The 72,089-nt window shown below is 36.7% G+C and overlaps 1 protein-coding gene across 4 annotated transcripts; it reads left to right on the top strand.

Annotated features, from left to right (window-relative positions):
• Positions 1 to 9,745: 9,745 nt before the first annotated feature.
• Positions 9,746 to 55,116, top strand: LOC131152023 (serine/threonine protein phosphatase 2A 55 kDa regulatory subunit B beta isoform-like). Of its 4 annotated transcripts, none has more exons than XM_058103593.1 (14): positions 9,746 to 10,183; positions 29,242 to 29,345; positions 30,179 to 30,277; positions 30,404 to 30,523; positions 32,491 to 32,700; positions 33,532 to 33,623; positions 37,146 to 37,264; positions 37,900 to 38,023; positions 38,285 to 38,408; positions 53,213 to 53,281; positions 53,394 to 53,485; positions 53,589 to 53,666; positions 53,898 to 53,965; positions 54,399 to 55,116. In XM_058103593.1, the coding sequence occupies exons 1-14, from the start codon at positions 10,066 to 10,068 to the stop codon at positions 54,533 to 54,535; spliced, it is 1,554 nt and encodes a 517-aa protein (XP_057959576.1). In that variant the 5' UTR covers positions 9,746 to 10,065; the 3' UTR covers positions 54,536 to 55,116. The 4 variants fall into 4 exon arrangements, with proteins under 4 accessions (XP_057959576.1, XP_057959578.1, XP_057959579.1 ...); XM_058103595.1 differs by having other exon boundaries at positions 32,491 to 32,697; XM_058103596.1 differs by having other exon boundaries at positions 30,182 to 30,277; positions 32,491 to 32,697.
• The last annotated feature ends 16,973 nt before the right edge of the window (positions 55,117 to 72,089 follow it).

The following is a 72,089-nucleotide window of genomic DNA, read 5'->3' on the forward strand; positions in this document are numbered from 1 at the left end:
GCCTGCCTCTTCATGGTAGTCGCCTGACCGTTCATAATTTCAAAAAGTTTTCTTTTCTTAAACCCTTTCTTTTCATAAAAAAAAGTATTCTTAAGAGTATAAACGTAAAAACATATTTTTGAATTTTTATGAGCTTCAAACCACTTTATATTTGAGATTAACTTTGAAGTACTTACATTTAGAATGCCCTTAAAAAATATAATTCTTTTAGTCTTCAAACTTGTTCTTCCATCATCTTTGTGGTTGCAATCTTTCCTTTGAGCTTTTCACAATATAACTTTGTTCTTCATGTTCTTCGTAATCCATGAGCTTTACTTTGTGTTCTTCAAGAATTCTTTGTAATCCATAAACTTCCTTATGCACTTTGAGTTTTGTTATTTTCCTGAAAACTTTTGCTTGAAACATATTAAACATATCATTTGATTTGTTATGATCAAAATAAGAATTGTAAGCCTTATTAAGCCAACAATACTTCTTCATATGCCAATGAATCCTTAAGCACTATCTCTGCATAGCTAATGATTTGGGATGGATCTGGGATGTATTTCCTTAACATGGCAACATGAAATACGTCATGAATTCAAGCCAAATCTTGCAGCAAAACTAGCCTATAGGCAACTGACCCTATTCTCTCAAGTATCTCAAAAGGGCTAATATACCTAGGGCTCAACTTGCCCTTCTTTCCAAACCTCATGACTCCTTTCAGAGGAGCTATCTTCAAAAATACTCGATCTCCCACGTCAAATTCTAACTCTCGACGGCAAGTGACTACGTACCTTTTCTGCTGACTCTGTGCTGTATTAATTCTTTCTTTAATTAGTCGGACCTTGTCACAAGCCTGCTGTACTATCTCTGGACCCAAAACCCGCCTTTCGCCTACCTCGTCCTAGAAGAGAGGAGAACAACATCTCCTACCATACAATGCCTCGTATGGAGCCATGACGATACTAGCTTGGTAGCTATTATTGTAAGCAAACTCAACTAATGGCATAAACTGAATCCAACTACCTCCAAAATCAAACACACAAGCACGAAGCATATCCTCTAGTGTCTGAATTGTTCTCTCAGACTGACCATCTGTCTAGGGATGGAAAGCAGTGCTAAAAGCTAACTGTGTACCCATAGCCTCCTGAAAACTTTTCCAAAATCGTGAAGTAAACCGAGGATCTCGGTCTGAGACTATCAATATTGGTACTCCATGAACACGAACTATCTTCTGAACATATATCTCTGCCAATCTGTCCATGGAATAACCAATTTTAATAGGGATGAAATGAGCGATTTTCGTCAGACGATCTATAACCACCCAAATCGCATTCAATCCCTATCGTACTGGTGGTAACCCCATAACGAAGTCCATCGAAACGTGGTCCTATTTCCATTATGGAATGAACAGTGGCTGCAACTGTCCTGCCAGTCTCTGGTGCTCAACTTTAACCTGCTGACACGTCAAGCATTGCTAAACAAATTCGGCTATCTCCCTCTTCATTCCACTTCACCAGAAATACTCTCGCAGGTCCCTGTACATTTTAGTACTGCCGAGATGGACTGTATATAGGGATCTGTGAGCCTCCTCCAATATAGTTTTCCTTATCTCAGTATCTATAGGAACATATAGCCTAGTACGGAATCGCAGAGCTCCGTCATTTGATATGCTGAACTCCTCTCCCTAACCATCTCGCACTCTAGCCATCACCTCTGCCAACTCTGCATCATCGCCTTGAGCTGCTTTAATCCTCTCGTATAGTGTAGGCTAAACCACTAGACTGGAAATAACTGACTGAGGACTCTTCTCTACCAATTCTATACTAAGCCTCTCCAAATCCATCAGAATTGAGTGCTGAATCTCCATAGCTGCCAGTGCGAGTCCCCCTGATTACCTACTTAGAGCATCTGCCACTACATTTGCTTTTCTTAGGTGGTAACTAATCGTGCAGTCATAGTCTTTCATAAGCTCTAGCCACCTTCTTTGCCTCATATTCAGCTCTTTCTAGGTAAAGAAATATTTCAGGCTCTTGTGATCCGTGAAAATCTCGCATTTCCCACCATATAGGTAATGCCTCCAAATCTTAAGTACATACACCATTGCAGCAAGCTCTAAATCATGGACAGAATAATTCTTCTCATATTCTTTAAGCTACCTAAACGCATATGCAATGACCCTATTGTACTGCGTCAACACGCATCCAAGACCTTTCAAAAAGGCATCATTGTATATTACGAACCCATCCTCCCCTGAAGGAATAGCCAGTAGTGGAGCTGAAACTAACCCCTACTTTAACTCTTGAAAACTCTGCTCACAGTTTTCAGTCCATTCAAATTTTACATTTTTCCTTGTAAGTCGGGTTAATGGACTTGATAGCCTAAAGAAACCATTCACAAAACGCCAATAACAACCTGCTAATCCCAGAAAACTCCTGACTTCCTGAACATTTCCCAACCTTTCCCAACTCACCACTGCCTCTATTTTACTTGGATCAACTGATACACCTGCTTCTGAGATCGCATGGCTGAGAAAAGTAACTTGTCTTAACCAGAACTCACATTTCTTGAATTTTGAATATAATTTCCTTTCTCTCAATATCTGCAACACCAATCTCAAATGATGCTCGTGGTCCTCAAAACTCCTCGAGTAGACCAGTATATCATCAATGAACATAACCACAAAATGGTCCAAATACTGATGAAACACTCGATTCATTAGATCCATAAATACTATTGGCACATTAGTCAACCTGAATGGCATCATTAAGAACTCGTAATGCCCATACCTGGTGCGAAATGCGGTCTTCGAAATATATTCTGCTTTAACTTTCACCTGATGGTAGCCTGACCGCAGATCAATTTTAGAGTAAACCTGGGTCCCCTGGAGCTGATCAAATAAATCATCGATCCTAGGTAGAGGATATTTATTCTTGACTGTCAATTTTTTTATTTCCCTATAATTGATGCATAATCTCATAGTTCCATCTTTCTTTTTCATGAACAAAACTGGCGCAACCCAAGGCGACGCACTAGGCTTGATGAAACCTTTATCTAGCAATTCCTGTAACTGTTCTTTCAATTCTTTTAACTTTATTGGGGCCATATGGTATGGTGCTTTCGATATTAGTGCAGATCCCGGCAACAAGTCTATAGTGAACTCAATCTCATGATCTGGTGGCAAACCAAGCAATTCTTCTGGAAATACATCTAAGAATTCCCTCACTACTGGTATATCGGCTTGTCCCAATTCTTCTCTTGGAAATTCTTTTATGTATGCAACATACCCCTAGCAACCACCCTGTAACAATTTCCTCACCTGAATAGCCGACACTAGCTGTGGCGAGGCACGCACGCGTGAACCCGTAAATCTAAATTCTGACTCGCCCGGGGGTCTAAAAATTACTTCCTTTAGATGACAATCAATACTTGCATGATAAGTTGCTAGCCAATCCATGCCCAGTATCACATCAAATCCCTGCATATCCAGGACCACAAGATCGGCTAAAAGCACTCTCTCTTGAATACTTACTGGAAAATTCCGAAGTACCCTCCTGCATCTAACCACAGATCCCATCGGCGTACCCACTAACAGTTCTACATCTAGTAGCTGAGTCTCTACCGTAGTTATTCTGACATACCCTGCCAATATAAAGGAATGGGTGGCACCTGTATCAAACAAAACAATCATTTTATATGGTAAAGCAATAAGAGTACCTGTGACTACGTCTCCAGCCATCTTAGCATCTCTCGATGTTAATGCGTATACCCTCGCCGGCACAGTGTTCCTCTGCTGACCACCGTGACGCGCGCTGATATCCACCTCGAAACAGTCTTGGAGCCTGAGCATAATTCGATGGCATCTGACACGATCAAGCCATATGACCCGACCTCCCACAGCGATAACAAACATTCTCCCCCAGTTGGCACACAACAGGATGTCTCCGTCTGCATTTAGGACAAATGGCAGGAAGCTGTCCGCCCTGAAATCCCCTGTGCTCTACCATCTACCTCTGACCTCCGCCAGATCTACCTCCTCTCCAAGGGCCTCGACTGGGACTTGCCTGAAAACTCGAGGGCGCAGTCCTCTTCCTCTGACTTGGTGTCTCCATCTCTCTAGATAGATTCTCCTCCGCTATAGTGGTCCTGTCAACCAATTTTGAAAAATCTTGGATCCTCAGTACCGCCACCTATCTGTAAATGTCTCGCCTCAGGTTCCTCTCAAACATTCTGGCCTTCTTCACTTCATCGAAAACAATATATGGGCAGAAATGCGAGAGCTCGATAAATTTTTCCGCAAACTGCTGGACAGTCAATGATCCCTGGGATAGGCTCAGAAACTTCTGTACTCGAGCCTCTCTAACTAAGGCAGGGTAATATCTATCGAAGAACACGTCCCTAAAACAAGCCTAGGTCATCGACACTGATATAGCCCTCTGCTCCTCCAACAACCTGGTGGCTACCCACCATCTCTTGACCTCCCCTGCTAGCCTATACATAGCATATAAAACTTTATGCTCATCGGTGCAATGAAGTACTGTCAAAATCTTCTCTACCTCCTACACTTAGTTCTCCGCAACTGCAAGATCAGTCGCTCCAAAGAAAGCAGGCGGATTCATCTTCATGAATTTCTCTATAGTGCATCCCTGAATGGGAGATGGGCCTCCTTGCTCTCTAGAACTCCGCGCTATCTCATCCATAACTTGCTGAGCCACACTACGTAGCACAGCATCTAAATCCCCACCTGCTACGCCAGAAGGACCAAAACTATCATTCCCACTAGCATAAGCGCTATTGCCTCCTAGGTCCATCCTGCAAACACATAGAACACCATTTCATAATTTTATTTCCCTACAGACCCAACTTATTCAACTAAAACTCCAAATTCTATATTAACCATCCCTTCTGATCCTAATTCAAAAATCACATCCCATAACCTAAATACATAACTCGTCGACAGTTTACTACGGTTTTCCTGAAATCGTCACTCCAGAAAAAACATAGAAACTACCACGAAATCCTGCATCCAAATCACAGAATAAAACCTCAAATCTTTTTCCTATATTATGGTATTGTTTTTCGTTACACTCTAGAGTTTACAAAACCTAGCAACCTAGGCTTTGACACCAAACTATGACGACCTCCAAATTTACATCATCATTTTTCATTTTTTTTATATTAAATATATTAACTATTCTGATACCCCCTGATATGAAACTCGAGCCTCGAAAGGCACCGGGGTGAATCTGAATATAAAATTATACCTATGTAGCGAAAACATAATCTATACATCCACATACATCATACAATACCAGAAATCTGTATTTCTATACCATAACTATATAATACATCTCTCTCCAAAATACCTATCCCAAAATACAAAACCCTACACAAACTTACCCTCTAAACCAAGGTAATCAATATACTTTCTATTCGCGAGCCTGATCCGCTCGCCCAGCTAGCTCACCTGAAAAATGTTAAAGTCATAGGGTGAGTCGACGCTCAGTAAGTGGAAATATGCTATTACTAGTGTGTGACAACTAAGTTAGGAATATTGTTTAAATAACAACTAAACTGTAATACAATAGTAAATCTGTAAAACATATCTTTGTTTTCACAATTAAAATATAACTGTATCATCTGTGTTTTCTACTCTTCATACTGCTAATATCATAATATACTCATCGTATACTGTAAAATTGTATATATATACATAACTGTGCTTTATCCCTGGAACTATGTATGTAATGATTTGACCCCTCATGACAGGGTTGTGTGGCCCGTAGGCGAGACTTCATCTGGTCAGCCCTCTATATAAGTCAATATACTCTACACTACCTCAGCCCGGCCAAATTGCATCCACTCCTAGGCTCGGGACTGGCTGCTACCTCGTTAAACCGGCCCCCTCCACCCAATGAATTGGGGAGCTGCATACTCTCCGAGCACGGTCGACGGTACCCACACACTATCTGAGATATGTGGTTGCACTCTATTTGTATCTAGCAATGGTACTGTGCTTTATATTCTTTATCTATACTGTATCTATCTGTAATCTCCTCGAGGATCTGATACTATATATATACATATATACTTTTTTACTGTTTTCATCATATTTCCAAAATTACCATAACACTATCTTTTTGTACCATAAATACTGTAATCTTTGTATACTGTATCTGTAGCTTCTTGATGCTATCTCTATATATCTGTTTGTATTCTCGGTCTATATACTCTGTCTGTATACTCTGTATGTTATGGTAATAGGAAACATGGCATACGATAAATACTATATATACTGTTCTGTATAAAGCTGTAATATATATACTATTCTGAGTAAAACTGTATACATGTATATGTATATTTGTATATATATCTGTTTTCAGTATAACTCCATATACTGAAAAAAACTATATAAATTGTATATACTATCTACATCTGCGTATTCAGTATAGTATGATACACTATAAAAATTGTATAAGTTCTTCACCACATAAATATCCACTCAGGCCACACAAGCATTTAAAACTCATATTTTGTAAAACTAGGTAATAAGCTGGTATATACATATGTGTAAAATCTCTGTTAACATTATAACAATTCCTAGCATAGCATATTTCCCTTACCTTAACTCCGAAAAGCCCCTATAAAATTCTGGCTCTATACCCGTAGGGTTCCTAGCTCAACATCTTGAAAACAAAATCCCCTAGAACAAAATATCAGTATTTTCTTACTTACATCATTTCTTATAACTACAAGGAAGGCATAATCTTAACAAAATACCTTACCCTGGATTTGGGATGAAATCCAAACCAGCTTCTCCAACGATCAGCTCCGGCAGACTTATAGAGAACTTTGCCAAGAGCGTCGTGGTAGCCTCAGATCTTCTATCCGACGAGAAACGGGCTCGGAAACAAAGAGAGAAGTTGGAAAGACCGTAGGAGAGAGAGAGAAGCATTGAAATTGGATAAAAATATGAGTTTTCACTATTTATGGGGCCAGATTCGTCGATGAGACACGTTACCTCGTCGATGAGTTCTTAAGTAATTTCGTCGACGAACCTTACCTCCTCGTTGACGAAATTCAGACTGCCCAAAACCCCTCTCGGTATCTTCTCATCGATGAATCTTGTCTTCGTCGATGAGGTCCTTTTATGCCTTCGTCGACGAAATTCCCTGTGTTTGTCGACGAGGCCCCTGAAAATTCTCTTCCTATTTATTATTCAAATAATATTATTATTCGGGTTGTTACATTTCTAGTGTGGTGGGATCTAGGCATGGTGTTATGTCTAGATGGTGCATCTTTCTGGCATATAAAAAATATGAGTTCAAGTTGGGTGATCCAATGGCAAACAAGGTGGTGATTGGTGGAGACATGACTTTAGGTGTTAAAGCCATGAGACATCATACTTAGGTAAATAAAGAGAAACCGGTGCCAGAAAGCTATAATAGTAGTAATGAGCATGTTGTGCAGGTGGAGTTACAGACTCAAGGTAGGAGTGCAGGGAGTTCTAACTTAGGAGACTTGCAATATCATAGGATAAACTAAAGTAGAAAGGAGATTGTGATGCAGGTGGAGTTTCAAACTCAAGGAAGAGATGACGTTGGTCTCGAGAGACCAGTAGGATCACAAAGGGCTCAAAGGCACTATTATGCCATCACCCAGGTGTGATATGATGTCTTATACAACCATTACTACCAAGAAGGATCCTACTACCTTGCAGGAGGCAGTGCACGACCAAGAGAAGGGTAGGTGGATAGGTGCCATAGTGGAGAAGATGGAAGGTATTGTATAAGAATCAGATGAGGGGTTTAGTGGTGCTCCCAAAGAGGGAGTGGGGGATAGGCTGCAAATGTGCTGGTATTCTGTTGTTTTATGTGAGTGACATGCCAATTATTGGAAAAGTTATGGTTGAGGAAAATCAGTCGAGAACTTTGTTGAGAATGGAAGTTGACATGAAGGTGTTGAGTGTTGCCAAGAGTATTCTTAGGTTAGAGATTGGCAAAAATAAGGTTACAAGGAGATTGAGATTATCTCAGGGTGACTTTGTAGCTGTGGGGAGATTGGTGTTATCTCAGGGCGGCTGTATGGATAAAACTACATGGAGATTGCGGTTATCTCAGGGTGGTTGTGGGGATCAAGTGTTAGTGAGGTTTAGCATGGTTGATGTTAAATCTATCACTAGTACCCTGTTGGTTAATCTAAGTAAACAGTTTACCACTCAATACTTGAGGACGGACGGTGATGTTCGGGTCGTGTCAAAGGTTTCCTACGCTAGTATAGTTGGGTACATTGGTGGGAAACAGAGGGTTCCTTTAGTTGTGAGGTTCGCAGATGGAGACTACATAAGGGGCTTGGATAACAGGAGGCTTGCAACGGGGTACGTTGTGGGAAGCCCTAATTGTTGGAAGTCTGGGATACAATCTTAGGGTGCATTGGTTACAACTAGAGTGGAGTTCTTGGCAGAGATTGAGGCTGCCAAGGTTGTATTGTGGTTCGAAAGATCGTTCAAGGAGTTGGGTGTTCAGTTAGGTGGAGTTCCTGTTACCACGTCAAGTTCAAGCGTGATTTGGACTTGGTTTAAGTCTCTAGGTGTTAGAGGGGAGATGAACCCAATCTATAGGCCAGGAGGAGCAACAGTTGTGCTTTTAGATTTCCAAGGCGGTGAATATTCGCCAAGGTGGAGATTGTTAGAGATGTGGCTCATATTCTGAGCATATCGCATGTACCGAAGAAAGACATGTGAAGTGCGGGAAAATTGCATGAGAGGAGTCTGCAACACTGAGGGCAAACTATGGATTGATTGGGCCAAATCGTCGACGATTTTAGGCAGTACGCGGGAGTATTTTCTTAGCACCAAATAGTCAACTGTTTGGCCTAAGTAGTCGATTGTTTCAGTGGTGCAAATTACGAATTTTGAATTTGGGGGCTCGTAGATTGAGGTTATTTGGAGGATTTTCCTTCGGGGGATTATTATAGATGTAGTTTAGTTTTACTAGAACTCTTCTATAGACATTGAGTTCATACTTAAACACTATGATAACCCAAAGATGTAAGCTTTGTCATTGATTATAGTGAAAACCAAAGTGCTGCTCCCATGGATGTAGGTTATCGCCGAACCACGTAAATCTCGTGTGTTCTAATTGTATTTTTGCTTCTTCTTATTATTCTTTGATTGCTTCTTGGGCATAGTTCATTATCGAGTGTTTGCATTTGTGGTTGTTGGTTCGTTTGCGATTGATTGTGTGCTTCCGTTGCATGTGTTCAAGTTGAATGGGAATTAGAATTCTAGTTGAATTAGAATTCAACTTGAACGGGGAACTAGAACCAACAGGTGGATTAGAGTTTAGCGTTAGATGCATGGCGTGTAGAGAGGGAGATTTTAGCCGAGGATAATCTAAGGATAGTCAAGATAGGCATGACATAGTTAGGTATCGAATACTTTCTTTCTTTATTTCTTTTTAAGAACACATATACATAAAATTATGATGAACGAAAATTTAGTTTGAAAAATTTAAAAATTGTGATTGGAAGTTTTTGAGTCCTGATTTTGTTTTGATTAGTAGTATAAAATTTATAGATGTATGTGCGTAAGATTTCTGCGCGACCTGAGCCACCACTTCCATACTATTAATTTATCTCAAAATAAATTAATATCGGCATAAAAATTCCATTTACCAACAAAATTAAAATAAAAATTTCTACACAATGTAATTGCACGGGGCAAACAACTGTTTATTTTCATACAGAGCTAAAAAGCAAACCAGCAAAAGTCCGACGCATCCCCTAACCTGTCATTTTCTTCCGTTCTGAATTTTTTCCTCCCATTACCCCCGCGAAAAAAAAGAAAAAAGCACAGAGAGAGAGAGAGAGAGAGAGAGAGAGAGAGAGAGAGAACCGGGTGGAGAGGGTGCCGGTGCGTGCAATCTCATCGATGCGCAAAGTTCTGATGGATGTATTAGTGCTTGCATTTTCCATTGAGATGGTTTCGAATCTGCCAGAGTCGCATGAGTTTGTGGAGCAGATCGATCACTGATGCATTGAGTTGGTCTGTTCTGGTTCATTTAATTGACAATTCGGTCGGAAATGAGCGCCGGGGAAGAAGAAGAAGTTGCGGTGGCTTCGTCGGGGTCGCCTCAGGCTCTGGAGTGGAAATTCTCGCAGGTATTTGGTGAACGGACGGCCGGGGAGGAAGTTCAGGAAGGTACGATGTTTGATTTCTCGATCCACGTGAATTTTTGGGATGGTTATGGACAACTTGATTTTAATTTGGGTTTGATTCATGTTCTTTACAATTTTGTATCGTTGCTTAAGTGTTTTTGTGGAACTGAGAATGAAATTTTCTTGTTGAAAAGCAGAATCGATGATATGCGAATTGAACTTGGTAGACTTTATCTTGGGCGAATTCGATTGCATAGTTGGATGCTTTTGTTTGACAGAGGGAGGGGTTATTATTAGCCCGATTCCCTATGAATTTAATATGCAGACATGCAGTTTGGATTGAAGAAGTTAGAGGATTTGTAGTTAAGTCAGTTGTTCAACCACTGACAATTTATGAGTTACTGGTCTGCTCTATAAACAAATGAACATGTTACTGTATTCATTGTCTGGTATGGAGTTTATACTGTAATTGCGGTTTACACTTGATTTGGCTACAGTATAAGTGTGGCTACAAGGTTTCCTGACTAAAGAACAATGGAATTAAAATGCTTTAGGAAATTGATAACTTTAAGATACTGTGTTTGCTACAGAGAACACATTGCATTGTCACAAAAGCAGGCAGTTTAGAGAAAATTGTTTGTGCTTGTTGAGTAAGTACCAGGTTTCATTCATATGGTCTGTGACAGGACTGTGCATGCAATTATATCTTAGAGCACAACTTTGCATGCAGTCATGAATTTGATACTTGATTGATGGTGGACTCTTGCAGTATCTTCTTTTCACAGACAACTGTAAATTTGGAACAAAATATGTTGGAGGTTTTTTAGTCCTTTATTCTGAATAATTTGCATCTTGGGGCTAAGATTGAGTAGCAGTTAGCATTGGCTGGGTCGTGTATCTATATTAAATTGGAGAATCATGAGGCGTAGATTTGTTTATCAAGGAAAACTAGTGAAGTGGATGGTTGGATGGAGGATATTTGCAGGTGGAGGCTTTTCTCATGCTGTTTTCAGGCTGTTATTGGGTTATTAGGTTGGGTTTTAGCTGCAAATGTGACCTGGTTTAGAGTAATGTCTCCTAGAACGTCCTTGTTTTGGTTCATTGTATTGAAGCAGAATTGCAATGTGGTACACTGCAAACTAGAAAAAAAAAGTTGGTACATTAAGGCAGATTTGTGCAGATATGCTGGTGAAGATTGTGTATTACCACTTGCATATTTAGGTGAGGATGTTGAGGTGTCCCCACATTTTAGAGAAACTTTCATTGGTAAATTAGATTAAATGACTTAAAAGAAAATTATATTGTGAACTCTTATTTTTTTGCTAACGTGTATGAATCTAGATGAAAAATATATGGATGAAACTTCAGATTGTCAACTTATTTTTCTAGAACATACACTTGCCATGCTTTAGGATGTTTGCACCAATTTTCAATTTGTTATGGCTTCTGTTTTCAGGTACCTATGGTTTGGAGCTTATTAACTGCATTGATACTGTGTGTTTGATACAATGACTTTTTATGGGTTTACTTCAGGAAAACATGCCCTTTTTGCTTCATTTAGTATTTGGAAGCGAAAACTCCCTTGAAGATTTAGGCTTTTAGTTTGGTTGGATGTTCTTACTGGGGTTGACACCAACATGCAGAGTGGGGCCTTCTGAGGCTCCGGATGTGTGCTCTCTTTGTTTTGACACATGAGAATCTGTTTATCATCTCTTTCTGCAGTGTTCTTATTCATGGAGGGTTTGGAATAAGTTTGGCATTTCTAGAGAGAGTTTGGTTTGCCCTGATCTGGTGGAGGATGTGTTAGCTATTTTCGTTACAGGTTTCAATAGGAGTAGAGATGGTTTGGCTTTGTGGAGTTGCAGGGATTTTGTTGTTTTGTGGGTATTTGGTTGGAGCGGAATGCATGTATCTTTATGTGGAAGATCGCTTGGCCTTTGCCGTGAGGTAGGATTTAGTATTTGGCCTTGTTATGGGCTTTTGCAACAGGCTGCTTTAGGTGGGGGGGGCATGCTTTCAGATTTACAGCATGAGTGGATGGATGGCTGTGTTATTTTGATTGTAATTTTTTCTTGTTTGTTTTCTTTCCTTTTTAGGAGGATATTTTGTGCTCCTTTTTGTACATTCTTTCATCTTCAATGACATCTCTGTTTTTTCTACCAAAAAATTAAAATAATTGTATCAAAAAAAAAAAAAAAAAAAAAAACTCTTGTGCCTTTCCTGACCTGATCCTTTGACACAAGGGACCTCACAGAACTACATTATCACATTGTCATAACATACTAGCATGTGTGGTGTCCAAAACATGCATATAATGCATTGTGTGAACATGTTGAAAATGGGTGCATACTTGTGTTCTTATTAGGTAGGCTTTGTGTATGCATCAATGTTTGTTACAGCTATTGTTATGGGCTTCATGCATGCCTCAATGTTTGTTACTTTCCCCACGTTGGATCCTTTGGGTGTCGAGTTGTACGATGGGCTGATTGTTACGTAGTAATGGGCGATGCGCTCCTCTACGCTTTACTTCTTTTTGCAAAAGATAGATTATGGAGCTTCTTAGGAAATGGAAACTGAATTATTAGAATTATTATGTGCTATTATGCCCCTTTAGTCTATATTTTCATCTGAGTATCCCTTTTCTTTGATAAAAAAAGGGTGTTTTTTTTTTTTTTTTTAAAATTTTAAATGTGAAGATTGAAAGTTTTAAGTTATTGAGCAGTGCAGCTAAGCTCAGGTGTGTTTCTCTGACAGTCCCTAGATGCTTGGAACACGGCTTGCTTTAAACAACACGACCTTCGTTAAGTTGGCACCCAAATCAAAAGCAAGCATTTCAAGCAGCTGGTGGGTGCAAATGACTCATTCTGAACTGGATATCTTTATCAACCAGTTCTTTCCTGCCTCTGCTAGCTCTTTGATAGGAACTTCACTAAAAACAATGAATGAAAGAGAGGATGGTGAAATTCCTTTCATTTTACTGGATTTGTGGTTGAGAACACTAATAGGGTTAGCGGGTCGTTTTGGTGCTGGGACTTTTCAAATTGCACACATATCCTTAGCTTTTAACAAATATTCCTTTGAACCTCATCACTGAATATCCGCATTGCCAATCTCATATCTCGACTCTGAACTCTTCACCAACCTTACCTGACACTGATCCATCACCCTGCTAAAGAGCACTGAAAGCAATCTCCAAATTCCATCAATGAACATTCCCTGAACCCATCTGGAATCATCCCTCTGAAGTTTATCATTGAGAATCCCCTGTATCATCCCCAATCCCTTCCCCGATCTCATTCTGGTTCTGAACACTTTTGCCGACTTTATCACCTGACTCTGATCCATCACCTGCATTCCCTGTCTGCACCCATCAATGACTCATCCCCTGTTGGCGTTGTTTCTTTGATCTCATGGAGTATTCAGGCAGCATCTAATCACATCACACTTTTGCTGATTTCAGCTCATCTTCTCCAGCGAGATGGATGGAGAAGAAGCGAGCTTCATTTAGGCAAAAGCATGGCCTTCGCATGGCTGGTTAAAAGTTAAAACAGACAGGAAAACATTTCATTTTGAGATATCGAGTGCCTTGAGTGTGCTACATATTAGGAGAGCCCTGGAAGAAGATTGTTGCATCTGTTATTGGAGGGAAAATGAATATAAATTGGTTGGTGACCAGTTTCAACAGTTCTGGTCAACAAAATCAGAGTGTCTGCGGTTAAAAATTTCAGATTCCCAAACAATTCATCCTTATGCTAGTTATGGAAAATATATTGGGAAAGTTCATATCCATTGAGAAATTTTTGGATTTGGGGAGAAGGTTGTGAGAATTCCGTCTATAGTTCTAGATGATAATGTGAATGACCATCCTTATGTTAATTGCCTTGGGGGGGGGGGGGGGGGAGGGGGTTGGAGTGTAGGGCTGAAGTGCAAGGAACTCTGGTCAATTAATCTTGTGAGAGCTGAAGAGGGGGTGTCACTGTACCATATGCTTGGCCATAAACCCAAGTATGCTGACATGTTGATATCTGGAGCTCATCTGATGGTTTTCTTGTAACATTGGTTGGATTGAACAGGTCCGAGTAGAGAGTTTTATTGGATCAGAAATTGCAGTTTGCAAGAGCAAGATCCAAGGCAAGAGTCTTTGTCACAATCTCCTTTTGAATTTTGAACAAGTCCGGCTGTGGGAGAGGAAGATAAATGGGAAGGTAGTTACTAGGCTGGGACACTAGCTATGATGCCTGAAGATCTTTCTTTTGACCTGCTTATCCACTTGGTGGGCCCTATAATAGAAATAGGGCTTGAACCAACAAAGCTTGGGCTAAAGAAGTCAAACATAGGCCTCTTTTCAGAAAGGAAGATCTGAAGGTTCTAAGTTCAGCACCTGCAACTGAATGAGTAAAGGAGAACCGGGGGAAGGGGGGGGGGGTTACTTTTGGAGGCTGCGAGAGGTTACTCCAGATTCAGTACTAGTCATTTGATGAAGAAAGTGCAGAGATAGGCTGTTGCGTTCAAAGTGATATGGAGCAGTGAATGAAGAATTCAACTGATTCACTTGAATCACTTAAAATTTGAAGGTGAAGGTCGAAGTGGGATTTTGGGAAGGCACTTTAGGATCATCTGACAGCCATATGAGGCTCAACAGAAATTGGTTGAAAAGGTTTGGCTTACTTATGAAGGTAGTGGAGGAACAGCAGTGTTATGGCCGATGAAGAATTCAACTGCTTTGTCGCAATTGAAGTCGAAGGTCAAAGTGGGATTTGGGGAAGGCACTTTAGGATCATCCGATGGTGGTATGGGCCTCAACAGAAATTCGTTGAAAGGTTTGCCTCACTTATAGAGGTAGAGGAGGAACAGTGGGATTATAGACAAGATTTTGCTTTTACAAAACATGTTACATCATTGGGAGGGGAATCTCAGACTTTAATTGCATTTAAATTTGTCTTTTCAATGTTAAGGTCAGTGCTGGGTGGTACTGGACAGGATCAGGCCAAAGAAATTTCAGGGTTGGATGCTGATATTGATAAATATTTGGAAATCTTTTTTGAGGTAGGTGATGATTTGCTCATTGATAGTCTAAGAAGATAATCGCCAAGTCTCAAATTAGAGGAAGTGGGAGCCCTGATCTAGATGCTGAGATTCTTGGTGAAAAAGGGAAAAAGGATGGTCATGGAGGAGGTCAGAATGGTGTTCCTGTTTCTGCCCAGGTTGTTGTTTGCCATTTGAAGGATGATAAAAACCCCAGAATGGGTTCAGTTTATGGTGAAGAATTAGCTCCCATTCCTCATGCACCCCCACACCCTGTCTTTCCCATTTACCACTTAGTTTTTTCTTGGACTACTTAGTTTTTGGGGCTAAGAATCGTAGGGGAAAGGCAGATGGTTTATAGTTGTTAATGAGGACTCTGAGTTGGGAAGTGATTGGGGTCTTGGGAATGTGAACAAACGGAGGGCAGTCTAAGTGATAATTCATAATTGGGAAGGTCTCCCCTGATGTAGTTCTGTTACAGGAAACTTAAAAATTCAGTCTGTTGGTAGTTGGCTTTTCAGGAGCATATGGAATGTGCAGTTTAAGGGCTGAGAAAGTCTTCATCTGATGCTTCTGGGGCTCGAATTTTTAGATGCATATGATGGACAGTTTTCATGGATCTTTGGAGTTTCATGGAAAAGGTCAGTGGTGGGTTTCTTTAGTGTATGGGCCCTCCTTTTGTTTGCTTAGATCTCTGTTTTGGGAAGGGACCCCTCCTCTCTTTTTTCCTTCTCTAGTTGGGCTTTAGATGGGTATTTTAATTTGTTAGATTTTTGATTGAGAAGTTGGGAGGCTTTTGTTTTATACTAGCGTGTAATGGTTTGGTAGATTTATTAAGGGATGTGGTCTTTGTGATTGTGAGTTTCCTTGGCCAATGCTAGGTTTACTTGGTGGTTGGTTGAAGATGATTGATCTGGGGCTAGCTGCTTAGATAGGTTTTTGTTCTGTAGTGATGGGGGATGCCTTCCCCAGTTTATCATAGGAGATCTTTCTTAGGCCGGTCTTTAATCATTTCCCCCTTTTTTTGAATGTCCACCTTATGTCAATTCCTGTTTTTTGATGGGAGATGTCTTATTCTCCACTTTGTATTCTTCTCTTATTAATGAAATCTCTTCTTTTGCTACCAAATAAAAAAAAAATGTCTGCCTTATGTTGGGATTGTTATAATTTAAACTCTTTCCCTCCTGTTTGGTTTGCAATCTGGCCCGGAAATGAATCAAATTTGAGGCTGTGATTCCAATTCCCTCATTTGATTGAGGAATCAGGTGCAGAATTGTACTCCAGGTGGAAGACTAATTCCTCTTCCTCCATTTAAGGGATGGTGATTCCTCCTGGAACCTATGGGAATATATTGCTGGCTTTATTTTTAAATGACCATTATAACCCTGAACATATGTTCTAATACCAAAAATACCAGTCAATTAAACTACTGAAATCGCCCATCAAATGCCCTAGCATCAAATCCTGAACGCTTTTCTATTTGCTTTGGAGAAATTCTTTCAGTTTATGTTGCAGGATTCTTTCCTGTGATCTCTCTCTCTCTCTCTCTCTCTCTCTCTCTCTCTCTCTCTCTCTCTCTCTCTCTCTCTCTCTCTCTTGTGTCAGTTCCTACTTCCTACTGAGATGGTGGCAGGAAACATCCCTGTTTGCCGCTTCATGTTCTGTTGACATTGCAACAGCACAGCCTCGTAAGATTCCAGATCTGATCTTTTTGTGGTTTTTTATTTTTTTGATTCACCAAAGATTGATGTTTGTTTCCTGCATTGCATCTTGCTGCTGAACTGATTGTTAATACAGGCTTTACACATGCTGAATGTTTAAAATCTGCTTGCTTGTATACATGCTGGCTTGATCTGATATATATATATATATATATATATATATGTGTGTGTGTGTGTGCGTGCGCTTGTGTGCACGCTTTTTTTTATGCTGAATGTTTAAATCTGCTTGTTTATATATGCTGTTATGAACTGATAGTTCGTCTATGGTTTATATATGCTGAATTTTTAAATCTGCTTGATTATATACTGATATGATCTGATAGTTTATTTATAGTTGTTTACATACGCTTTTTGTATGGCTGAACTGGTTATGCATTCTTTATTCATGCTGAAGCTTTATATAAAATTATGTCCATGAGAGGGGTTTTCAGGCAATGCGAGTGGCCACATTAGAAATCACCATTGATTCTGGAAAGTGACTTGCTTTTGATTAAAATTATTGCAGTCATTATGGGTTTTCATCTTACCTTCAAAGCCGATAGGAAGGTTTTTAACCTTGATTGTTTGGATAACGTCTCCATTCGCATTTCAAAATTTGTGTAACGAATCTAAAGATGAGTGTCGGTGGGTTTTAAGGAAGGTTGTCTTATTTTGGTCTGGGCTTGGCAGGTTTGATAAGGATTCAGGAAGCAAATCTTTAGGGAGGCCAGAGGAGCCATTAGCTTGAAACTTTTTTCGAATGGAAAGGATCGATTCCTGTGGTTGGAGAAATTCAAAGAGAAAGATCGGTATCAATTTGTTCAATTCATAGAGGGAGTGGATGCTTTAGTGTGGTAGATGCTTCCTCAAGCTTTGAAGGAGATGGCAACTATCAGGCTAGAAAATGGGGTGAAGATGAACGGTGAGTTTTATATGCAATGTGCCAATTATGGTTCATTGAACATTAGGAAAGTTGATGATAATGGAGGGAGGGTGAGTGTTTTTTAGAGGCTATTGCCAGAAGTGTCATATGTTGATGTGCTTAGAAACCTCTGGTGAGTCTAGCATCATTGGAGAAATCTTCGTTTGGAGCTATACGGATTTGAGGGCTGTAAATCCTGGAATGGCTCCTTTTACTATGTGATTTGGAAGGAGAAGATATCTTAATTTGAAGTATAAACAGAACGGGTTTAATAAATTTAGGCCTTTGGTTAATGGGCCAAATAAGAGGTGGGCTGTTTCTTGTGTGTTGAATAAAAAGGGCAATTAAAGCCTAAGGGCGCAGAGTTAGAAGTTGAATTGGGTTCAGACAAGTCTATTGCAGCTAATGGAGTCGATAAATTAGGTTAGGTTCATTAGTAACCCGGGGGGGGGGGGGGGGGGGCTGGTTTTATTGCTTAAGTGCAGAGGGGAGAACATGAGCTACCAATAGAAATGAAACAGCAATAGTTGGGGATTAAGTCTCCACAAAGGGAAGTTGTAAGGAAAGAGTTAAGCTAACTAGTGACTGCATGCTAGAAACAAGTATTCCTGTTTTATGAGCTCCATCTTCCATGTTGATCCCTTTTAGGGTTTAGCGCAGTCCCATGTGGATACTGAGACTAGTGGAAGCTCATATTTTGAACTAGAAGATGAAATGGAGAGTATGTTTGACTTTGAAAAAAAGACTGTTATAAGACTAGTTGTTGGCAGAAAATGGGTTCAAAGGAGAGTATAATGTGCCTACAGACCCTAGATTTGATGCTGAAAATGATTCAGCTAATCAAATAGGCTGGGGAGATTGTTCATGATTTGAACAAGAGGAAAGTGGGAAGGTAACCCTTAAAAGCTCTCTAAAGCACAGGTAAGTGTTCACTATTTGAAGAACAATGACTTCTAGGTAAGAGACTTGATAGAGAAGATGCTTGGCCATTGTTCTTTATTCATGAGAATAATCCCATTGACATCTTTGGTGAGATGGGAAAGCGGGTGATAATGTGAAGGAGCTTCTATTGGAGGATTAGGTGATTTCTATTACCTAGCAAGGTATTCTTTCGACTTCTAACTTGTTTAAATTTACTAATCAAAAGGAGGGTTTTATTAAGAGAGAAGTCATTGCTATTAGTCCATTTGGGGGAGGAAAGAACTTAATAAGCTAGCCTCATCTATCAATGGGGCGGTGGGGAGGTGGGTAGAGGTTAATGAAAGGGTAACAAAAGAGTTTAGCTATGAGGATTAGTTGGAATGCTAGGGGTTTAAGGGATGTGAGGAAGGGGAGACTGATTAGGAAGGTTTTGGTTAGACGTTCTCTTGGCATTGTTCTACTTAACAAAGCTAAACTAGAGAGTGTAGATTGGGGTGGGGGTAGTGGGGGGTATTTGGTAGGGTGTATGGGTGGGAATTCTTCACTTGGGTTGGCTAGGGGAATTCTTGTTGTTTAGGGCACTCATTTCACTTCTAGAATTGATAGCTTTGTCGAATTTTTTCCCGTTTGGTTTTGGTAGATGTGAAAAGTAGGGGTCAATGGTGGTTCACTTCTGTTAATGGTCCTCCAAGATCGACTTTCTTATCTTTTTCTCCCAGGATCCTCTAGGTGGATTGTAGGTCATCATTTTAGTGTATTAAGGTTTCTTGGGGAGAAGAAAGGAGAGGAATGGCTGCGAGGATGCATAATTTTGATAGGTTTACTAGGGATTGTGGTTTGAAGGATCATCCTTTGAATAATGCTTTACTCTCTTGGTCAATGGGTGGTGAGATGGTTGGTGCTAGTTGTTTAGATATGTTTTCGTTTTGTAGTTGGGAAGATAAATTTTCTCATCTTTCTCAAGCTGTTTGCTCTAGATTGGTGTTTGGTTATTTTCTTGTTTTGTTGAAGTCTAGCAAGGTTATGTGGGGTACATCTCCCTTTTTTAGTTTGAAAATATGTGGCTTGATCTGGTTTTTCCTCTCTTTGGTTAAGGATTCTTGGAGTGAGGATTTAGAGAGGGGTTAGGAAGGTTTTAGGATCATGTGGAAGCTCAAGCGCCTTAAAGAGAATCTAAAGAAGTGGAATATTGAGGTTTTTGGGCAAAAGGATTAAGAAGGCTAGAATTGTTGACAACTTGGATTTTCAACATTGAAACGATGAAGTAGGAAGTCTTTTGGAAAGAGATAAAGATAAATGGGTTTTGAAGAATGAATTGGATGATATGGTTTTAATGGAAGTAAGTAGTTGGAGGCAAAAGATAATTTAAATGGGCGAGAGATGGAGATTGTAAAGTGGATTTCGAAAAATCTTATGGTAGGGTAAGTTCGAACTTTTTTGATAAGATATTTGCTAGGAAGGGGTTTTGGAAGAGTTGGTGGTCTTGAGGGGTTTCTAGTTTGATGCATTCCTTTTTGTTAATGTGAATGGTGAACCTATGTTCTGGTTTAGGGTTTGAAATGGATATATAGAGAGGTAGTTGTGTCTCTCTTTTAGTTAGTGATGGGTCTGATGACACTATTTTTTCCTTTGGTGATCATAGAGATTCTTTCTATTCTCAATCTCCTTCAAATCTTTCAGCGAGTTTTAGAATGAAAATTAATTTGGGGAAGAGTAGAATTGTTGCTATTAATCAGAGCTCCAAAAGATCTAGGGACTCAGCATCGTTAGCAGGTTGCAGTATTTTGGATTGGCTCTTGTCATATTTAGGGATCCTTGTGGGTGTTAATCCCATTTTAGTGGGATTTCGGGATCAAGTGGTGGAGAGGGTGTCTGTAAGTGTTTAGATGAGTGGAAGGATCCTTTATTTTCTCTAATGGCCATATTACTCTTGCTAGGGTAGGGAAGAAGAGGAATCACTTGGTTATTTTGGTGAAAGTGTGTAGGTCTAAGTTGGATGGGGTTTGGGTCTTGGGAAGTTGGTTTCTGAAAAAATTGCTCTTATAGTTAAATGGTTATGGCGGTTTCCCTTATAGTAGACTTCTTTTTGGCATGCGAATGGCTGGGATGCTAACTTAGGAAGTAGATGTTCTTTAGAGAGCCCTTGGAGGTATTTTCTTAGATTTGCCCTCTCCCCATTCCCTATACTAAATTTGTTTTGGGTAATGGTTCTCAAATTCATTTATGGGAAGATATTTGGGTGGGTAATATTGTGTTTTTCAATCTCCTTTCCTCATCTTTATCATTTGTCTTTGGGGCGTAATGACGTTCATCTTCCGTTTTGATATCTAATGGTCATATGTGTCCGTAGGATATCCATTTTCAGGGAACTGTAAATGATTCTTGGTGTAGGAGCTCTCTTCTTTGTTAGTTGTTGTTGGAGAAATGTCTTCCTTCATTAGCAGGGATAATCGTTCTTTGGGGTTTTTTGATCATTAAGTATATGAAAGGCCAAAGTCCCCTAAAAATTCAAGGCTTTATTTGACTGGCTGTTCTTAGCTAGTTAACACCAACAATTTTGCTAGAGTAGGAGACTTTTGTAGGCATTTTCTCCTTGTGTGTTTCTTTATGTTTTGATAATTCTGAAACCACACCTCATCTGTTTTTGCATTGTGCTTTTGCTGAGAAAGCTTGGAAAAAGCTTTTCTGGTTTATTGGAAGAGCGTTTGAGTTTGTCTCTAGTCAGTGTAGGATTTGTTGGCCACATCATTTTCTGGGTTTGGCAGGAGTAAGATGCTGCTCCATTGTAGAGATATGCGGTTTTCACAGTGTTGTGGGGAATATGGCTTGAGTTAAATGCGCACATATTTGTGGGAAAAAGTTGTCGTACTCTTTGTTATCGATTGGATACATTATTTTGCCTCACTTTGGTGTTTTCTTGTGGTTGGGAATGAGGTTTTCAGATATTCAGTGAGATTGGCTAGCTTGATTGTTGTTTTTTTCTTCATCTCTTCTTTTTTAATTTTTTTAGGTGGATTTCTTATTCTCCTTCTTCTTTTCTTAATAAAATAATGATGGGATGCCAAATTTTAAAAGGAGATGTTTTTTATTTTTATTTTTAAATACAAATAATAAAGTTAATACGTAATGTTGGTGCTGTATGATGTGTTTTATATTAGATATATGTTGGGGGCATTTTGGAACATACCTTATTTAACATTCCATTATAGTTGTCATTTATTTTATGGAAAAATAAAAAAGGTTAAATTGAAGTTATATAATTTAAAGGTTGCAAAATTAAATAATTCTGCATTGGGGGCTTTTCGAGAAGTTGGCTTATCTTTCATTCCATTCTAGACATCTTTTAGAAATACCAAATATGGGAATGGAATTTGAACTGTCATTCTGATAGTTGATTCTGTGCGGCTAACCAAAAGCAGCAATCTCATTCCAGCCAAGGTTTTAAATTTCGATTTTGACTCAAATTTTGCAGCTCCAAAAAATTTCAATTTTGATGTCAATTTCAATTTTGATTTGAAAAAATAATGGAAATCAGTAGAAAGCATGGAATTCTTTGTGAAACTTTAGAATGGTTAACCAATATAATAATGTATGTTTTAGGACTAATATATTACAAGTTAAATATATCTATGTTGTGTATGAGGTGGAAAAGTTGTAATATTGTACGTGTATCAAAAATATTTCTAAGATAACGTACATTAAACCTATTCAGTTAATACAAATGAAATTCATAAATCATTTAAATATGATTTATTATACAAATGATGATAATATAGACATAAATGATTAAATAAAATGTTGCTGTAAATTTATTTTTTCATATAATTTCAAAAGCACTTTTAATAATCTTTTGTTTCGATAAAAATAAATAAAATAAATTAAAAGAGAAATTTCACTTCACTCCTAAATCTCTTATTTGAATTCTGAGGAAATTTCATTGTATAGTTAAAATTTCGACAAGCTTCGCTAAAATTTTGAGATTTCGATAAATTTCAGATGATCAATTGAGATTTGGACGTAAATTATGCAAGACGGAAATCAACTGCCATTGTGTTTTCGAGGGTGACGAAAACCGGAAATTTCGACGGAAATTTTGACAATTTTGTGGAAATTTGAGACCATGATTCCAGCAATTGTTCATTCTTGCATCGATTCGTTTTTTGCTTAATTTCTATTCTGCAGCAAACCTTTTTTTTGGGGGGGGGGGGGGTGGTTAATGTGATATTTTTATTGTCCTACATCAACTTTACCCATTTTTGTTTAGCATCGCCTCTGATTGACTATAGTAAACTTGTCAAGGGTCAATGTCATTAAAATATGATTTCGTTACTCCTACATATTCAGGTAATCTCACAAACTTCCTACCTAGTTGATTGCAAATGTATAAAACCCGAGAAAGTCTTCCATTAATCCTTTTTTGCCAATTCGCCTGATCAAGCGCACACTATCTAATATGATAAGTAGTAAGAAATACATTAATGCAAGTGTTGATAGTCATTTTTTACCAAATAAGATAAAGAAAACCGAGCTGAATATGTGAAAAATTAAGTCAAGAAGAAGAAATCTAATACGATAAGTAGTAAGAAATACATTAATGCAAGTGTTGATGGTCATTTTTTTACTAGATAAGATAAAGAAAGTCGAGTTGAATATGTGAAAAATTAAGTCAAGAAGAAGAAGAAGCCTTAAGTCTCACTAGGTGGCGTTGGCTACATGAATCCTTTTATGCCAATTCGCTTGATCGAGAGCACACTATCTAATATGATAAGTAGTAGAAGAAGCCTTAAGTCTCACTAGGTGGGGTTGGCTGCATGAATCATTTTTTTCTAATTCTCCTGATTGAGAGCACACTATCTAATATGATAAGTAGCAAGAAATACATTAATGCAAGTGTTGATAGTCATTTTTTATCAAATAAGATAAAGAAGACCGAGCTGAATATGTGAAAAATTAAGTCAAGAAGAAGAAATCTAATATGATTAGTAAGAAATACATTAATGCAAGTGTTGATAGTCATTTTTTACTAAATAAGATAAAGAAAACTGAGCTGAACATGTGAAAAATTAAGTCAAGAAGAAGAGTAAGAAGCCTTAAGTCTCACTAGGTAAGAAGAAGAAGAAGAAGCCTTAAGTCTCACTAGGTGGGGTTGGCTACATGAATCCTTTTCTGTCAATTCGCCTGTTCAAGAGTACACTATCTAATATGATAAGTTGTAATAAATACATTAATGCAAGTGTTGATGGTCATTTTTTACCAAATAAGATAATGAAAACCGAGCTGAATATGTGAAATATTAACTCTAGAAGAAGAAGAAGAAGAAGAAGAAGAAGAAGAAGCCTCAACTCTCACTAGGTGGGGTTGGCTACATGAATCCTTTTCTGCCAATTCGCCTGATCGAGAGCACACTATCTAATATGATAAGTAGTAAGAAATACAGCATAGGGCGGTCGACCGACCACTTTTGGGCAGTTGACCGGTCCCTTTTCTTCTTCTACCATTTGGCACCACCTGTATGCGGTCGATCGGCTCATGTAGGTGGTCGATTGGCCCAAAGAAAATTTGAATTTTTGAGCTGTTTGCTCATGATTGGCTGAGGAATCTAGGCATGTCATGTGTCTTAGAGTTTCCTTATGTCAGACAATGACTATGGCAGTTGGTAATTGGTGGTTGGTAGTTAGAATTTGAATTTTTAAAATTCAAATTCAAAAGGTCTTTCCCTCCATCTTATTGGAGGTCTATAAATAGACCCCTTGGGAGAAAGATGAGGGCACGCCCAAGTGGGTGTAAAGATGGTAAAAAAAAAACACTTTGTGCTTGGTGCTTGGGTAGAATAGAAAGGGTTTTTTGGAAGATTGAAGAGAGAAATCATATTTCTCTCATCCATTCCTATTTGAGTGGGTGTGTACAGAAATGAGAATACCGTTCACTTGATCTACAAATGGTTTTTTCAACAATAAGGTTAGTGCCTAACCCTCTATTCTATTCATTTTCAAATAATTAATTTGAGTATATATGAAAAATCATGTTGGCATGTTTTGAAATGTACAAGTTTGATTCACCATGATTTTTCCATTTCCATACATAGATCATACATGCTAGGGGTACTAGAGTATCTTTATACTTTGATTGCATGGAAAGAGCATGATTTAGGGTTCAAAAATTCATGTTTTTCAAAATTTTGCATGTAGACGGTCGACTGGCATGCAAGCACAGTCGACCACCCCCTTGACATTTTGAAAAAGTGGTCGTTGGGCTACCAGATGATTGATTGCCCCTCTCCAAATGGTCGACCGCCAGATCTGAAAGTGCATATTTTTGCACTTTTTCATGGTTTTCTTCCGAATTTCAAGTCTTTTTGACTCTAAATACTCATTAGACTGTGATTAGTCAAAGTCTGGATGCTGATTTACTAAAGGTTTTCATGGTTTTTCCATAAAAGGCCGAGTTTTCACTTTCAAAAATGATTTCAAATGAATTTTTGAAAGGCTTGCAAGTTTTGCAGAGTTTCAAACCAAATTTTGGGGTCATACATCCATGATGTGGCTTTTGGATGTTCTCTATAACTTTTCTAATCAAATTTCAAGGTGGGTTTGTGGTTATTTCACAAAAAATCCACACTTTTTCAAGTTTAAACAAGCAAAACAACATTTTTCGAAGCAATCACCCATGAAGTGGCTTGAGGGTGGAAAAATGAGTTTTCTTAAAGCTTAACTTGATTTTAATATATATTTTTCAGAATTTTCATTGAAAAGTCAGTTTTCTAATAAAAAAATAAATGGTTTTTCAACATAGACTTCAATTGGTTTCAAGGGATTCAAGTGATTTCAAGTGTTTTTTAAAAATTATTTTTGAAAATGTTTTGGTGAACTAAATGTGGCTGGTTCCTCTAAGGAGACTATGTAGGCAATCTACTCGGTAAATTTGACCATAACTTTTAAAACTAAGTGTTCCCTTCTTTCTTCTTCTTTCCTTTCTTTGTTTTGTGAGCATTGTTCGAAGTCTTTGAAAAGGTACCTAAAGTACGAAACTTTCCATGGGGAAAATGCCTTTCCATAAACTATGGAAACCTTTTCAAAAGGGGTTAAGGGCCAGAAGTTTGATTTTCAAAAAATAAATAAATGAAGGAAATTTATGGTAAGCTGTCGACCGCCCTTTGCAGGCAGTCAACTGACAGATACTATAAAGTTGTTTTTTTTTACTAATTTTCAACATTTTTCTCAAAATTTGAACTTCAAAATGGGAGACACACACACTCACATAGGGTAAGTGTAATAACCATTCTTAGAATGAGTGTTTTAGCATGCTAGATCTTTTAAACCTCAATAAAGGAGGTTTAAAAGTACAAAGGTACTCTCAAACCAAATCTGTTTTAAAAAAGATTTTACTTTGTTTAACCTTTTCAAAAACTAAAATAATGTGGCAGCTCCGTTTTATAAATAAAAAGGTAAGTAAGGGAACCAATTGTTTAATTCATTTTACTTATTAATTTTTGTTGGTGATCAAAGTGTTGGCAACCAAAATGGGCTATCCAAACCCAGTGACGGCAGCGAGGAATGGTACATTGAGAAGATGAGATGAAATCTACTTGTTCATTAAGCAATTATGTAGCTAGTCCACATATGAATAAATCAGCACTGTCGAACTTGGAAAGACATAAAAAGGAATTGCAATCATCTTGTGACACTTTATGAAAAAGAAATTCCACAATAAACATAACACTCCTTACGTTTAAGGGGCTGTAGTGCGTTAGAGGAGAAAGGCATGGTCCTTTGGGCTCTCCTTGCTGGATGTGGGGTATTTGGGGAGAGAAGTACATGAGAAATTTTGATGGAACGAGTGGTGTGCTCTTAAATGAAAATGTTTTCCTAATTTCTTTTGTATAGTTGGTTTTTTAGGGCTATATAGCATAAATAATTCTTTATAAGAAATTTCAGATTCTATAGTCGTTTTTGAGTAAGTGGTTCTTTTGTTGCTTAGCTTCTCATTTTCTGTAGTTCCACTTCCTTGGTGCCCCTTTAAATGCATTTTTTTTCACTTGCAAAAAATTATTCTGTAATGCTAGGGAAAGTGCCTTTTAGAGTGTTGTCAATCATGATTAGAATGACAGCATGCTCATAGCCCAAAATTATTTGGTATTTTGGCCTGAAGTATATGAGGTTTTTTGACAAGTCTCCCTAAATTCTTGAGTCAGTTGGATTTATGCCCTTTAATTATTAATTTGTGCAACCCCCGGCCTGAAATATATGTATATAACCCTCAGTTCAATGTGCCACCGAGCTCAAAACAAAACCTTTGAAATGATAAATCTAGCCCTACCTATGAAATGCTAGTGTAATAAAATAAGTCTTTTAATGTATCCCTTTTATTCTGATTGCTACAATTTCAACCCTTGATGTTCAGATATTTTTGTTCCTTTCCAATTGGCTGCAAAGCATATTTCAGTTATATCCTCTTTATCTTTAATTGCTAACTGTTGCTTTGAATTGCTCATAGAAAAGGGGTCATGCCATTACACTACAGTGTAGTTAAAGCACATTTCAGTTATATCTACTTCACCCATAATTCCTTAGCATTTCTTCTAACTGCCTTTTGTGAAATTGTCAGGGATCTATGTTGTTACAAGCGATCTTTTTGCTCCTACTTATACCTCAGGCGACCACAATCTTCTTACCTGGTTGACTGCAAATATATTGACCCAGCAAAGCCATCCATTCTCTAAACCTAAACAATATGTGAAACAGCTGATTAAATAATGCAATTGAATAACACCCTACCTTATTTGATGAAATAGTGAGAACTATATTCATGAAAGGAATATGACATAAAGAGGATTACAGGTTGAGTTCAACCATAAAAATCAGTAGTTTCAAACTGGAAAAAAAATAAAAAATAGAGATAAAAAAAAAAAATTTAGGTATCACGTGTCATCTTTTATAGCTTTAAGAAAAATTGCTAGTAGAAAAATGTCACAACTCAAGCCCATCGGTGTAATATGGGAACATCAAGAAAACTCAATAATCTTACCGCACTCGACTTATTTATGTTCTTTTGATATGGATTGAGTGTTGTGTCTTAATAGGGTTTTCAAACTCAGTCTGGACTGGCCCGTGGGTCATACCTGAGCTGGTTACATGGCTTGCCCAGATCACTACACAAACCTGGAAATTAAGTAAACTGATGTTAACCTGGATTTCAGCCAAACTCAAAGAGGTTAACTTGGCCAACGTGGGGTGACATAGTGATTTGCACAAAACGATTTAATGTAAATGTATTTATATTATAAATGTTTAAGTAAATGAATATAGCTGTGGATTAAGAAGTTTGGATTTCCAAATTTATTTGTAAAAGTTTTGTTGAGTAAATAATTATAAATAATAATTTAATCTCGAAAAATTATATAAAATGTTTAACATAGGCTTTTTTGGGATAAAAAAAAAAATTGTGTTAATGAGAATAAATTACAATCTAAAAAAATGAGGAGTTTTAAGACATTGTGTCTTAGGTTATAAGGAAGTGAGACCGTCAAGTCATATTTTCCTTTTTGCTATTTTGTAAGGATAAAGTTGTCTTTTAAGGCTTTGCATTTCAGCATTGGTGATAATTTTCTGAGGTAAGGTTGGACATGACTTTGATCACAAGAAATAAGGGGTTAAATTGCTGCTTCCTCAATTATTAAAGGGGACCTTTTATCATAGGCCCAAAATATTAGAAGTCTGAGTTTACAAGATTATAGTTTTTAAGACTCTAACCTTCCCTCATGTGGGTAGGAAAATCAGGATTTGTCAATTGCAGTCAGTGCTCGTTGACAGAGTACACAAAATTTCTCTCTAATTGTGTGGAGAATGGTAATATATCTGTTAAGGATAGTGTGCTGCAGTTTGATTATTGAACAAAGATGATGAAGCTGGTGACAGAGGAAGGTCCACCAATGAGTAAAGAGAAAAAGGAATGTTTGCATATTGCTGATCTCAGACTCCTTGTTCTACTATTTATTTTTTCCACATTTTTTTCCCCAATGGAAATCTGATAATTTCAGATTTTTCCTTAACACCATGCCTGTCACAGCCAGTTCTAGCATCTCCTATTTAGTGCATATCATTAAAAATTGCTGATGATAGCATTATATTTCTTCATTATAACATTCTTTTTGATCATCCAATTCATCCCACTTGAGCTATGAGGATGCTACTGAATCACCATACAATTAGCACAATATCTGTTTCCACCGTGTTAGCTGTACTGGAATCACCAATGTGGGCCGGTTGTTTGAAATTATATTGATGGTTTGGCATTTGACTTGTTGACAATGAGGTATGCGTTAAATGTTGCTCACTTGATATTAATTTGGCTATTTAAGACAATATGGTTGACAACTAAGTAGCTAGATTTTTGAATTGGCACTTCTGGGGATATTATGTCCGTTGCTTGAACTATGTATATATTCCTAATGTTAATAATGCATTTTTTTTTTCACATTCGAGTTTGTATAGTTTTTCCTAATACAGTCCTGCCTTTTGACTATCCTGTTTGCAGTTGATATTATTTCAGCTATTGAGTTCGATAAAACTGGAGACCATCTTGCGACTGGTGATCGTGGGGGTCGAGTCGTTTTATTTGAAAGAATTGATGCCAGGGATGTAAGTTGGTTATACTCAAGGTCTTAATATTTGATTTCAACTCAAATTTTGAAGCTCCAAAAGTACAGAAATTTCGACGGAAATTTCGATTTCGATTTGAAAAAATAATGGAAATAAATAGTAAAGCACGGAATTCTTTTATAAAGCTTTAGAAATGATTAATAGACATAACAATGTAAGTTTTAGGACTAATATATTACAAGTAAATACATCTATGCTGTCTATGAGGTGGAGAAATTGTAATATAATATGTGCATAAAACATATTTGTAAGATTATGTCCATTAAACATATTTAGTGAATTAGTTATTACAAATGAAATTCATAAATCATTTAAATGTTATTTATTATACAAATAATGATAATTTATACATGAATGATTAAATAAAATGTTGTTGTAAGTTTACTTTTTCATAAATTTCCAAAGCACTTGTAATAATCTTTTGTTTTGATAAAAATAAATAAAATAAATTAAGAGAGAAATTTCTCTTCACTCCTAAATCTCTCATTTGCATTATGGGGAAATTTCATGGCATCGTTCAAATTTCGACAAGTTTCATTAAAATTTTGAGATTTTGATAAATTTCGGATGAATTGTTGAAATTTCGACAAAAATTATGCAAGACGGAAATTGACTGCCATTTCGATTTCGAGGGTGACGGAAGCCGGAAATTTCGACTATTTCGTGGAAATTTAAGACCATGGTTATACTATTTCTTTTGATTAAGTTCTGTGTGTGTGTGTGTTTTTTTTTTTTTTTTTTTTTTTGAGGGGGGGGGGGGGTTGGTGCATTGTGATAACATTGTTTTACAATGTGAACGTTTAAACATGTAGCAGGGTGGGCATAGAAGAGACTTGGAGAGAAGGGATTATTCAGTTAGTAGGCATCCTGAGTTCCGTTACAAGACTGAGTTTCAGAGCCATGAACCCGAGGTATTTACTTTTCTTTTTCTTTTATTTTTTCTTACTGATGAATAATTTTTGCTTCAGTTGTCTGATATTTCTCATTATTGTACTCCGGATTTAAGGTTGTTCCACATTTCTATGTTTTGAGTTCAGTTTGACTATCTCAAGAGCTTAGAAATTGAGGAGAAGATCAACAAGATTAGATGGTGCCAGACAGCCAATAGTGCCTTGTTTCTTCTCTCCACCAATGACAAAACCATTAAATTTTGGAAGGTATACGAATCTATACACTTTTAAACTATCTGAGTTTTCTAGTGAACGCTTTTTATCATATCTGCAGCATTCTTTATTTTTATTTTTTTTGCCAAAAAAAAAAATCTGTGTTCTCTTTTACGAAAGTGCTCCATAGTAATGTTTGTCTATGTATTACTGCATACATGATGGGCAGATAACAAATTGCAATGCTAGTGTCACCCAACCTTCTATGCTCTTATTTTGAATAGATTCATGAAAATGTCTCCTAAATGTTAATGTTGTAAATATGAATGATTTTTGTTTGGTTGCTATATGGCATATCAAGTAATATTACATACTTTGTATTATTGTTGTTGTCATCATCAATTGGACATAATCATCATTTTTGAGGTTTTATGGTTATATCAGCTCTGCATAATTGCGGTGTATAAGCATTATAAATGCTTGTCTGGTTGAGTGAATTAGGCATTGCATGGCATTTTGTGTGAGGAGAGCTTATAGCTTTATGTTCTTTTATTAGTGTTGTTTTTGTGGGATCCTACATGATTTGTTGATTGGTGATTCATGAGATGCTATATATATATATATATATATATATATATATATATATATATATTTTTTTTCTTTTTCTTTTTTGTTTTTCACAATTATATACTTTGTGTGTAAAGGAAGAGATGCGTATCTATATCATAACATTAGTTAAGAAATAATCACAATGGAAGGAGGATAAGAAATCCTCCTAGAAAGAATGCAGATACATATTTTTTTGATAACTCAGAACTCCAACCTTGGCAAGCCCTTTGGACCCTCCCAGGTGGCACCAAACCGGGGGGGATGAAAACATTGCCGTCCACCCATTAGAAAGAATGCAGGTATAACATAAAATTTTTAAAATTGTGATCTCATGCAGGACATGTTTGATATAGGTATGAGCTGTCATTGCCATGGTAACTGCCCCTAAGTATCTGTGCTGCTGAAGATGTACTCATTTGTTCTGTTGCTGATAATCTGTATTTAGTGATGTTTTGGGATTGGTTGGAATTGTTGTATTGAAATAATTCACTGTTGACTCTTCTTGGACACTTGATGATGTGGGCTTGTTTCTTGTGTCTGCCTGTGTTTGGGTGTGTTGTATTTTGTGTTTTTTTTTTTTGCCCCTACTTGACCACTATTTTGGGGGACATAATAGTATATCATTATATCTTTAGTGTGTTACTGGAATTTGTTGAGGTTTTGGATCGGTTTACTAGCTTTCCTGACTGACTTGATGTCACAGTGGATTGCTTATTTCTTCTTGTGGATCAGAGAAAGGTTTGTCACTAGAGCTAGCACGGCATTCCAATTTTTGTAGGATGGGAGTTTGACTTGGTAGTGCGGAGTGTACATGGTTGGGTTGTGCAATTTAAGTACAGAATCAGTTCTCTATTTATACTTTGATCTGTTGCTTGGTTTGTGTAGGTACCTTATTTAGGGATTTGTTTGGTGCTTTTGGATCTAGTGATGGATGTCATTTGGCGCCAATCAGGGTTTGCCGTGAGAACTGTTGCAAGGCAGGAGGATGGCTATTTTGCTATTTCCTGAGCCAGCTGGAAAGTTGGAAATTTCCTGGGCCATCTGTCAGATGCTAATACACTTTTCATCTCGGTTATCATTGTCATGAATTTTTAGCTTTCCTTTTCTTTGAATATTTGGGAATTCGACATCCTATCTTGTTCTGTTGAATATCTTGCTTTATCTTGTTTAAATTTATCATACTAATAAATGAATAGTTGAACATATTGTAGTTCTTGTACTTTTTTAATTTGTGAGAAAATTACAGTCAAAGTAACAGCCAGATGCATGGGGCACACAGTGGATAACTATGTATTTACTGCACACTAGTATAAAACTATCACATTTTATGATAAATTTTTGGAAATATTGTGATTCAGAAATGCCCAAAAGCTGAAGGTTGTTCTTGTTGCTTCTTCCTTAATGTTGAACAGGTTCAAGAGAAGAAGGTCAAGAAAGTGTGTGACATGAATTTGGAACCTTCAGCATCTTTGAGCAATGGTTCTGTTGCAAGTTCATGCACATCATCAAGCTCTAAGGCGTATGTTGCGAACGGAGGGTGTATTGAAAGACCCCTAAATTATTTGAGCAATGACTTTTCATTCCCATTTGGAGGCATCCCATCCTTACATTTGCCTGTGGTAGTTGTACTTAAGCTAATCTACTTATATTTTGGCAGCTATTACATCCAGTGTAGGAAAAGAATTAGTTTTGAATATATGTACCATATAAGTTGTCCCTAATGTTTGCAGCAGTTGAATTATGCTATTATTTCTTTCATCTCAATCACGGTATTCTTCTTAAACTTCCATGAAATTGTCAAAAATTTCCGTAGAAATTTCTGCTTTCCACCACCCTCAAAATTGAAATGGCACTCAATTTCCGTTCTATAAATTTTCTTTAGAAATTTTCTTGAATCACCCAAAATTTATTGAGATCTTGAAATTTTAGTGAAATTGTTGAAATAATATTAACTTTGATATCAGCTAGAACATTTTTTTACTTAAACCATTTACGTCTAAATTTTCTTTATGTATAAGAAATAATATTAACTTGTTTATAAATTTCACTTACATTAATTGAATATGTTTAATATAATTATTATATTATAGCTATTGCACCGTAGACGACACAAATATGTCCATTATGTATTTAATTTTGAATATTTTAGTTGCAAATCTGGCATTATTATTTCTATTAATAGTTTCTTAAGTTTCATGAAAGAATTCCATGCTTTACCACATATTTCCATCAATTTTAAAATTGAAATGAAATTGACATTGACAGCAGAATACCCCTCGAAATTCCCATATTTTGAAACCTTTTTTTTTTTGGAATTGAAATTTAAGATATTAATCACAAGAGCATGTAGGTGACTCTGTTAAATCTTTTTTATCATTGAATATGCACATATATGATTCAGCAGCTTCTTATATGAGCCTGGCACTTACAATCGATGCATTTGCAATACTCAGGTTACAAGTCAGGAGACGAGCCTTGTGGCCAGATGTCGAAGGATATATGCTCATGCTCATGATTATCATATAAATTCCATTTCAAATAACAGGTGCCTTATGGTTTTTTATTGAGCAATTATTTCTACTTTTCTTTTTATTTGGCTCCATTTTTATGGTATATAATGTGCCAGATATTTCAGTTGATTTGCATGTTTGTGTTTAGCCTTTGCAATTACAGCTGGAGTTGCACTGTCTATTACTCTTTTTTGTTAATTTTGAGGAGTTGTGGTGTCTGTTCCATCATGCTGACTCACTGTCTTCAAAATGAAATTTGTACTCCTACTCTCTCCTTGTGCCAATTTTTTTGTAAAAATAAAAAATTGAGGAAATTATAGGAACTCCCTCTATGGTTTGACTCAAAGACTATGTGGTATCCTGTGGTCTCATCACTAGAACTAAACCCCCTTGGGTTTTTCAAAACTGTGTAAAATCATGACATGTTAATCTCTATTAACAAAAGGAGCTAGAATGACCAAAATATCCATTTAATCAACGAGTTAAATCAGGATATTAGTTTATTTGATTCACATTCATACAAAGTTCGAGGGTTGTTCCCTCCCAGCCTGTGACAAGCACACCAAACCAATGCTCTGGATAGCTGGCTAGCTGCCTATGAGCATGTTAGCAACAGCTAGTCCAGCACCATGCTGGCAGCCTGCGCCTTTAATATGACCCACACTATGTCCTTGATTTATGACGACCTCCTTTTCATGGATATGGACGATAATGATCTTCCTTGAGGGAATCCTTCCAACCAGTGTCTTTGCCAAAGATTTGTGCATCTCTCATTTGAGCATGTCAATATGCACCAAACCCCCTCCAGATACAAAACGAAGTCCCTGAGGTGATACCCAAGTCAATTTAATTTCAAGAGGAAAAAAAATCATAAAGAGACCTCTAAATCGAAATTTATTAGTTGAATCAAGCCAAAAAATAATCAAGCTTACCTGGATTACCGGCTCTGATTCTTATCGCAGTCCATTTGCCAGACAGTACTCTGATTGTTTACCTCTTGATTGGGTTGACTTGATTGAACTTCTTGTCAGACTATAATTCCCAGTTTTACAGAAGAAATTGTTTCTGTGGAGATGGATCAGGTGGTTTTTGGGGTTATCATCCCTTTATCTTGCAACACTATTTGCACTGTAGAATCATATTTAGGCCAACAAAGGCTATGGTTCCCAAATTTTCCATCTGCATGGGTGTATGGCTGTACTTGACCAGTAGATTTCTACGAAATTCATTAGCAAAAAGTGAAAACTCCTTTATGTTGATTGTTGAAGAAATGAGCTTGGAGTAGAGTGAACTTTTGCTTCACAAGGGTCATATTAGCCAACAAAGGCTATGGTTCCCAAATTTTCCATCTGCATGGCTGTATGGCTGTACTTGACCAGTAGATTTCTATGAAATTCATTAGCGAAAAGTGAAAACTCCTTTATGTTGATTGTTGAAGAAATGAGCTTGGAGTTGAGTGAACTTCTGCTTCACAAGGGTCATATTAGTAATACCCACTACCACTCTGCTTCCATTAATGCAAATAGCATAGGAATTAACTCAGTGCCAATTAGGAAAAGCAGGGAATAGCCAAATTTTAATGGGACTTTTACTGACTATATATATGTATTTTTTTTTTTTTTGGGGATTGAGGATTTGGAAGGAGTCTGAAATTTGTCGTCACCCATGTGGCATTTTGTGGTGGTGGTGGCAGCATGGTTTGGGTCATGGTGTTGGAGAGAGTGACGAAGTAATGTAGGGTGGTGGTGGTGATGGCATTGTCAATTGCAGTGAGCAAGTCCATGATTTGTGAAGCGGTGACCAAGTAGTTGCCAATGGAGTGGTGGGAGTTAGGAGGGTATTGGAGGTGTGATCCAGGGTGATGAGGAACTGCTTAAGGTGAGTAGGAGTTAAGCCTTGGAGTTTGTGTGGATATTAATCCAATCAATTAATGTTTTAATATGTTTAATTGATTTTGCTGATATTTTGGCCTCTTAGGCTCCTTTTTTTTTTTTGATGACCCAGAACTCCAACGTCAGCACAAACCGAGGCAATGAAAACATTGCTGCGCATCCACTGACATATCTTTGGTAATTCACTAGACAAACCACAAGTGGGGCATCGAATGTGGGACTTTGAGGTCACCAATTCCCAACTTCGCCCTTACCACTTGAGCAAACCCAGCTAATGGTCTTAGGGCCCTTCTGTTAACAGACATTAACAGGGTTTAAGATTTTGCATTGTTTGGAGCACGAGGGGAGGGGGGTTGGGGCAGGGGCAAAGTACCTTCTTGATTTTGAGTCAAACAAATTCTTTGCAATTTTGTTCTAAAGGATTGTTTTTTTGACATTATTGGTTAAATTCTTGTTGCTTGGTTCGACAAGTTTATGGTTATTTCTTTTAATAAAAGTTGAATATTTTTCTTTTTGTTATTTTAATGTTGGAAAGGTGGAACAATAATGTCTGGTTTAGCATTATTAATTAAAATTGATGGAGATATTGCATGTTGTTTGTGGGGAATTATTAATTACGTACTAGCTACTAGGTTGAGTGGGTGTTGAACTTGTAGGAAAGTAGGACATTTTTTCACAGTTCCTGCCATTTTGTTGTCCTTTTCTTCATATAAATTTGTTTTTTCCAAATTTTTGGGTACTGATTTGTTTGGTTGTCACATGTACTTGATCAGCAACATTACATTTTTCTTTTGCTATTAAGATGGCAATTTGACTTTATTGTTGGTGGCTGATGCTTTCCTGAAGCAAAAGGTACTCATTACCATTGATCTAGATGACGATCAAATGATTTATTTTCAATGCGGGATGATTGTACAATTATTCCAGAATACATGAGGGATTTGCAACTTTTTTTGTGTATTCAACTTATGTTTTGATCATATCTTCAAAATTATTGGTGAAGTCATTAACTGTTCCTAGTCGTGCCATATTATAGAAATAGAACACTATTGTTGTTATTCCCTGGAATTACATGCTGCTGAATGTTCTCTATCTAAAGTTCCTCTGCCTGGCAGCTGTCTTTTCTTCAACATAGGGATAGTTTTTGGGCTTCCAGCTTTGTTGCGCCCATCTCCGAAGAAGAAGGAAAAAAATAGTCTCTAATCCAATATGTCTGCTCAGATGGAATGGTGGTTTGCACATGCCATTGTGTGTTTATCCTCCGTCTCTTGCAGAGTTGTAGTTTAGTCATGACATGTTTCAAATTTTTGAGAATGCAAGTGTGCTTCATCTATTCTAAACATTCTTCTATTCAGATTCACTTCTTTTATGAGGGAAATTATATGCCATGTTCATTCTTTCTTGTTACATAGTTATCTTGTAGAGTTTTCTAGTTCTTTTGAAGTTCATAAATTCTATAATAGTATATTAAAATGTGTCATGGTCTGATCACTGAATTTATATTTTTTCAACGTATTATTTAAAGTGATTGAGAAATAATATGATGTGAAATTGAGGTCTAATCACCTTTGTATATAATTTACATTTATTGCTGCCTAGGTGTCTTCTCTGAATTCATTGTCTTCATGTATAATTTAATATTATTTTACTCTTCCTTTTTTATAGTGATGGTGAAACTTTTATCTCGGCTGATGATCTGCGAATAAATCTTTGGAACCTGGAAATCAGCAATCAAAGTTTCAATATAGTTGATGTGAAGCCTGCAAACATGGAGGATCTAACTGGTACAACCCTCAGCACTTTGGAAATTGTTTAAAAAAATAATCTTCGATTCAATAGATTAACTGGCATCCTTTATGCTATATTTGTTTTGCTTAGTAATTGCGCTTCTTATTTCTTTTTGGGGGTGGATATTCTTCCTCTCTTCTTTTTTCCTTTTCTTTTTGGAAGTGGAGCGGTTAATTATATTTGGAGGTGCTATTCCTCACTCTTCTATCAGTTGAATGATAAGAAATGCATATTATATAGTAACATTAAAGCTTGATATGCATTGTTGTTCAACAACCTAATAGCTTAAGCTTTGAGGTAAAGTGTTAATTTGGCATGGTAGCAGAGCTATGGTTGCCATTATGTCCTAGTCTCTTGGCTTTTGTCTTGTTGGCCGCATTTATTTTGTTGTACTTGAAAATTACCTTATTCCCTGTACGGGTGTTATTTATTCTTGGTTTAGCTCATGTGCAAATGGGCTGCACGTGTGGATTGATAAAGCTTGATTTACATTGTTGGTCCACTACTTAACAGCTTAAGCTTTTAGGTGAAGTGGTAATCTAACAAGCAATATTGTATAATGTCAATTATTTTGCTTCGCTGAAGTGCTATATTTTATGCTTGATTTACATATGGAGGTTTATGCTTGCAGAGGTGATAACTTCCGCTGAATTTCATCCTATACATTGCAATATGCTAGCATACAGTAGCTCAAAGGGCTCAATACGCCTAATTGATCTGCGACAATCTGCTTTATGTGACTCTCATTGCAAATTGTAAGTGATCTCTTGGTGTTTGTTAACATTTTTTGTTTTGTTTTGTTTTTCTGTGTTATTTTTTGTGTTTGGCAAGAAATGGGTGGCGGGGTGGCGGTGAGGAGTTTACATTTGCAAGTCTACATCAGTTGGCCCTCAAACCACAAAAAGTTGATACAAATTTATAACTTATATTATTTTGTGTGTTTTTCTTGTTTTATTTTGTTTTTATTTTTTTTTATGTTTTTGTCTTTTGAAACACAATCTTATTTAATGGTCCAGGTTTGAGGAACAGGAGGTTGCTGGTTCAAGATCATTCTTCACAGAGATAATTGCCTCAATTTCAGATATTAAGTTCGCAAAGGATGGAAGACACATACTTAGTCGAGATTACATGACTCTTAAGGTTCATATTTTGGTGAACTTTAAATTTAAGTTTGCAAAGCTTGTATGAACAATTTGTAGTGCATCTGATCTGGTTGTGGAATGTTGCTGCACATATTTTTGTCTCTATACTGTTAGAGATGTCAAAAAGAAGTTGATGGTTTGATGCTGGTTTTATTTGATTCTTAAATGATTTAATGGTTTTGATGCATTTGATTTATTGTTTAGTTTAAAATGGTAGTATTTTATGATTATAAATGCGGGCTGGAGCATACAAAAATTTGCAACAGAAAAATGAAGTTTCATATAGAATAGTGTATAAAGTGTTATTTCATATTTGATTTGTGTTGCAGTAATTATACATATATGCTTATTTATTTATTCATTTGTTTATTGTGTTACAAATTTTGAAATGTTATTTTTCTATTGCATAGTTTTGTGTATCCAACAAGTCACTTCAATTAAGAATTGTTGTTTCTTCATTTGTTTTTCCTTGGGGAGCTGTATTTAATGCATAGGCTTCTCTTCCATTGGCATTTTTTGGTCTAAAAGTGCCCTACTATTATTTTACAGGAATTCAGATAAAGAGCTTCCTGAGAATTATTTTTAAGGGGTAATATGTGTAGTTATTTTTTGCATTGGGTTGGATAAAAAGTGGAAAGTTATCAAAATGATTCTTAGGTTGTTGGGATGATGCCCAGGTTAATCATGATGTTGTGGGGGAACAAAATAGAGATAAGGGAATTAGCAATTACAAGGGTATGGACAATACAATATATCTTTGTCTGCCAACAGTGTAGGTGGGCGTTACTGGACAAAAGAGGGTTTTGAAAAGGATTTTAAGGGTATTGATTAAAAGCAATGGGGATATATGTTTGAGGATGAAAGAGATGTTGCTGGTGAGTTTGCATGCGATGAAAATATTTTATTAGATGTGTTGACATCGGATTCTGTCCAAGGGTACTGATGAATGGGAGTTGCATGGTGATCACCAAATAAGAAAACCTAAAGAAGAAAAAGAATTTAATTACAAGAAATGAATGATTGGAGAGCGGAGTTGCCACCTTTATTTTTTTTGAAGGGCAAACAAAGGAAAAACCCTAAATGATCTACGAGTCAAAGAATAGGGTTCAGGAGTACATTGGTGCATAGAGATGGTGGTTGACCAACCATTCTAAGGGAGATTGGTCAACCAACACTCCTATCGATACCTGTTCAAAGAATGGTTACTGCTGAGTAGATGTGTGTGCTTAAAATAAAAAAGAAGAAAAAGGTAGGAAAAATTCCCTTTTTGGTCATCTGATGAAAATTCATTGTCCAAGAATCTTCATGATAGGGTTAGAAATCCTAAGATACTCTTGTTTGAAAAAGGGTTGGCCTTAGGAAACCCAAAAAATTGAGAAATGTAGAGAAAATAGAAAATGGAGAAGATGAAAAGGGGTTTAATTTATTGAAATCAGTGATTGATAGTGATTGGAATTGGAATCTATGGACTAAAATCATATATTAATGATGATGTGTATTGAAATCCATTGATTGAAATTAGGGATTGATGTTAATTGTTGATTGAAATTAGGGATTAATGATGATGGGGATTGAAATCCGTTGATTGAAATCATGGATTAATGGTTATTAGGGTTGAAATCAGTCGATTGAAAAGTTATGGATTAATGATGATTGAGATTGAAATCAACAATTAATGATAATTGAGATTGAAATCCGTTGATTGAAATCAAGGAGTAATGATGATTTGGATCGAAATCTGCTGAAATCAAGGAGTAATGATGATTGGGATTGAATTTTTATTTGAAATCATTTAGAGAGGGGATGAATTAAAAGAGGGGATATTTGATTAGATGTGGAATCCAAAAGGTGGGAAAGTTTTTGAAAAAAATGGAAATCTTTTAAAAAGGGAACAATTTTTAAAAAAACAATAAGGGTTTCATCATCGGCCATTGAAAGGAAATAATTCGAAATCAATTTGAGGGAGGGTTAACTTTTTTAGAAAGATGGAGTTTTGAAAAAGACAAAATAGGGAATTCCAAAATTACCCTCATGCTTCAATTCCATTGGTGTAAGCACCTACTTCCACCCATATGAGCTTAAGGAAGAATACTTTCATAGAGCCTAGGGAGGGAGGAGAGAAAAACACCATATAGTGAGACTCTCTTGCCCATCCCATCATAAACCGGAGTGAAATCACAATGGCTACCTAGGAGATGCCTTATTTTCTAAGATGAACCAAAAGTGTAGTTAAAACTTCCATTTTTACACAATTAAAGTGTACAAGCATGATAACAAATCAAAATGCAAATAATATTATTAAGCATGTATGCCATCTATATTAAATGCAGGTAAAAGGGCCTGTCCTTTGATTTCAAAGCAAATCCATACTCTATTTTTTTTTCTCTAGATTTTCTATTTTTTGTTTATTTAGATTTTAAAAAAGTATTTTTCCATTTTTTTTTAGAATTTTAAAGATTTATTTGCATTTTTTTGTGTTCTTTAGCAATTTATTGCAATTAAGAAAATTAAATAAATAATATAAAAGAAGAAAACTTAATATATTTTCATAATAAAAAAAATAATAATAATAATAAAGACAATGGCAAGAATTTATTTATGTTCACAAAATTTGCCCATGGTCTTACATCCATCATAAAGACTCGTGCAAAAGTTTCTACGGTAGAAAGTACAATAAAGGAAACTAACAAAAAAGATTAGAAACTGTCTAAACATTTGCAAGAAAATAAATGGAGTAATAATAATTCTTATCATCCATCATAAAGACCCATGCAAAAATTTTCCTAATAAAAAGTAAAATAAAGGAAACTAACAAAAAATAGAAATCATCCAAACATTTGCAAGGAAAATAAAATCCAATATACATATCACAAAAATATAAAATAAAAAATAATACCAAGCTCGTTTTATTTCGTCTTTCTTTCTTTCTCTCTCCATAGATCTCTCTTTTACATATTCTTAGCTGACTACAACCATCATTTCTTCTACTGAAACCCCCCTACCATGCTTGAGTTCTTAGAATTCTTGTTGCGTATTCTTAGGCTGCTATTTTAGTTTGAAAAGAAAGAAAAAGAATTTTGCTCCAATAGTCATGCCTATTTCTCACCTAAGGCAAATAATGCAACCAAAGGACAAACCAACAACCCAATGGAGACCAATAATCACAATAAAAATTTAAAAAAAAACTAACAAAAATACAAGAGATGAAAAAATGGAGAAAATCCAAGACAATTAAAGTTGAGAAAGAATGTAACTTGATAGGAGAGGAAACTTAAGACTAAAGCTCCTTGTCTCTTTCTCCCTTCCAACCACAAGTGTATGTCTGCTCTCCTCTCCTTAGTGTTTCCCTCCTCTCTTGCAAGCATGTACCTTCCTTCCAAATGTCCCCCTAGCGTCCTATTTATAGATAGGGGGCTAGGTGCCATGGGCCGACTATTTTCACACCTTTGTGAAAGGACCTTGCGGCGCTAGCTAAAGCACTCTTGCTTAACTAGCCAGCCTATCGTTTACCACAATTCATGCACGAAACACTTTCATTGTCATTCAATCAAATATTAGCGAAAGCAGTAAACAATTATGAAAGCAGTGGCAAGAAAATTGTAAATATTAAAGCAACGTAATTTATTAACACCTCCATTAACATTGCGTGTTTAGCGAGGGAGGCAAGTAGGCTAAACTTGTTGACAATAGCTAGTGAGTTTTACAAGATTGATGAACACTCACCCTCCCCTAAAGAGCTTTATATGCAAATCTCATCTTGACACTAGGAAACATCAAAGTGACCGAGGAGTCATGCTGCCTTATTTGGCATACAGATAAACAACTAGTAGAAAATAAACCAACACTAGTATTTACATGATGGAAACCCATCCCAAATGCACGAGACAAGCGATCACATGCAAGCATAATGCCCTGAACAAGCTCGGCTTGTGACACTCCCCCACTTATGCGGCCGACATCCTCGTAGACTTTGACACTAGGTGCACTTCAACTTTGTCCACAAACGGTTGCATATCTTCTGTGGAAATCTAGGTGATTTCTTCATAAAGAAGGCCTTTCCACTTCACTAAGAACTCCCGCCGCTTCTTCCTTGAGGATATGAACTCTCTATCTGCAAGGATCTCTTCAACTTCACATATGTTAGGTTGCATTGTCTTCAACTCTGTTCTGTTTGACTGACTTCTAGTTGGATCGCTGGTGTCGGCATTGAATGGCTTGAGGTAGTTGACGTGGAACACTGGATGCACTTTCAACCAAATCGGAGGGTGGATTCTGTAAGAGGCCTTCCCGACTTTGGCCAAAATGGGGACTGGTCCTTCATATTTACGAAGTAGTCTCCTATCTCGTCCTCGTAGTGACCTGATATGTTCAGGATTGAGCTTAACAAGCACCAAGTCACCTAAGTTGAAGTGCTGTGGTATTCTCCCCTGATCTGGTCACTTCTTCATCGTTTTAGAAGCTTTCTCTAGATAGGCTTGGGCAATCTCTACATTCTATCTCCATTCTCTGGTGAAGATGTACGCCTAGGGACTCTTTCCTCTGCACGGCTCATCCACTGTGTGAGGTAACAACTATTGCTGGCTTGTAACAAGCTCAAAAGGGCTCTTGTTGGTTGTTGAGCTCTTTTGGGCATTGAAATAGAACTGAGCCACATCAAATAGTTGCACCCAATTCTTCTAGTTGTTGTTGACGAAATAGCGCAAGTACTTTTCTAGTAGCCCATTGAATCTCTCCGTCCATTTGTTTGTCTGTCGATGGTAACTCGAAGAGATTTCAAGTTGTGAACCTAGGATTTTGAAAAGTTTTGTCCAGAAGTTGTTGGTGAATCTTGAGTCTCGGTCACTAATAATGTCTTGGGAACACCCTAATATTTCAAAATTTTCTTAAAGAACAATTGTGTTGTCTCCTCTGCCGAACAGTACTTTGGTGCGGCTATGAACATACCGTACTTCGAAAACCTATCTACAACCACAAGTATAGGCAGGATCTCCCACTCTGGGTAGGTTGGTGATGAAGTCCAGTGAGACATTTTTCCACAGTTTGGATGGTACTGGTAGAGGTTCCAACAGCCGTGCAATCTTCCTATGCTCCACCTTGTCTTGTTGGAAAGTGAGACAAGTTCAGGTATAATGAACCACATAATCACGCATGTGCAGCCAATAATACCTCTCCTTCAGTAGTTTTGTCGTTGGAGTCATTCTCTTCAAATACCCCTCTACGAACTTTTTGTAGTAGTTGGTAAGGCCAAGAAAGGAACACAACTCCTTCACTGTTGTGGGGATCTTCCATTCTTGAATTGCCCTTACCTTCTCCATATACCTCCGGATATGACCTTGCTTAATCACATGGCCAAGGAATTTGATGCTTCGCTGAGCAGAAGAGCACTTCTCTTTCTTCACATACAGACTGTTCCCCCTTAGCTTGTTGAACACCTTGTAGATGCTCTTCATGTTTCCTCTGAAACAACATCAATGCTCCGAATGGTGCTTTGGAAGGGCGAACATATCCCGCTTCCAGCAACTCATCAAGTTGTTTCCTCCGCTCTACTAGCTCTGAAGGCGCCATCCGATATGACCCTTTAGCAGGTGGTTTCACTCCTGACAACAACTCGATCTCATGCTCCACATCCCGTCGTGGAGGCAAGTTGTGAGGCAACTTATCCGGAATCACCTCCTTGTACTCATCCAACACCGCTTGGATGGTCTTAGGCACTAGCTCTTTGCCTACTTCATCATCTACCACCACTGTGGCTAGATATGTCCGCTCACCCTTTCTCAATCCCTTCTTGAGTTGCATGGCTGAAAGGATCTTCCCATCTTCCCCTTTTGTAGTAACGGTTTGCACCATGCAAGGGTGATCTCCCATTAGACATATGGAACCAGCAGAAGGCATCAACACTACCGTCCCCCTTAGGAATTCCATTCCCACGATGACTGGGAAGTCATCCAATGGCACTGTTGTGAAATTTGCATGACCTTACCACTGTCCAAGCTTCACAATCACTTGCTTGGCTACTCCCAGAGTAAGTTAGGCTACATAATTAACTACTTTCATGCGTCCTGTATCCTTATCCAAGGATAAGTTGAGTCTCCATGCTTCTAGCTACGAAAAAAAAATTATGAGTAGCCTCGGTATCCACCATAGCGTGCAGGTACTCTTCCCATTGATCCTCAAGTCCACAAACATCAGTCCTTTTGTTTGTGTAACTTTTGGAACTTTCGCTTGCTTTTCCAATGCGCTCACCTGATGCATTGCACCTACCCTCGGGGTATCCTCCTCTTCCTCACACTTTCCACCTCTCGTCCCGAAGTGGAAGCTTGTAAGGCGTTGAGTAATCCCTTGTGTGGGCACTTAATAACTCTGTGAGGGTCTTGACACAAGTAGCATGAAATTTTACCCTTTCTATTGGGTGTGTTGAATCCTTGAGACGATGAAGCTTTCTTTGAAGTTGATGCCTTATAGTCTGCTCCCCCACTTCTGGGTTTGCCCTTCTTGAAAGACTTTCCACTGTTTCCCCCTCCGCCAAACTCTTTGGACGGAGCGGCGTTATCACCAGTGTAGTCAGTCAAGCGTTCCACGGCAACTTGTGTGGTAGACAAGTCTTGAAATCTTTGCCTATGAAGTTCTGTTTTTGCCCACAGTTTCAACTCCTTAAGAAAATAGAATAGCTTATCCTTTTCCGACATGTCCTTGATATCCAACATCAAAGCAGAAAATTGTTTCACGTATTCCCTGATTGACCTAGTATGCTTGAGGTCTCTCGGCTTTTTCTTAGCATTGTACTCAACATTCTCAGGAAAGAATTGGGCCTTGAGCTTTCTCTTCAAGTCTACCCAACTATCCACTACACAACGTCCATTTTCAATTTCATCGTACTTGGTACGGCATCACAGTTTGGCGTCACCAACCAAGTACATGGTCATAGTATCCACTTTCACCCATTCTGAGGCCGTCCTCATAGCGCGAAAGCATTGCTCCATATCAAAAAATAAGTTCTCCAACTCCTTGGCATTATGGGCACCCCCATACATCTCGAGTTATGGTATCTTGGTCTTGCTAACTCTTGGAATGTTGGAGTTTGCCATAGCAAGAACCATCAAATTCATCTTTGCATGCATATTAGCTATCCGCGATTGCAAAGTTTCCACATTATGTTGAAAATCCTTCGACATATCACCTATCAAACTTGCTTGATGCTTTTGTGATTCCATCATTTCATTAACAAGTCCCCTCAATTAGGCCATCTCCGTGGCCACATTGTTGGCTGTTATCTCAGCTTGTGCTTCCAGCACACCGATTCTCTCAGCATTGGTTGGTGCCATGGTCATTTACCAAAGCTTTCCCAATCCCACAATGGAGGTAACTAAATTCACATAGCAATTCACCAAGCTCTAATACCAGGTGTCACGGGCTGACTATTTTCATACCTTTGTGAAAGGATTGTGTGGCGCTAGCTAAAGCACTCTTGCTTAACTACCCACCCTATAGTTGACCACAATTCAATCACGAAACACTTTCATTATCATTCAATCAAATATCAGCGGAAGCAGTAAACAATTATGAAAGCAGTGGCAAGCAAGTAGTAAACATTGAAGCAACGTAATTCATTGACAACACCTCCATTAACATGGTGTGTTTAGCGAGGGAGGCAAGTAGGCTAAATTTGTTGACAATAGCTAGTGAGTTTTACAAGATTGATGAACACTCACCCTCCCCTAAAGAGCTTTATATGCAAATCTCATTCTAGAACTAGGAAACATCAAAGTGACTGAGGAGTCATATTGCCTTATTTGACATACAGAGAAACAACTAGTAGAAAATAAACCTACACTAGTATTTACATGATAGAATTCCATCCCAAACACACGAGACAAGCAGTCACAGGCACCCATAATGCCATGAACAAGCTCGGTTTGTGACGGGGCTTGAAATTAGATTTCCAATAGTGTCCTTGGGGATAAATTGATGGGAATAATGTGTTAGTGCAACAAATTTGGATAAGATGGGGTTATGGCTATCTGGTCCTTGAGGAAACGAAGTTCGTTTGTGATGCCAGAAAGGTGAAGAAAGACTAGGGGGAATTAGCTAGTTTGTGGTGTTCTGTGAATTATGATGGTAGGGGATTAAAGAAGGGGTTTCTAATAAGATCACACTAGTTTTTCCCTTTTTCCTTCATTTTTTTATTTTTATTTTTTTCCCTAAAGGATTTCTTGTCCTTTTTTAGTTTGTAACTCTTTTGTTCTTCCTTGAAAATTTTATTTTTCTATCCAAAAAAAAAAAAAAGGTTTCTTAGCTTCTCTTGGGTATTTGCTGGGCCTGCTGGGAGGAACTTTGGGTCTGGAGAGAGATGAATACCCTGTACAGAAAGGAAATAAGCCTCATGTCTGATCCCTTCCATCAATTTTTTGGGTTGTGTGAAGGAAAGGAAATAAAAGATTTTATGTTGGGGTAAGACAACTCTAATACTAAAGATGGGTGGCCAAGTCTTTATCTGTCTGTGTTTTTGGGATCAATGTACTCTTGCTGTCATTTGGCAGTGATTCCTGAGAAATTATTTTGTGTTGAATCTATAAACCCCATTGCAGAACTCTATTGATGTAGAAATTATACATTGTCATTTGTTGCTTTCTTTGCTGAGAAACCCATCCACCCTAAATCAGTAACACCCTGAATTCTGAATATATTCTGCACCCATAATCTGAAATCTCACTGCTGATCACCCTTTTATTGCCAACACCCTCTGTCACCAATTGATCCATTGCCAAACTTATTTACGAAATATGAATCTGTACCGACATTATCACCTGACTGACATATCATCTATGGAATGTTCTGGTCACATGTAATTGGATTTGAGAGGAATGTTCTTCACATGGCTGATTAAAGCAGGCAGGAAAATCTTTCAATTTGAGATGCCTGGTGACTGACTGCTATGAATTTGGGAGAGAACTGGAAGAAGGCTGTTCCTGTTATTGGGGGAAAATGACTTTTAAGTGCGTTTATAATCTCAACAAAATCAGAGTACCCATCTTTTAAGAAGTTTATATTTCCAAATAGTCATTTTTCTTTGATTTTTGGAAAATAAATTGGGGAAATCAGTATTGTCTTTGAGATTTCTGGATGGAGAAGAAGCATCAGGGTGGTGGCTTTTTTTCTTTAAAAGTTTTGTATGATTGTGAATGGTCACTCTCATGTTAATCAGCAGGCAGAGTTGTGGCCGAAGTGTTACATTCAATCTTGTGAAAGATGGAGAGACTACCACAGGTTTGGCTATACACCCAAATATGCTGCAATGCCAAAATTTTGAGCTGATTTTGGAGGGATGGGTGTTTCAGTGGGAACATTGGCTGGACTGTACAGGCTGAAGAAGAAAATGTCATGGGGAATTACAGTTGGCGAGAGAGAGAGAGAGATTCAGTGTAAGAATTGTGGCTACAATATCCCTTGAATTTTGAACAAGTTGGGCTAAAGGATAGCGAAATAAATGGGAAGGATGATACTGGCCGAGGACATCAGGTTATTGGAAGTCCAATTGGGTCTCATAGTCAGGAGGTAGGATGTGGGAAATAATTTGGGCAGATAAATGAGTGTAAGAGGAATTAGGTAGGGAAGTCGAACACTATGGAGGTGGAGGGTGCTGGACTGTCTGAAATTGGGCCTAATGGGAATAGCATAGGGTATTAGCTATTATTGTCTTGAAGGCTTCGTTTAAGTCAGCCCAACTGGTGCTGAATGGTCTTCTAGGAGTTGATTTGGAGGCTGGAAACAGAGATGGCTGAAATGAGCTTGGGTGATGAAATCAAAGCCCAACATGATTGAGACTTTGTTGGGGATAAAGATGAGAACTTCAGGTGAGAGGGTTTAAGGAGATTGATGTAGGCAATGCTGGAGAGGTTTGAATGGAGGAGGCTGAAGGGGATTAGCCTTTGGAGGGCCATGCAAAGCTGGTCATTGAAGATTTGCAATGTTATGGGAATCAAACCAAGAGAAGTAGAGACTTTCTGCTGGAAGGCTAAAGAGGGTGATATGACAATGGGGCAGCTTGGGTGTGGGGGTGGGGGGATGGGAGGATTGCAGTTAGACCAAAGTGGGGATGCTAGTGAGGCAAGGAAAAATGTGGGGATAAAGAATTGATGCCCTAAATTTTAAGGGCAATGCAGTATTGATGGGGGACAGTGGGCCTAATTCTCTGGCTTCTGAGGTGTTTGGAGAGCAGGTGCCATTACACTTTTTTTCTCCAATATATCTAAGTATACTCCTAATGTTCCAAATGTTAGAGCATGTGCTGTACTGCGATCTGGTTCCCATTCCACAAATCAAAATATTCCACATTCTAGGTAAACATTATTTTGTTCTTTTGGGGGTGAGAGAGACAATTTGGATCCTCAAGCGCTTTTGGAGGGCAGGGGTATTGAATTGGTTAGCCCTTTAAGGAAGGTGATTAAAGTGTCTGTTTCTCCTAAGACCTATGAGAGGAAGAAAAGTGAGTTAAAAAAGAGTTGAGAAATTTAGAGTCTTCAATCATTTTTTTTTTCCCTCTTTTTTTTTTGTTGGTGGGGGTGGGGTGGGGTGTTGTGTGGAGGTAAGGGAAAAGAGGGCAGTGGCTGATGAGTTAGTATGCTAGAAGGTTAGGTGGTTTTGAGAAGGGACCTAGTTTGGGAAATGGTGTCTAAATACTCTTTTGACGTTTTCTTTTCCTTGCAGGAAACTATGCTAGAATGTGTTGGTGGAGGGAGTTATTGGGGATATTTGGCTGGGTAGGGGGAAATATTGGACTGCTTTTTCTTCATGGGGGCAGTGGGGGTAATTTTAATGGTGTGGGACACTAGATTGGTAACTAGGGTTGATTATTTTAGTTTTTCTTTTCTTTATCTCTTCCCCTTAAAGTTTGGGGGACAGTGGTGGTTTACTTCAACCTACAGTCCTAGACTATGTTTCAGTCTTAGAGGAGTTTGTTTTGTTTTTTTTTATTTTGTTATTTTGTTTTTGTTTTTTTTTTTTGAGGGGGGGGGGGGGGGGGGAGTTGAAGAAGGGGGCTTCGATGTTGTTAGGTTTCTGGGAAATAAAAAGAGGTATTTTATTTGATTTTGATAGTTTCATAAGGGAATGTGGCTTGCCAGATATTCCTTTGCAGAACGCTTTTTTCACTTGGTCAGTAAGTAGTGGGAGGATGACTTTCCCCATCTTATTCTGGGTGTTATTCCTTGATCACTTGCCTATTGTTTTCTGGTTTGGTTAGAGTCTAAAGGTTAAATGGGGCTCTATTCCTTTTTGGTTAAAGTATAGGCGGATGAATCATCATGCTTTTTCCCTTCAGCTAAGGAGACTTGGGTTGGTTGTTCTGTAATAGCTAAGAGGGATTTAGGTTTATGAAGAAGCTTAAGGGTAAACAAGGTGCTAAAGAAGTGGAATTTTGAGTAGAGTGAGAAAAATGAGTATTTTGAGTGAGTTGAGTGTTTTGGATAGCAAATAGGAAGATGAGGGGCTTTTAGTGGAGGGAACTAAGTGAGGTTGTTTGCAAAATGAGTTGTGTAATTATGAAGTAGGCTAGTTGTTGGGAGGTAGAATACTATGTTTAAGTGGGCAGGGAGGGTGATTGTAATTCTAGGTTTTTTTATATGGTGGCTAATGGGCAAGTGAGATAATCATGTTAGAGAAATGGAGTTGAGAAATGGGGAGGTAGTGATTGATGTTTATTGATTGCGGAAGGGTAGCTTATTTTTTGAAAAATGTCCATATTGAGGAAGACTAAGATAGGTTGATGATTGAGGGGTTGGATCGGAGTCCTGTTTCTTGGTCATTTACCTTGCTGGAGAGACCTTTTGATGTGTTTGGAATCAGGATGGTGGTGTTTAGTTTAGAGGGGGTAGTGAGAGAGATTAAGGTGGGGGGTGGTATGTTTGTCTAACGAAGGGGGGAGGGATGGGTCTTGGTAATTTGGTGTTTAAAAAATAACTTTATTGGGCTAATGGTTGTGGCAGTTTTCCTTGGACGTTTAGTCCCTGTGACAGAAAGTTATAAACAGTAAGTTTGGCTTTCAAGAGAACGGATGTGATGCTAATTTGGGTCTTAGATGCTCATCTAAGAAGTTCTTGGAAGTTTATTTCGCAGATTTACCCTCCCTTTATTCCTCGCATGAAGTTTAAATTGGGAAGTGGTAGACCCCAAGCTAAACAGTTTGAAGAAGGTAAAGCAAAAACAGTATATTAACAATGATAAATTTAGTTGCACAAAGGTAATGGAAACAAGATGAAAGAGTAAGAGTGGACGCCAGAATTGGTATTGCATTTTCCTAAGAAACCAAGACATCACTTTGACCCATCGTTACTCGAGATCATGCATCCCTTGGTGTCACAAGCCAAGCTTGTTTAGGGCATTATGCTTACCTGTGACTGCTTGTCTTGTACACATGGGATGAGTTATCATCATGTGAATGTGACCACCATTATTTTTATGCCTCCTCGGTAAGTTTGATGTTTCCTAGTATCAGAGCTAGAATAGCATATAAAACTCTTTAAAGGAGGGTCAGTGTTCATCGGATATAAATTTCACTAGCATTTGTAAACATGTTTAGCCTCCTTTCCTCCCTCACTAAAGACACGCTGCCTATGGAGGCGGTGCTGATGAATTACGTTGTTTCAATTTTTAACGCTTGCTTTTCGTTTGCTTACATTATTGCTTAGTGCTTCCAATGACTTTGCATGTTAGAATGTGTTCTTGTGGTTAACCACGGTATACTTATAGTTGACTAGTTAACCAAGAGTGCTTTAGCTAGTGCCACATATCCCTTCATAAGGTGTGAAGTTTTCGGCCTGTGATACTTGGCTATGAAAACATTTTACTTGTGCTGACTATTACTGCTCATGATAGTTAGAGGGAAAGGCTTCTCGGTAATTGTTGTCTGAATCGAACGGACTCCAAATCTGACTTGCTGGTTGAAATGCCTCCCCATATTCTTTTTGAGAGGATGTTTAGGTTGGGGTTCTTTGTTGTTTGCTCCTTTGTTCAATTGTTTCGTCTTTCATTTTATCATAATGATGTCATTTGGTCCTTTCCAATTCCAAATGATGACTCGTTTTCTTAGGAGTTTCATTTTAGAAGGGATGTGAATGATAGGTAGTTGGAGGAGCTTTATAACTTGTTTTTCAATTTTCCAAAAAAGTTATACATGATTGTATGTGAAATCATGGATTTTGGGATTTGAATTTGGATTTTTGTAGATTTGGAAGAAACTAATTCATAAACCACACAATCAAAGTCCAAGATCCGAATTCCATGCTCCCATATGTAAAGTAAGAGTTATAAATTAAGAAAATAATAAAAAATGTTTTCCGACTTTTCTATATAAATTTAGAAAATTGGAAAACTAGGTGACATTTTTGTAGTTATTTCAAAAATTGAAAATGAAAACTAGAACTATGTCCACGAGCAAATGGTGTCAAAAACTTTTATTATTGTTCATGTATTTCATACAAATGTTGTAAAATTAAATAAATTGCTATCTCTTTTGTAATTTTTGTAAAAATTAAAATGGAAAATTAAAATTGTTTTCCACAACTAAACAGGGCCCATCTTTTTTGTTTCTGTACTATTTATTTGCATAGGGTTTGTGAACTAGACTACTTGGAGTTCTTGGCAAGGATTTGGGCTGTTCAAAGATGTGGAGGAACTCTTGAGTATTTCTTCTGTTGATTTTGGGAAGGGTAAGGATGTTGGGAACTTGGGAGGTTGTGGAGCTGTGCTTTTTTCTCTGTTTTATGAGGTATTTGGTTGGAATAGAATGTTTGAATATTTTCTGGATAGAGATTGTATTTAGATTTAGTCTGGGACATGGTGCAGTATTTGCTGTCTCTTTGGGCTTACTCCCAATTTATTTCAAGGGCTGCTTTGAGGATGTCAACAGCAATTGGATAGCATTATTGTGCTGATTGTGATTATTCTTTTCTTCTCTGTTTATGTTCTAGGACTCCTTGTCCTTTTATTGTAACCTTTCTCCCTGCTGTTTTTAACAAAATTTCTTTTGTAGTTAGAAAGAGTCTTATCTGTTTGGTTTAGTGATCTAGTTTCTAAATGTACACAAGTTTTTAGATTTTTTTTTTTAATTTGAGGGAAGAGGGCATGGGGGCCCTCCTTCGTGCCCATGAAATGAATCATTTGTTTATTAGTGAAAGAAAAAGTGGAAAGGAGGTTGGTCTTTACGAGTCGAAAGGAGTTCTTTTTCAAAATTTGATTTTGACATTAAGAAATTTTGCATTTCCTGGGTGAATTTCAACAAATTTGGATTAAACTTTAATCAACTGGACATTTACAATTTCAGGCAGGATCACACTTTGCCAGATATATGGTTCATACCCCAGTACTGTAGCATTTGATCAGGTTATTGTTGTCCATGTTCGCATATATTCTTGTTTGTTCTTTCTTTTTTAGGTGCCTGCTTCTAGAATAGGAAAACTGGATTGCGTGATGCAGTCTTTTAGAACTTTTAACAAAGTTCGAGGTTTTTAGAAGGCACCAAGCTATTTGCCAAGATATAGCTGTAGAGCAAAGAAATTAATATTGTCAATAAATTGTAAATTTAATTATATAGTTTAAAAGAAATATGGTCATTCCAAGAGCTATGGAAAAATTGATGGTGTCAAATGCCATGGCACAAAATAAAATATAGAGATTTGATCTTCATATACTCTTGCAAGTGATGTTTGTTTTTTCTGCCATGTCTGGTATGACTATACTTCATATGTTAACACTCTAGTGTTTAAATACTGAAAATTGTCTTAATGATTTTGTTGTCCTGGTTGTCAGCTGTGGGACATTAATATGGATTCTGGCCCGGTTGCAACTTTCCAGGTTCATGAGTACTTAAGACCTAAGGTGAAGGTTCTTTCAATAGTGATTTTCATTTTGTTTGAATAATTATTAAGTTGAGGTATTACTGTTCATTGTTATTTGATCCAAATTATATTTATTATTTTATCTTGATCAGCTGTGTGATTTATATGAAAATGATTCGATCTTTGATAAGTTCGAGTGTTGTCTGAGTGGAGATGGGCTGCGAGTGGGGACTGGTTCCTACAGGTATGCTTTTTATACATAACCTTAAGTTATTGTTACAATGGAATCCTTGCCCATAATGCTAGCACAAGAGCATTTGATGATGCCATACTGTCTGTTATCTCAGCAATCTCTTTCGTGTGTTTGGTTGTTCTGAGGGAAGTACAGAAGCAACAACTTTGGAAGCCAGCAAAAATCCCATGAGGTATGTTACTGTTATAATAAGTTGCTAGCATTAGTGTTTATGCTTTGAGGTATGTTTCTAGTGGATATGTTTTGATGCTGACGTGGTTATAAAAATGATCCTAGTACTTTAAACCACGTCCTATAACTCGCACTCGCAATTTCTTTTAAATCAACTAATGCTATGCTAGACAATGGAAATTTTGTTGCTTTGTTGTGTGTATGTGATGATATCTGTCTGATGCACTTCTAGGAGACAAATCCCGACCCCGTCAAGGCCATCAAGATCCTTGAGTTCACTTTCCCGTGTTGTCAGGCGAGGTATGTTTTTCTTTAGAAATAGTGGGCTCTACTTTAAAGCCTATAACAATGGACTTGGATTTTGGCTGAATAATCATCTGTATCACCAATTACAGTTTGAAGCAATTTGGCTTTGGTATTGTTATTGAACAATGTTGGTGCGCCATAATCTCAACAGATGGCAGATATGGCTAATAGACTAATTAGCACAACCAGTTTGACATTTTTCCAAGGACTTAAAATTAAAAATTCTAGATTTGAATCTCTGGTTGAATTGATTCTCAACTTCAATGATATTGTCTTGAGGGGGTTTATGATTTATTTACTCCAAATTTGAAGCAGTCATTTCATCGGTGTTTGCAGCATTTTTTCTTATGCCTATTGATTGCACAATCATGTTTTTTCTTTTTTCTTTTTCTTTTAATAATTCCAATTCTTATTTTCATCACCATAGGGGCAGATAATTCTGGAGTTGATACAAATGGAAATGCTTTCGATTTCTCAACAAAGTTGCTTCATCTAGCATGGCATCCAGCTGAAAATGCACTTGCCTGTGCTGCATCAAACAGCCTGTACATGTATTATGCATGAAGATGGTCAATGATTTTATTATAGCCTGGCAAGGATCTTGTGGTTGATTTTGGCTATAAGGCTGCCTTGCCTTGACAACCATGACGTAAAGAGCTGCATCAGTTATCTGAACATTGGGCAATTCATTAGGGCTGTAGCATTTCCTAAAAAATCAGGGTGTTGCAGATTTCTCAAGCTCGTAATTTGCCTTTTTGCTTGCAGACGGGCAGCGCATTTCTGATTATGTTCTTTCGTAAGAAAAGATGCAGTTCGGTCCTAATTGTGTTTTGTTTAGGTGGGAGATATTGTGATTGTAGCTCTCCTACAAACCCAAACAAAGACTGCACACTTCACCAGTGCTGCTAGCTTTAAAGTCAATTGGGTCTTTAATCAAAAATCCAGTGTGGAAGGAGCTGTTCATCAAATCTCATTGTTGCCTCGGCGTTGATATTGTATTATTGACCCCAACATTTTGAGGGCTTGTAAAATTTCATCTTTATTATTGCCATCTTTCTTTCCCAGTCTTCCTTTCACAGCATTTGTGAGGTTGATATGATCTCCTTGGGAATTGAAATACAAGGCTCAACTCTTTTTTCTGTTCACTTAGATGTCTAGTATTAAACTGGTTATAGAAATTATATATGAAATATATATATATATATATATATATATATATATATATATATTAATTAATATGCTGTGTTGGATCTGGTTTATATAATCTGCGATTCAAAGTGTACCTCTTGTCCATATTTAGTTTTTGTAAAGAGCATGTAGGAAAAATTCAGCTGCTACAAACTTAAAGTGAGAGACGCCTACAAGAAGATTATGATGGGGCAACATTTGAGATTGATATGAACGTCTTATTTGGGCATGTCTATTCATTCAGAGTTCCATGGGGGAGCTGCCTTTTGTTTTCATACGTTATATTTCATCAATTATGGTATTGAAGCAACCCCCAGCACGCCCTTGATCACGATTTACCATTTTTTTTTCCTACAATTTGGTCTTCACTATGGTTCAATTTTATTTTATTTTTTTCCAGCTCGTGGTCAGGGTGCAACATTTACAAGCTAGAAAAATAAATGTTAAAACTAAAAAAGATCAGCATTAATTGAACATCTTCACAATTTTGTAGAGTACGATAATAAGAAAATAAAGGGAAGTGTCTTCATATTGAATTACATGATTATAAATTATATTTTACGCGATGCAATTCAAGCTATACAACAATTTTTATAGTTTCTCTCTCTCTCTCTCTCTCTCTCCCACCGGCCCGAAATTTATGCTTGCCAGCAATGTGCGTGTGATCTGAGATCTGCAATATATATGAGTGTTTTTCTTTTTTGATTTTTAAAATTTTTTTTAATACCCTTATACCATCGTGACAAAGTCAATACATGTTTAATCTATCTACTCAATCATTTTGTCACTGTGTAAGGATTTAGATTTTTGTAGTCAATACATGGTAAATTTTTATGCAGGATCCCCCTTAGAGGCAAGCACAGAGCATACTCGGTGCCATGTCTTGATCACTAAAGGAGCCCATTACAGTTTTATTTATCTGAAAATGAAGATTACAGCAAGCAGTTAATGATGAAAAATCAAAATTAAGTAGCACATAGGTGGATCCATCCAATTAATTAAGATGCACGGATGGAGTGCATGCGTGAGTTAGTTGGTAACCCAGTTAGTAACTAATTAATTAATTACCCAGAAATTAAAGGTTTCATAACCTCAAATGCCCATATCGCCAATGCCTTTCAAAATGAAGGGATGCATAAAGAGAATAGAAGTCAAGGAGGCTGCACAGTCAAACACGACAACAAATGGCCTGATCACGTCGTTGTAGGTAGTGGAGAAGTCCTTGCCTGAACTCATTCATTGCGTTCCTAAACGAGGCTGCCACCGAGTCGAAGGAGTGCTCACAAACTTGGAGTGCTTCGATGACATTAATGGAAATGTGAGAAGGAGTTTTACCTCAATTTGACCTTCTACACTTTCACAAGTGTAGATGATATTAGAAGGGGTTTTGTGATTTTTCATACGAAAAGTCAAATTTATGAAGCATGATCACTCAAGCTTCTCTCAAAGCAATTAAAAGGTTTCAAGTTTTTTCTTTTACAAAAACTTTGGGTTCACACACGGATTTTGTTGCTTTTGGGAGTTCACTAAGTCTTTACCGGGTTTCAAGTAGGATTTGGGGGTTCCGTTCCGAAAGTCCACAACATTTACAAGTTTTTACAACAATGAAAATCATTTCAAGACAATCATCTATGAAGCCGTTTGAGGGTGCAAAGTAATTTTTCAAAATGTATATACTTGTTTTCAATCTCTATTTTTATAGAGAATCCGTTGGAAAACTTATTTCTAAATCAAAAACATAATGTTTTCCAATGAAGGTTTGAAGATTAATCACTGATTTCAAGTGTTTTTCAATAATGATCTTGAATGATTGCTCTTTTCAAAATTGGTTTTGACTGTAGTTTTCGAACTACAAATGACTTGATTCCTCTTTTGAGGATTATAGGTAATCTACTATGTAGATTTAGCCATACCTTGTTTCATCATTTGCGTTCTTATGTTTCTTGTATGTGTTCTTTTGTGTTATTTGTTAAGAGTTTTGATTAGGCATCCTATGAAAGTCTTTTAATAGTTTGTTTTATTTCAAAAATAAATTTTAAAATGGGGCACACACACAAGGTAAGAACGACAACCGTGCAAAGGAATGGGGTGTTTTAAAGTGCTAACTCTTTGAATTCTCAAAATGACAATTTAAAGTGTTAGCTATGCACAATCGCTCTCCCGTACCTAATCTCTTCAAAAGGCTTTTCATTGTTTTTCCTTTTCAAAAATAAAATAAACTGGTGACTCCATTTTTAAAATAAAAAGGCAAGTTAGATTAACTAATAATTCAGATAGACTAGTTTTGTTTGTTTTCAAAATGGTCACCAATTGTTTATATTGGCGTCACAAGGTTTAGAATCTTATTTTGAAGATAACAAAACAAAGGAACTCAATATATTTGGTTAAGTGATGGTTCAAGACTCAAGTGTTCAAGAACAAGTGTTTGACAAAGTCTTTTAAAAGCTCGAACTTAATGCTACAAGGTCTTATGAAGCTAAAGACTATTGAAACTTAAGTCAATGAGCTATGAATGAAGTCAAAGCAAATTCATGAAGACATTGAGAGTAAAGAAAATACATGAAGACGTTGAAAGCAAAGCAAATACATGAAGCCTTAGTGATTAGAATGTCATAGTCCTTAAGAAGTCACATGTAAGTATTTCAAACCATTTCAATATGGATACATGAAATTCTTAGGTTAATTACTTGAACCTAGATACCTTTTAAAATACTTGGAAAATATTTTTATAAGGTCAAAAGTTATTTCAAAAATGTTAAAATTATTTTTGGAATGAAAAACACCAAAACAGGATTCTCCAAATTCTCTCATTTTTTGTATATCTGTATTGATGTGCAATTTTCTCTATCAATGGTTTCCTATCTTCAAAAATCTTCAACATAAAAGTTGTAAGATTTTTTTGTAGATTTTTTTTATACCAAGATCGTCTTATTTGGAGTTTTATAGTGAAAGTTATATCCAAAATACTGAAGGGTGGTTGAAGTTGATAGCAGGATAGGCGACTGACATTTTATGAGCTTTTTTAAGAAAGCAGACAGAACTGAGTTAGGTGACTAACCTCTCAAGATCAGGCGACTGACCCTGTACCGTGTTTCAAAAATTTTCTAAATTAAAAGATTAGGCGACAGACCCCAATAGTTCAGTTGACTGACCTTCGGGTTTTAATTTTTAAAAATAGTATTTGAAACTTTCCAAATTTGATTTCTTGGGCTCCAAACTTTGTGAAAACTTGGGAAATACTCCAAGCAACTTAGGCAATACTAAAACTTACTTTTTAACTCTATAAATATATTGTTGATTTCAATAATTAAACAACAACTAGCAAGCACATAATACAAATTCCAGAATACTACTGCTGAAATTTTTTGAAAGCTATTGCTGTGCTATTGCTGTGCTATTGCTGACAAAGCCAAGGTTTTTCTAATCTATTTACATTGATAATTTCATTTCTAAATTAGAAATCCAGTAACAATCATTTGAGCTTCATCTTTCTATATTGATTTTGATTGAAGTATGTTGTGATATTCACTTGTACTAATCTGCTCTTGTTGAGAGTGTTACTTGTACACAAATTGTTTCTTTTGTTTTTTGACGGTTTAGGATTGTTGAATCATTTGACTAACAAGAAGGGGTATTCTTGTTAGAGATAAATTTGTTTTGATAGTTCAGGGGATTGAATTGTTGCCTAGAGAGAGGGTATTCTCGTTAGAGAGGCGAACTCCACCTTTAAGGGAGAGAGGTTGTAACTTTGGCCTAATAAAGAAAGTTGGAATCCTCATAGCGGTTGCTTGGGGCAAGGAAGTAGGCCTTGGGCTGAACCTTGTAAAAATACAGTTCTAAGCTCTTCTCCTTACTCTCTTTAATATTGCTGCAAATATATTAACTGTGTATATGTTTAATTAATTGTTGAGAGTTGATTGCTTATTGGGAATTGCTGGAACACTGATTAAAAGAACTATATTGATTGGTTGATTGAGTTTTTGATTCATATTTTAAATCAGCATTCTACAATAGTGGTTGATTGGTTTGATTGACATATTCAAAAGAAATTCTCTAATTTTGAATATTAAAGCTGAAAGGAATTTTGCCAAAGTTGTAAGCCTTATAAAAAAAATCTCTAGAAATTGTATTTGGCAATATTATCATTCACAAGTTCAAAGTTAATATTTTGAATATTGAAGTAATTGAAATATAACTGATACATATCTTGTGAAACTAAATATCTTAATAAAGTTACGTTGCTGGAGAACTAAGATCAATTCTTGAGAATTTTTTCTTGATATTTCATTGAACTCTGATTTGTTTAATACTCAACTAATATAAATCTTGTAAAGAAACACTTCAGATTGAATCACTGAAATCATTACATTGAAAGAAAATTGCTATTTGTATAAGATCAAATCTTCTGATATTATATTCTGATTCTGAAAAATATTTATCTATTATTGGAATTTGTTGACCCTGTAAGTCCAATCCTATTTCGATAATGATAAATCACTTGGTATTTGACATGTACAATTGAGTTTGTGAACATGATCATGATTAAAATGCACGAATGGTAAGCTTGATATGGAAGCCACGAGGAACTTAAAGTACATATCACTTTACTCAATCCCTGGAACTAGGAGAATAAAAGGATGAAGAAGCAAGCTTCAAGTTCAAGATCTTTAATGGGAATGGATATTTAGAATTGAATGTATTTACATATTTCATATGATTTAATTCGAAACTCAAATATACCCCAAATAGACCTTAAGACTCATGCATTTCATGAAAGATTCATTTACATTAGTTCTAGGTTGAATAAATTTTTTGAGGCAAATTTTAGAGGCCTCGTTGATGAACCCCATGGCCTTGTCAACGAACATATGAAGGACACTCGATGATGAACAGTGTTGTCTCATCAATGAAAAAATACTGAGAGCCTAACAATTTTAGATAGTGCTCTCGTCGACGAACTCATGGCCTCGTAGACGAACGAGTGTTGTACACTCGTCAACGAACGTGCCCATTCGTCAACGAAGGTCACGGCACAAAACGACGTTTTAGCATAGACACAGACGTAAAACCTTTATTTTTAAACGATCCAACGGCCATGATTTAATATGAGAGTGAGAACACTATTTAAACACACCTAAACCCTAAAGACACAAGAAGAACACTTTAGAGAGACTAATCTTGTGATCTTGTGATCTTGTGCTAAGTGTGCCTCCACTCTAAAGAATTTGCCAATACTCTACTACACATATACTCTTTGGGCAAATCATCTCAACTTTTCAAAGGAATTTCATCTACACATCTTGCAAGCATTCCTTGGTGATTAAGGTTTGATAAATAAGTGGTTGGTTTGTGATTTCAATATATATTTATCTCAAAGTTGTTTTTCATACTCACGTATCTACTATTTTTATTGACAAGAAAAATGCATGTGTTATCATTTGAAAAATTTTTTTTGAGAAAGGATTTTGCTAAAGGTTGAATATTTTTTATATTCAAGTTTTTATTTTCATTTGAAGACTCGATATTTTGTTATTGCAGAAACTATTTGATTAAATTTTTAGAGCTTCTAAATACATACTTTTGAGGAGTATCTTTTAAGTAGTTTGTTTAAATCTTTGCAAGATTCAAAGTTATATTTTTATTCAAAGATTTAAGTCTACTAATTATTTGATAGCAAGAACATAGATCTGTGTATTATTCAAGATTATTTTATCTTAGTTTATATTCTTGCATAAAGTACTTTAATATCAAACCCTAAGTTTCCCCAAAGCATTTATTTATAAAATCATTTTTTGGGAGATATTGATTAAAGGATAGATTTGTAAAGCATCTCATTCTTTATATAAATATCATATTGATACATACATATTGAGCTTCAAGCTTTTATCATATGAGTATGTACTAGAATTTCTATTGTACTCACTAGTTTTGTGTAGAAGCATTTGAGTTTTTTCAGAAATTGTAACTTTATTTTGTATTCACGGTTCGAGCTATGAGTCGGGGTTAAGGAGGAAGCTAGGCCTCTTGTAAACAGCAAATTGTAAGGGAAGCTCTGTCCTAGTTAAAGGAGCAGATTTTTAGTGGAATCCTCGAGTAGATTGCTCAAGGTGAGGACATGGGCTGGGATAGGCCGAACCTCATAAAAATCATGTTTGTCTTCTCTCTTCCCTTAACTTCTTTTAATATCCACTTATATTTAAATTATATGTTTATTGTGTATGAGTTGAGCATTTGATAAGTTTGTGTGTAATGGGTAAAATTGTATGCTTGCTAAAGACACACATTAAATTGATTAATCGTTAAACATTAAGATAGGTATTAAGTAGATTGCAAGTTTGTAATTGATAGTTTTCAAAATTAGAACTTAAAGGACTTAATTTTTTAAAATACCCAATTCACCCCACTCTTGGGATAACACCGTAATTCACATTTGGTATCAGAGCGGGTTTACATAGACTTTATCATAATTTCTGTAAAAGATCACAATGACACACACTGGTGTAACCCCATTCGGTGAGGGACACTCGTCCATTAGACCACCAATTTTTTGCGGTGTAAATTACACCTACTGAAAACGAAGGATGAGTATATATCTTTTAAATGTTGATTGGAAAGTGTGGAGAATAGTTTCTAAAGGAAACCATGTGCCTATGAAAGTAGTTGATAAAATAAATGTACCTAAGACTGAAGATGAGTATACTGATGATGATTGGAAATCTTTTCAAATAAATGCTACTGCTATAAACCTCCTATACTGTGCACTAGACGTTAATGAGTTTAATAGGGTAATAGCTTGTAAAACTGCTAAAGAGATATGGGAAAAATTAGAAGTAACAAATGAAGGCACCGAGGAAGTAAAAGATAGTTGGATAGATATGCTTACAAGTGAATAAGTGGCATTTAAAATGACTGCTGATGAGTCTATTCAATCCATGTACACTAGATTCACACACATCACGAATTCATTAAATGCTCTTGGTAAATCTTACCTTACTTATGAGTTGATCAGGAAAATCCTTAAGGGACAACCGCTAGTATGGGAAGCTAAAGCTACTGCTATAGGCGAAGAAAGGAATCTGAAAGAGATGTTAGTTGATGAACTGATTGGATCGCTCATCACTTATGAGCTAGCGATAAATGAGAGGAAAAATTAACAGAATAAAGCAAAGAGAGTTACAGCTCTTAAGACATCGTCTAACAGCTCTACTGAAGGAAGTGACTTAGAATCAAAAGATGACATGACTTTGCTAACAAGGAAGTTCAAAAAGTTCCTGAAGAACAATAAGAAGTTTAATAGAAAATTCTGGAACTCAAAATCATAAAGAGGAGAGTCTAGCAAGAGGATACAAAAGGAATATTTGCCAACTTGCTACAATTGCAAAGAGGTTGGACACATCAAGCCTGAATGTCCTAAACTAATAAAAGCCTCTAAGAAAAAGAAGAAGGCTCTAAAAGTCAGTTGGGACACACACAACACAAGAAGTTCAAACACGGAGTCCAATGATGATCTAGTAGCAAATTTGTGTCTAATGGCACATGATGACCTTGAGGTACAATCATCTTTCTCAGCATCTTCTTATTATTCCAGTGATTTTGAAAACAAAAATAGCATACTTTCTTATAATGAATTACAACAAGAATATTTGTACACTCTTAAAATGCTTAAGAAGAAAACTAAGAAAATTTCTGATTTGAAGTGCAAAGTAAAAGAACTCTCAAAGCCTTTTGAAAAATTGAATGAGTCCTATGCATCTGTGATAAAAGAAAAGGATTTAGAAATCGAGGAATTGGAAAGAAATTTGAAAGACAATTCTAAAATTATTCATAAATTCACTAAGGGCCAGAGTAACTTTGAAAGACTTCTTGGGGCACAAAGAAATTCCCTAGATAAAGAAGGACTTGGTTTTAATGGAAAGGAAAATTTGAAACAAAAACATCTTTACGTGGGATATTTTGTAAAAGAATCAAAAGCTTATGCTCCATCAAAAGACTCTTATAAATATACTACATACTTTAAATGTAAAAGGATGGGTTATATAAAATTTGATTGTCCTTTTAAGAACAAATATGTTAAAATGAAAAAGGTATGGAAAGTTAAAGGAGAATCAAGCACTAACCCCCATGGACCCAAGAAAAAATGGGTACCAAAAATAATTACTTAAATGTCTATTGCGGGTGTGCTTGAGATCATCTTACTCAAAAGATAGATGGTATATGGATAGCAAATGTTCACGTCATATAACTGGGGATAAAGCTAAATTTGCATCCATCACACCAAAAGACAGAGGATTCGTCACTTTTGGGGACAATGCAAAAGGAAGGATCATAGGTGTAGGTAAAGTTGGTAACGATTCATCACTCTTTATAGATGATGTTTTACTGGTTGATGGTTTAAAACATAACTTATTAAGCATAAGTCAACTGTGTGATAAAGGTTATAAAGTATCTTTTAAACATGACAAGTGCATTGTTGGATATAAAACTAATAACAAAATTCTATTCACTACTGAGCGTCATGAAAATGTATATACCACCAGATTTGATAACTTAACTTCTTAACGTGTGACATGTTTCTCTGCTATGAATGAAATTAGTGGGATTTGGCATAGGAGACTAGGACACACAAACATGGACTTAATAACTAAACTAGTTAAGGGAGACTTAGTTAAGGGATTGCCTAAGACAAAATTCTTGAAAGACAAAATCTGTGATGCATGTCAACTAGGAAAACAAGTCAGATCTAGTTTTAAGAAGAAGAAAGTAATATTTACTACTAGGCCACTCCAAATGCTACACTTAGATTTATTTGGTCCAAACCCAATTCAGAGTTTAGGAGGAAAATCATATGCATTTGTTATCGTTGATGATTATTCTAGATTTATGAAAGTACTATTTTTAGGTCACAAAGATGAAGCATGTGAAAAATTTATTAAACTGTGCAAAAAAATTCAAAATGAAAAAGGATACACTATCACTAAAATCAGAAGTGATAGGGGTAGAGAATTTAAAAAACAAGGTGTGGAAGAATACTATGATTCATTAGGAATATCTCATAATTTTTCAACTCCTGAAATACCACAACATAATGGTGTAGTTGAGAGAAAGAATAGGTCTATACAAGAAATGGCCAGAACTATGCTTAACGAACATAAACAACCTAAGTACTTCTGGGCTGAGGCAGTAAATACCACTTGTTATGTTCTAAATAGATTCCTGATTAGACCATCTCTAAATAAGACTCCATATGAATTATGGAATGGCCATAGACCAATCATATCATATTTCCATGTCTTTGGTTGCAAGTGCTTTGTACTTAAAGACAATGAACATTTAGGAAAGTTTGATGTGAAATCTGATGAAGGTATTTTTCTAGGATATGCCTTAGATAGTAAAGCCTACAGGATATATAATAGATGATTATTAACTGTTGTAGAATCCATTCGTGTTGTATTCAATGAATCCAATCCATTTGCTCAAAAGACCGATTAGTATGAAATTGAGATTAATAAGGAATTTGAAAAACTCTCTATTGAAAATAATTCAGATAAGAACACTGAAGTTAAAGAAACATCTTCTGAAGATAATCAAGTGGAAAAAGAGATTAATGAACCACCAAAAGAGTGGAAGTACATAAAGAATCATCCTGTAGATCAAATATAGGAGAACCATCACATGGAGTAACTACACGATCCTCACTTAGAAATATGATTAGTCATTTTGCTTTCTTATCACAAAAAGAACCTAAGAATGTGAGTGAAGCAATTGAGGATGAATCATGGGTAATATCTATGCAAGAAGAACTAAATTAGTTTGAGAGAAATAAAGTTTGGACATTAGTTCCTAAATCGGAGGATAAGACAGTTATTGGAAAAAAATGGATATATAAGAACAAGAAAGATGAACATGGAATAGTTAGAAATAAGGCAAGACTAGTAGCTCAAGGTTACAACCAGGAAGAAGGAATAGATTTTGAGGAAACCTTCGCACCTGTAGCTAGAATGGAAGCCATTCGAATGTTGTTAGCTTATGTAGCTTTTAAGGATTTCAAACTGTACCAAATGGATGTTAAAAGTGCATTTTTAAATGGCTATATAAGTGAAGAAGCATATGTAGAACAACCCCCAGGTTTTGAAAACCATAAGCATCCTAATCACGTTTATAGACTAACTAAAGTCTTGTATGGTTTAAAGCAAGCTCCTAGAGCTTGGTATGAAAGGTTAAGCGGTTTTCTACTAGATAATGGATTTATTAGAGGAAAGATAGATGCAACACTCTTCATCAAATCTAAGAATGACAACATGCTTCTAGTACAAGTATATGTAGATGATATCATCTTTGGAGCAACAAATGAAGAGTTACACAATGAGTTTGTAAGTTGTATGCAAAATGAATTTGAGATGAGCATGATGGAAGAACTCAACTTCTTCCTAGGACTTCAAATCAAACAAGCAAAATATGGAATTTTATAAATCAATCGAAGTATATTAGAGACTTGCTCAAAAGGTTTAATATGGAAGATGGTAAAACTCCAGGAACACCAATGGGCTTTTCTTTAAAATTAGACAAGGACGAATAATACATAATAGTTGATGTTAAGCTCTATCGTGGGATGATTGGTAGGTTACTGTATCTGACTGCCAGCAAGCCTGGCATAATATTTAGTGTATGTTCGTGCACAAGATTTCAGACTACACCTAAAGAGTCCCATTTATTAGATATTAAAAGAATACTTAGATACCTGATTGGAACCATTGAACTTGGATTATGGTATCCTAAGAATACCTTATTTGAGATCATCAGCTATTCGAATGCAGATTTTGCCGGTAGTAAAGTAGATAGAAAAAGTACGAGCAGCACGTGTCATTTCTTAGGACATTCTTTAGTATCTCGGTTTTCAAAGAAGCAAAATTCAGTTGCTCTTTCCATAGTCAAGGCAGAATATATAGTGGCTGGAAGTTGTTGTACTTAAATGCTTTACATGAAACAACAACTTATGGATTTTGGATTACTCTATGACATAGTTCCTATAAGATGCGACAATACAAGTGTAATAAACATCTCAAAGAATCCTATATCACATTCACGAACTAAACACATAAAAATTAGACATCATTTTCTTCGTGACCATGTACAAAAAGAAGATGTCACACTTGAGTTTGTATGCACACATGAACAATGGGCAGACATATTCACGAAACCACTTCCAGAGGATAGGCTTAACCAAATTAGACGTGAATTAGACCTGATGCATAGTCGAGAAGTTGCCTAGAGCTACATTAGATTATATAATTAAGGGGGAGCAATTTAAATTAAAATTCACATTTGTTTTAAATTTTTTTCATATTTGGCTAATTTTTTTTTACATTTGGTATGAAACTTAACAAATGGTTATTGCATGTTAAATTTGTATGGGTACATAACACATGTTGATGCTCACATAAACTTTTGTACTTTAGTGGACTGATTTTCTTATCTATGTCTCTGTATATTGCAATATTGTGTATGTTCACATTGAAATTTGATTCAACAACACAAATATATATTAGAAAGGGGGAGAAGTAAATTGAGTAACATAGAGAGATATATTCCGTAGTACAATCTTGAAACATAAAGGTTGAAATATTTTTTGATTGCAAAGATGAGATATAATTATGTTAGCACATTTTTTTATACCTTTTTGTTAATGTCAGAAGGGGGAGAAGTTGGTATGCAAAAATGAATTTTCTTTTGTCAAAAAGGGGGAGAAGTAGTAAGCAAAACTTCTTTTCCTATATAGAAGATGTTAGCTTTACCGTGATCCCAAGAGAGGGGGTGAATTGGTATTTTTAAAATTTATCTCCTAGGTATTCCTCCTAACAGCAATATGTTCACAAGCCTATGGTCAATCTAGTGCAAATAATGTAAATATACTAGAAATTAAATAAAGCAGTTTAAACAATCACACAAGCACCAGAAAGTAGTAAAGAAAGGAGGACACGCAGATATGTTATCAAGGTTCGGCCAATTGCCTACGTCCCCGCCTTGGCTAACCAGCACAAGGATTATCACAATAACTTGCTCACTTAAATGGGTGGAGCGGCACCTATACAAACCAGGTCAAATTACCACAGCGCTGACCTCAACCTTTACATCAATCCTTACCGGGCTGGATTACCGCCCCCTCAGGCCATGCCTGGAATCTCTCAGGTATACAATCAAATTGTACAATATATGAGTACTTTTACGTAAAGCAGATTTGTACCACAAATGCGCACAAACACATACACCACAGATGATTTAATAATGTAAGCTCAATGTGGTCTAAGCAGTTTAACTCTCAAAGATGTTTTCTATCAATGTAGTGAGTACGTGAGAGTATCAATAATAATCTGTGTATCTCAAAATATTCAATCAAACATGTTTACACATACCACCAAGCAAGCCTCAAGAATATCAATCAGAGAATATCTCAATCACACAAATGTTTATATCGTTGGATTGCAAAATAGATAATCTTTGTTTTCGGCAAATGATATAAATACTTGTATAAATATTACCACAAAGATTAGTGCAACAAGCACAAATATATTTTCACAAATAGTTCAATAAATTCCACAAGATATTTGAGCAAGCTTGAAATATGTGTTTGCAAACCAAAAACAAATATAAACTTCCAAAGATATTGCAATGATAATGCAACACTCGGAAGTTTACCACAAGTCTTCTTAGGGTAGGCTTATTAGCAAAGCCTCCTAAGAGAAGTTAGGTTATGCTCTAGAGAGAAAAATCGATTCAACCACTTCGAACAATGAGAGCAAAACCTATTAGAATATACACTCAAGGCACTTACAAGAACTTGAAGAAGTAAGCTAGAGTGTTTTTAGGAAAGGTATGAGCAAATGGGAATCAAAAGAAAGTATTTTTGCTTGAGAGAGATTTTCTTAATCCTTTTTGCTAGTCGATGCTTAATCCACCAAATGAAAGAGTATATATAGACATACTGAAAATTTTGACCGTTGGGGACCTATTAGGGATTGTTAGAAAATATTAATGACATTTAAATCAATTTAACCCTATTTAAAACATTTAACCGCAGAAAAAAAAATAGGAGCAACTCGAGAGGTCCGGTCAACCAGAAATGGTTTGGTTGACCAGGACTCAAATGACTCGGTCGACTAGGGGACTTTTGAACTAAAAGGCTCGGTCGACCGGAGAGGGCGATTTCCCAATTTTCCGAGTTTCGATCGACCAGGGCATTTTGAACTGCCTGGTTCGGTCGACCAGACCGCTGGGAATTCTCCCAAGAACCCTCTGGTCGACCAAGTAGTTGTAGTACAAAAGTTCTCCAGTCGACCAGATGGTCAACTGTTGACCCAGGAGGGTTTTGGTCGACTAGGGCCTTTTGAACTACAAGTTTCGGTCGACCGAGTGGTCAATCTTTGACCCAAAGGAGCTTCGGTCAACCAGGGCCTTTTGAACTACCTTTGCTGGTCGACCGGGTGGTCAAACTTTGACCCAGGATGTCTTCGGTCGACCAGGCCAAAATGAATTGGCTTGGCTGGTCGACTGAAAGTGCATCGTGTGTGCATTTCGGTCCCGTTTTGAAACAAACAAGCCCTATTCAAGTGTCTAGCAAATATATGTGAAAGTGTGAGTGTTCTAAAGGCACTTGGGGTCCAATTTGAAAACACCAAAAAAGTCCGGTGTCGGTCGACCGAAGGGTACACCCTAAGGTCTTTCTATGGTCATTTTCTCATTCATGGTTTGTTTGAACTTACAAAATAAATCATGCATGTGATGTGTATGCTTATTACAAACCGACTACCCTAATTACTATTACAGACAAATTTCACTAAAATTATTACAATTAAGAGCATGAGTTTGTCTTCAAGCTTTTAGCTTTCACGTGCCATTGATGATATGCTAGTATGAACCTGCACATAAACTAGATATTTATTATATACAATCATATTTGTCATTATCAAAACTAGGGCGTGACCTATAAGGTCAACAGAAGATACTAGCAAAAATATTGCATATTCTACAATGTGTATGAACTTCATTGTGTGTAAACCATATTGCTATATTGTTGAATTCTAAATTATGCATATCTTAGGGGGAGCCTTGTAGAGACCCAAACTCGAAGTAAGATGGGTTCGTCGATGAAAGAGTCATGTTTGTCGAAGAAGTCTTTCAGAGCCTCATCGACGAGCAAATACAGAGCGGGTCAAAGAAATATTTAGAACTTGGACTCGGTGAAGAAGGGATGGCCTCATCGACGAGTTGTGTGGTGAATTCGTCGACGAAGACGCTGTCTCATCAATGAGTTGGACTTACTGAAAGGCCCTATAAATATCCACTTTTGGTTGCTTAGAAGCTAAGTTTATTCCAAAGCTCTCTCTCTCTCTAAACCAGCAGAAACTCTCTCTCTCTCTCTCTCTCTCTCTCTAAGATTCTTTGCTATTCATTGCCCATTTCTAAAAATGGAAGTTCCTATGGGGATCAGAGGAAGAAGTTTTACAACTTTAGTGGATCATATCGTTATTTTGAGAATTTTTGGGTTTTTCCAAAAATCGAGGTAAGGATCTGATCTCAATTTTGATTGGATATTTGGATAGTAGTTGAAATTATAGTAACGTTATGTTCAGTGGTTTTAGGTTTTCAGGATTCCGGGTTGTCAGTTTGGATCAGTTTCGTACGTGATTTTATTTTCAGGATTTAGGTAAGGGAAAATTGATTACAACAACATTTTTGGAAAACTAAACCACTAAAAAGCTAGTTTATATTTATATGTATGATTGAACTATTTATTTGCTAAATTCTACCAAGTAGAAATGCCGATTTTACGATTTTACCATTTTTAGTAAAAATGAGGATTTTAGCGTATGATCTCCAAATTTTATGAAAATTACCTATTTGCATTTATACTGTAGTAGGAAATTATTGAATCCTTTACTTTTACATTTAAATGATGTTTATCATATTTTTATCATTTAGCGGATTTTTGGATTAAACTCGTGTGATATATGTTAGGATGGAAATGTATGAATTTGATATACTATGTATGTGAGATATGGGAACTGAAATTCCAAATTTGTTATATAGAAAATGTGAAAAACAGAGGCCGGTAATACACCGAGCATTATCAGTGAAACAAAAAGGGGTAAACCGAGTTGCTAGGCGTCGGTTTGAACCCGATGTGATTATCTGAATTTGTGAAAATACTGAAATTTGCACAGGTTACCATATTTTTATATAAATTGTATATATGATAAATGAAACCATAGCTTGCTACCAAAGGAGTTAAAAGATACTCCAGCAAAAGGGGTTGAAAGATACTCCAGTAAATGGGGTTGAAAGATACTCCAATGTGAGAAGTTGAAAAAGCTTCATTAATGGAGGTGAAAGATACTCCCAATGGCAGGGAATTCCTCAGCTAGAAGGGTACAGTGCAACCACACATGTAAATCAGTGTGGGTACATAGATCGTTGGCTAGCAGGAGTAATAAAACCACTGGTGAAACAATAGACCAGATGGGGGCAGTCGGACTATATATTAGATACTTGACAAATGCCTGCACGAACAAGGCATTGTTGGAAATATCAGTGCACAACTCGTGCCACGGGGTAAATAGGCAAAACATGTTATGACAAGCTGGTAGTTGTTCTAATATTCATATGCATGATTTAAATACAAGAATGTGCAAATAAATCTTTTATAGTGTAGTATTGTAAAGAAATGTTTTACACACACACACACACACACACACACATATATATATATATGGGTTTTATTTAAATGTGCATATGTGGTCACACACTGTTGTAATACTTTCTTCCTTACTGAGAAGTGTCTCACCCTATTATACAACCTTTGTTTTTAGGTCCATCAGGACATCGGTCCTAGTTGCTTAAGGGACTTGGAGAATTGTTTTTGGGTTGTAGCATACATAAGTAGTTTATGTGTATATTGAACTTAGTTGGAATATCCTTTTGGGGTTGTATTAATAGAATATGTTCTAAGTCTGTATAAATGTATTTGAGGGTACAATAGTAAACTCTGGTATATGTCTATTAGAAATCCCGATGAATGTTTATGTTTTTCCACAACATTTACATTCCTATCATGTATGAGTTACACCCAAATGTCCCTATTTAGGGCGGGTTGTCTATGTATCTTAAACATGTACTGGTATTTTGTATGAGTGAGTGACACCTGGGTCCGTAAGGGCCGAGTCGTTACATTTGGTATCAGAGCCACAGCCAGTCAAAAGTATGATTTGATTCATGTTGCCTGGTTTGGAATATGTGCAGAAGTTAGGATTTGCTAGTTTTGATAGTTTAGAATATACCAGAGTATAGGACATGAATATGATCTCGAGTTTTGTTTTGTATACCTGGAGACGAAATCCATTGGCAGACTTTTGTACCTTTTTAGATCATTCGAAGGGTTCAAAAAATCATGGCAATCAATTGATGGTGTTGTTTCCGAGTGGAAGGGCAGAACTTGAGTTAGAATGATGATGTTAAATTAATGAGGATGTGGATTTAAGGGAACTGAGTCTATAGTATGATAGTGAAGGGCAGAACTTAAGTTAGAATGATGATGTTAAATTAATGGAGTACATCGATATTCAGGATGTGGATTTAAGGGAACTGAGTCTATAGTATGATAGTGTTAATTGATGCTTATACTATTACCTTCTAATGGATTCTCACAATTTTCTTTCAGGATGGAATTCAGGGATATTACTACCAATGTGGGAGGTAGTAGTAGTGAGGGTGCCGGCCCTGAAGCTGGTAATGATTCCACTAATGTGTTACGGGATTTCGCACAATAGCTTATGGCTAAGGTGGTGCGAATGAATATGGGGCAGGACCATCTCATATCTAAGATGGGATGCTCCATTGATCAGTTCACCCGGTTAAAGCCTTCGGCTTTTGTAGGAAG

Source organism: Malania oleifera, chromosome 3, assembly GCF_029873635.1.
Source record: "Malania oleifera isolate guangnan ecotype guangnan chromosome 3, ASM2987363v1, whole genome shotgun sequence".
NCBI lineage: Eukaryota > Viridiplantae > Streptophyta > Magnoliopsida > Santalales > Ximeniaceae > Malania > Malania oleifera.

What these genes read in the sequence shown, in the direction of transcription:
- LOC131152023 (XM_058103593.1), top strand. Translation starts at nt 10,066, where the DNA reads ATGAGCGCCGGGGAAGAAGAAGAAGTTGCGGTGGCTTCGTCGGGGTCG. An exon ending in TTCAGAGCCATGAACCCGAG is followed by an intron (nt 30,278 to 30,403) that starts GTATTTACTTTT and finishes TTTTGAGTTCAG; the next exon opens with TTTGACTATCTCAAGAGCTT. An exon ending in AAACCATTAAATTTTGGAAG is followed by an intron (nt 30,524 to 32,490) that starts GTATACGAATCT and finishes AATGTTGAACAG; the next exon opens with GTTCAAGAGAAGAAGGTCAA.